This window comes from Silene latifolia, chromosome 8 (assembly GCF_048544455.1).
Source record: "Silene latifolia isolate original U9 population chromosome 8, ASM4854445v1, whole genome shotgun sequence".
In the NCBI taxonomy this organism is placed as follows: Eukaryota; Viridiplantae; Streptophyta; class Magnoliopsida; order Caryophyllales; family Caryophyllaceae; genus Silene; species Silene latifolia.
The window spans coordinates 67,742,436-67,814,524 of NC_133533.1; the positions used below are offsets into that span (position 1 = coordinate 67,742,436).

Here is a 72,089-nt window from a genome sequence, read left to right on the forward strand (position 1 = left end):
ATTCTTGAGTATGTGGTTGACCACCAAGTTGGAGTAGGGATTATAGTATAAGGGTGCCAACTCACTTTCTATAACGTTCACACTTTGGAAGCCCCCAAGTTCGTATATGGGATCCGCAAGGACTTGATTGTTTGATTGCTTCTCAATTATTGCCTTGATAGGTGACGAAGTGATCGTCACAACTTTGCCATTGAGTGGGATCTTGATCTTTTGGTGAAGGGTGGATGTTACCGCTTTGGAAGCGTGAATCCAAGGCCTTCCCAGAAGTATGTTGAATGAAGCTTCGATGTCCACTATTTGGAAGTTGACTTTTCGCTCGATTGGTCCTGTGGCTATGGTTAGGCTAGCAAGCCCAACCACTTTTCGTCGCGTACCGTCATATGCACGTACACCTTGATTGGTGGGAGTCCAATCCGACTCTTTCATGCCTAGTTTATATGCCGTTTTGAGGGGTATGACGTTGCGTGAGCCATCATCTACCAAAGTCATTGGCACATTCTTCTTTAGACAAATGACGGTGATGTATAGAGCAAGGTTGTGACTAGCGCCAAAAGGTGGCAAGTCTTCATCTGAGAAAGTAATAGGATTACTTAGCCTCGGTGACTCTTGGAAGACCAAGTTGACTACATCTTCGGGAGTAGAGTTATGCGCTACATTCAATTTGGACAAAGCTTGCAGTAAAGCTTGGCGATGCGGAAATGAGCTTGCCACTAGTTGCCAGACTGAAAGATCAGCCTTGGTTTTCTGTAATTGCTTGAGCAAATGATCAGTGGGGTCATCTTCGTTGTCATTTGGTGTGATGACATTGGTTGGACCGTTTTGACTAATGCTTTGATATGGGCGACCCGAACGAGTTAGGTGATCCACATCTTGGTCTTCACCATTTTGGACTATTTCCTTGACCAAGGATTTCTCAATGAGGTATTCGTCTTCATCGTCATCGGCCCACACCCCATTGATTGCAGCTAGTTCCTTCATTCTCATGATATCACTTTCTAGTTGTATGATTTGATCAACTAGTTTATCCACCACGGCGACTACCTCTTGCATAGTAGCATTTTGGGAGAAGATCAATGGTACACGTTCTTTAGGCGTTGCATTGGGATCGCGTAAGGTCGTTACCATGTTTTCTAGTCCCCACACTTGTCTATCTACACTCCTTGCCCATGCGATGACGTCGGAAATGGTAGGGGAGATGGTAGAGTAGAGTCTTTCTTTCTCAATTGCATGAATTTCATTTTCGGTGGGAGAAATAAGATGTGAGCAATCTAAGATAGATTCGTCACTTGTAATCACTAGAACTCCAAGAGGATTCTGAGTGTTGTTGGGCTTACCTCCTGGTGGAATTGGAAGTCGACCGTCTTCAATCATATCCTGAAGCACGTGTTTCAACTTGTAGCATTTTTCTGTGTCATGTCCTTTGCCCCTATGGTACTCACGGAGGAATTTTCATCCAGAATTTGGACTTCCTTTCAGGTTCGGGAGTAGGTCCAATGGGTTGGAGTTCACCTTGCTTCATTAGCCTTTTTAGAGCGTTGGAGTATGTGTCCCCAAGGTTTGTGAACTTCCTTGGTGGGCTAGTCTTCTTGGATGGCTCGAGAAGGTTAACTTCGTCGGTCTTGCTAGTAGAGCCGTATGAACGACTCGTGGACCCTTGATATCCTCGACCTACCGTTTTGGACAAGAGTCCTTTACGGATGTCGTCTTCAATTCGTGTCCCTAGTACAGTTAAGTCCTTGAAGGTCTTGATGTTTTGATATCTCAAATGGTTGGCATATATGGGCTTGAGATTGTCCACAAACTTTTCCACAAGAGTAGCCTCATCCGGGCGTTCAACTAGTTGGGTACTAGTCTTCCTCCACCTACTTAGAAAGTCGGTGAATCCTTCTTTGTCATTTTGGGTAAGAACCTCTAGAGTGCGCATGTTGACTTGGATCTCGGCATTATCTGCGTATTGTTTTGAGAACTCGATTGCGGCGTCCTCCCAAGTAGCAACCTTTTTGTGATCTAAAGTGTAGAACCATTGCTTTGGGATGGTGTCAAGAGATGAAGGAAAGATCCTTAAGAACATCTCAGGTTTGATGCCTTTGATAGACATGTAGTCCTTGAAGGCGCGGATGTGGTTCAAAGGGTTCTCATGTCCTTTAAACTTAGGGATATCCGTCATGCTAAAGTTAGTGGGCAATTTGGAATTGACGGCTTCATACTTGCGATTGTTCTCCCTGTAAATGTCATCCCCCTTAAGGTACATCAATTGCTCCTCCAGGTATTGGAGTCTTTTCTCAGCTGCAGTTGTTCCTAGGACAGGATTCTCATCTTTAGACTCGTCATCGGAAAACTGTAGCACTCCACCTTTAGGGGGAGGTAGCTTTCCCTCTACATCAAAGATACGGCCTTCGATAAGCTCAAGGCGGTCATAGGTTTGTTCTTGAGTGATTTGCATTTGGGTTATCGCGGCCAGGATTCGATCATTACTTTCTTGAATTTGCTGGAGGTTCGTTTCATCACTTGACCCAGGCATCTTGGAAACTGGATAAGAGATCGGCGACGAATCAAAACACGATCGACCATTCTATTACACTTGCTAAAAGAGGAAAAGTTTTGACTCGTGAAGTGGGTGTGTGCCACTTGTGTTGAGTGAGTTTTGAAGAAAGACAAGGTCTTTGAAAATGTGTGTCCTAGTCAACTGTAGTGTAGTTGTAGGAGTGGACTCGAAGTGAGGTTTTGAAATGGGCTTGTGGCCCGAATTTTGACTTTGACAAACGGACAGAGTTTTGACCGGATTTTGCGCTAATTAAAGGCCTATTTTTTTTTTTTTTTCGACATTTTGTTTGAAGATGAAGATTTTGAATTTTTGAAAATTTGTCATGGTTTTGTTTAGAAGTGGTGATCACGTAAGGTTTACACATTTATACAAGCATTATAACGGGATGCTGAGTGCATTTAAAAGGGTTTTGGTTTAAAGGGTGGGTTGCCATACCGAACCATCAAACCCGAAGTCTGTGGAGAGGCTCGTGCCAAACAAGAGTAAGGCCGATTCCTAGTCCATTTCCTCAAGTAGTGAAGGCCCTTGATACAAACAAGAGTAAGCATCATGGTATGGATGACGTCAATCGCTATCCATCCTTAGGCACAAATAAGAATTAGGACCGTTTAGACGGGACGATTGGTCGAATGGGTTGGGTTGGGCCTAGGAAGGCCGAATAAACGGTCTAGGAAGACCGAGTTATGAAAACCGACAATTGTCTTGTACAAACTTATTCCCTAACCTTGTTCAAGTTTCACCCTTGCTACACGTAAGTGTATTATCCCCAGCGGAGTCGCCAAACTGTGGACAGCGGGCCGCCCACGGGGGCGCTTGGTGAGAAACGAGGGACAAGCGTTTGCATTTTGTAAGGAGTCGCCACCAATTTTTATGGGAAATTGGAACCGTTCGAATACCTCGTGTCATGTCAAGACACAAAGTAGTGACATGAACACTAAGCAATCGTTACCCTTAGCATTCTATGTCTAGAATGACTCTCGTGGATGCCAATGAACACGGGTGCTCACGGAGATCTGGAGTAAGGGGTGAGGGTACGTATTAGGAAGCTCTTTTGATCGAACACCTAATCCCGCCCGCCTCGATAGCGGCCTCTACTAATGATTAGGGAAGTTATTCGTACTTGATATATCGTCGGCTATATGCATGCAATGCAACATCCATGGATTAATCCTAACATGTGAGAATTAGACTAAGTCGGTTGACACGTAATTTAGCATACAATTGGGTCGAAGTAGAATTTAATATTGATTTACATGTGAAAACAAACAAATGATAAAAGAAATACAATAATTATAAATTACAAAAAAGGAAATTACAATAATTACATCGGGAAAGGCGATTTATGTCGAAAATACCCTTAAAATGGATGATTTAACAAAAAGGAATAAAAGAATAAAATAAAGCAATTAACGAACAGGAATTAGCGATATTACGGATATTAGTCAAATAATTACGTAAACTAATTAAACTAAGTCGAAGCGTAAACGGAGTTCGGGGCGAGAACTCATCCGGAACAGCGCAAGAGAGCTCGCGCCCTCTCGGAAGAGCGCGCGATTCTTCGCGTATTCTGCTCCAAGGGTGAATTCTGGCTGTGAAGCCGGAACTGCAAACCGTTAATGTTAATTGTTAATTTTAGGGATTGATTAGATAATTGACTCGGATGAAAGTGATTTAATGTATTAATTACATGTGAATGATGGTCATAAAAACAGTAAAACATGGGTAAGACGGAATTAAACGGATTAATTATGTGAAGGGACGATGTTAATGAATGATTAATTAGTGACATCGGTGAATGGAACAAGCTAAACATGACGAATTAACAATGAATACGGATGCAAATATATCAATGACGAATCTCAGAAACCCAATATGGACAGATTGAATCTCTAAAACCCAGATTTGAATGTAACGACGAAAAACCCGTAAATATCGATTATTTAGGATCTAAGTCGGATTAACAATGAATAAAATATATTAATGACGATGATTAATTGTATACATGTGAATTGATATGTTATTATGACGAAAAATTAATGAACAAAAGGAAACAAATAAATCAAACAAACACGAATTACAGAGGACGGAGGAAGAAGAAAAGAAGCAGGAACTGCGGCAGCCTCACGAAGAGGCGCAGCAGGAACTGCGCTCCTTCGAAGAGGTGCGGCGATTCTTTTGCGTCCTTTCTCTTTCGTCTCTTCATCGGAAATCCGCAAAAACAGAGTTTTAAAGCACGGTTTTAGAAATTGGTTTTAAAGGTGTATTCGACATAAATCTTACAATGATGATACAATAAGATAAAATACAATAATAAAAGAGGATTATACACCCTCAGACTTACATGTTGACGGAACGAGATGAACTAAGAAAATCGACTAGTGAATGCTCGACGCGAATGCAAGGAAAGAGTGCCCTCGTAAGAGGAAAACGATTGATTGATTAAGTTGATTATTGGTGTAGTTGGTCGAATTGGTCGGTCATGCAACGGAGAGGCTGGTACCCGGAAGGATCCGAGCTTACGTGGTCGGAAGTCCAAGCACGTAGGCGCCAATTAGTAAGAACGAAGTCTAGAATGCAAAGGGAGAAGAGAAGGGCGGACACTCGCGTGAGAAATATGAGGAACGAAAGCTCCTATTTATACTAATCACGTGAAGGAATAGGGTTTCGGAGACTCTTTGGAAGTGAATCTCGGAAAGATATAAAAAAGATACGTAAATCATGCAAAGAAGGGCCTGGGAAGAGGCGCAGCAGACACTGCGTCCCTTGGAAGAGGCGCAGACTGGGCCGTTCTTGCGTCTGTTCCCAGGAGGTTTCCTCCTGCAGAAGAAAGATTTCCGCGTTTGAGTTATGGTAGGACGGAAATAATTCGATTATCTTTTGAATATTACGGGATATTATTTTACCAAAAGATAAAATTTGCGAAATATGGAATAGAAATATCTGGAACATTCCAGAACATTCTGACTCGGGATTTAACAGCTATCAGAAAATGGAGACGGTTTTTGACCCGGACTCCGAATATACTCTAATTACTGCCAAAACGACCGTATCAGGACGTAGATGACAACTAAGAGGTCGACATTAATATTTGAGCAAACACTTGACGATAATCTTACGAACTGTCACAAATCGTTCCGCGAATCAAACATGCGGCCCAATCATCACCGGGTGGTTTGCGAGAGGTGCAGAAACGAGGTGTCTACAACAAGTAATTATGAATTACCATGTTAATTTTTATAAGTGACATATTTTATTAATATGTTGATTTTTAATTGTTAAAAAATATATTTTATATATACGATTTCATGTAATGTGTCACATGTGACATATTGACAAAATCACAAATAAAATGGACTCATCCATTTTATGTGTGTGTACCGAAATGGAGGGAGTTTTAGGATAAAAATTGTGTTGATTATTTTTAAGTGGAAAACACAATAATTACCTATAGTCTTAGCCTTGCATGCCTATATTTTCTTGGGTAGAAAAACTAGCCCATGCAATGGACATCATACTCCCTCCAATCGGTTTTACCATGGGAATAAAGCGTGTTTCCTCTATAATTATTCATTCACTCTTATCATAAAATTTCTAGTGTAAGAAATCATCATACTCTCTACAATTTGTGAAAATTCTAGAGAAATAAACTCACATAATCACTTCCTCTTGAACCGATTTTTTAAGAGCAAAACTATAATTTTTGTGTCAATTTTATAGTAAGACTTATATTATTTCTAGTACAAAATAATATTAGTCATTAAGAGGTTTCCTTGGGTATATGCTTTTGGGAGAGATTCTAAACTTGAATCTTGTTCATCCATTGTTGGAAAGCTCAAGAACTAACAATAAGGAGATCTTGTTGGTGCCCATAAAACCGAAATCACATAGTAAGGAAAACGATTTTCTTATCTCTTCTTATTTTGTTTGCATGCATAAGATCTAAATTAATTTTATGACTAAATAAAATTGTAACATATAAGAATATGTTGTATAATGAGATATAGATTTCTAACAAGCGGTATCAAGAGCCTTAGGTTGTTTGCATGCAAATCGGTTATAGTTTTTCCGAGTTATACGATTAACAAATAAAACTTATAAATTTGTGTTTATTATGATATATCACGAAATTAATCATGCATGATAAATTTTCTGGTCCTAAAATGTATTTAGGATATTTTGGTTAATTTATGGATTTTTATTGTTCATTTTACATAATAATGGCATTAAAATGTGATTTTATGATAAAAAAAATGTCATTTTTGGACTAAAATTAGCTAAACTTCGTTTTTCCAGTGGTTTTTGGATATGTTTTCACATATATTACCTATAGATGACCTGTAAATTGTCATAATTTTATGAGTTATTTTGCTCGAAATATGGTTTTTTAAAGATAAAATCGAATTTAAATTGAAAATAGGTTAATATGAGTTATATTTCGAATCTGGTCATAAAAATTTATTATGTTGTCACATGACATTTTACAAAATGTGTGTAAAATAATTGGCTATAATGAAGTCTTTATGCATGATTTATGAATTTTTGATGAAAAATCACATAAATAGTGACTTTAATTAGTATAAATTGCTAAAACATACTTCATGACTAAGGAAAAACGTCAGATATTGCATTTTATCTCATTTTTCAGATCTAAAATTGAAAAGTTGATGAAAATAATTTTTCTCATATTTTTATGGTTTTAATTGATAAATCCGATAAACCGCAACATTGTTTTTCTCGATAAATTTCGAAATTTTTTTAACCTAAGTTTTTGAACATTATGAGTGTCATGGTATTTTTCCAGAATGTTCATGAGTTTAAAATTTTAAATTTTGAATTTATTTGAAATTTTTATGATTTATTTGAAGTTTATGGCATTATATTGAAATTTTAAGTCCTTTTATGAACAATATTAAGAAATATAAGTTAATTATTGTCAATAAGTTAGTGTAGACTAATTTTGAGTCCTAAGATGGTTAGGGTAATTAACTACTACATAAATATGATTTTATGTAATTATTGTGATTTTAAAATGTTGAATCACGCAAATCCGTAAAAACCGATTAATATACGATATTGGGTCTTTAAAGGCGATTTAGCATAAAATTGGGCATGTTCATACATATTATAATTCTGCAATTTATTTATGATTGTCATAATTTTATTTTATGTAATTTTTACTTAGTATGGCCTTAGTTTTTAATTGATATTACCCGAAATGTATGGAAATATCGATTCGGTTGTAATTTATTGTGATCTCGTATCACCGTTTTGTAATTTAATAAATTCTTTTTATTTTAATTACATTTTTATAATAGGAAATTATGTAATTTGTTATGTAATTTATTTATTCCGGAGATCCTTGAAGACGGTGCCACTCGAGAAGGAGATCCATTAAAGACGGTGTTACCTCGAGATGCGTGCCAAAACCGAAGTTCAAGGGACCAATGGAGTTGGTTTCCGAATTTATAATAGTTTATTAGATTTACTATTTTTAGGAAGGCCATACTAGAATTTTATTTATGCTTTGCATTTTATTTATATGTTGCATGCATCGCTAAATCGCCATAACTAAAACATGCATTATCATTTTAATCGAGTTTATCGACCGTGTCAATTACAATTATCGTAGTTCACCGCTTTAGTTCACTTAAAACGTGATAGATGATAAATTGACATGACCTCTCGCTAAAAATAAACAATTGAGACATAGCCTTACCAAAAAGTAGAAACCATGAAAACCTATTTCGCGAGGGAGTGCACTCGGCCACCCCGGGGTACAAACCTTGTTACGTAGGGGAAGTGGGTGATAAATGTCTATCCACCGAATTCATGTTGATGAGGGTTTCATCGGCTACCCCGTGCCCAAGTTAATGTGAATTTGGATCATGGACACATTTATTTGAAATTTGGATTGACCTCAACGGAAGTATTCGTGACCGTAGTCGCATGTGTTCCGGGCTATAGATAAATATTAGAGTAATTTTATCGACCGAGAGTTCTAAAAGTAGAATCGATTAAAGAGTTAATCCACCGAGTTATATTGATGAGGGATGAATCGGCTACCCCGTGCCCAAAATTAATATGAATTTGGATCTCGGAATCATTTATCATAGTTGGGTAGAGGTCACTATGTAAATGATTTACTTGTTATTTACAAGTATTAATAAAAGGATAAATGTTAAGTTTTCCACTATTCTGTTATCATATTGTTCTATTTCTTTACCACAATTCATATACGATATCATTTCGATTTTAGATTCAAATCTCCATTAAAACATCGTAACTAAAGACAAATTTGAATTTTCTTCTAAAAACCTCGTATTATCCATTGTAAGGATCTCTTGTGAAGAGTATAGATAAGAGTTATTCGTGATCAAAAGGGTTTTTGATTCTTAACTAACATATCTACTTACAATAAATTGTTTCTCATATGCTTAATTGAGTTAAGTACTTTGAAACATTAAATATTTTGGTAACTAGATTTGTTGGAAATCAAAATTAACCAAAATACCGCAACCACTTCAATGAAAGTTTTAAGACTAAACGAATGAATTGAAGAGTAGTCTTCATAAGATTCAACTTTGCTTCTCTAAGTAAAGATTCTTTGAAATGAGTGGGAGCATTCTCTTAAACCGTTAAGATAAGGACGAGGTTCAAGAAGTAAAGATTAGAATGGAATTGACAAGACAAAGGTAAAAGTAAAGACTAAACCTATCAATTCCAATCGATAAAGTTTCCTTTTGGAAGTGTTGGGCACTAGAAAGGAAACTACCCCAAATTATTGAAAAATCAACAAGTTAGTTGTGGGACATCTAATGGGACCTTCTTCTTTAAATGTTTATTTGATTAAACATATAAATTTTCTAGTACTACTTCGTCAATATTAGAAACCAGTGGAGGTTTTCATCATTGTATTCGATACATAAGATGATTAGAATATGACGACTAGCAACAATGATGTTGAGAGATAGAGTCATTGTGTACTCAATCTAGTTTTTGGTTTATATTTATACCTTAATTATGGCTATTAAGTGAATAAACTCTAGATAAGAATATAATTTTGTTAAGATACAAAAGAGGTTTCACTTTTGTGACCCTATACACCATGATTTGATGTATGGCTAGCCCATTATCAAGGTGATTATATTCTAAACCAAACTAGAATGATATATCATGTAGATGATGCAAGACTCAAATTGGTAACCCACGATTGAACCTTAGATTCTGGAATGATGAACGCAAAGAGTAATCGAGTACTCTTGAAATCATTAGATCTTATGGTATACGCGTATCTTGTATTCAAAGCAAGATGTCTCGTAACTTTTGGTTGAAAAGGAGATCGAGGTTGTAAATCATTGATCCAAAATAGGTTGATCATTTTCTTTTACCAACGATTTAAGTTGACGCTAATGTGTTCACTTAATAAGGTAAATAGAGAAATCTTTGAAGGAGTTCAAAGAGTTCCATGAATCACGATCAAGTCGTGATGGGATTATCAAAGTGAAGACTTTGATATAAGCCAAAGGAAATGTGATATAGTATCACAAATTAATCTCTCTTAGCACGTATTATGGAATAATGTGTGGTTGGATAAAGAAATCAAACGCTATTCGATATGGTTTGGACTTCAATCAAGTTACTTTGAGTTACTTGATCCTTTTGGGGATTTTATCATTTTGTCTAAATTGTTTCTCCACTAAATCTAAAACGAATCATATGAGATATGAAATGGTAGGGTACCATGCTTGTAAGTTTTCACAAGAAACAAATGCTCTTTTTTTTTTCCTTACAATAATCACGAGTACAACGTGTTTGTGGCTCGTGAAACCGTCTTACTAGAAAACAAGTTTATTTCTAGAAGACAGAGTGGGAGAAATTATTCAAGAGCCACAAAAATGTTATGTCACAAGAAACTGGTCTTTCTTGGCTACATGAGACGTTTTGTGTAAGATGTTGTTTCTTCAAAACCTAGGAGGTTAAAGTCATCACTTGTTGAAGATGATGAATTAGTGTTACTTTTAGAAAGTAAATAGTTTGTAACTTACAAAGAAATTGTTTGATTCAAGTTGATTACTTCTGGAAAGTAATGAATATATGACTTACATGAGAGTGTTTAAGTCACAACTCAATACAAGGCTTAGAGCCATGAAAATCCGAAATAAATTCCAAGTGAATTGTTAGATATCAAAGCTTGATTGGTTGCAAAGGGTTTTTGCACTAGTTGAAATGCTTAAGTCTATTTGGATCTTCTTAGGGATTGTGTTTCATTATGATGATATACATATAGCAAGTGAATCTAAAACCCACTTCTTCGATTAGAAGGAATGTATTCAATACATGTCTTGAGTTTTGTAGATTCTTGCAATCCTAAGATAATGTGAAACTTAAGAGAGAGTCTTAAGTAGGACATCAATGAGTTGGAATCAATGTTTTGATCATGTTGTAAAACTTTTCTCGATAAGTCGAGAACTTATGTTTATACATGAAGTTTAGTGGGAGTTACGGAAATTTTAGTAGTCTTATATGTGGATGACATATTGATCATTGCGAATGATTTTAGACTTGGAGTAATATAATACATCTTTAATATCCAGATTTATGTAGATAAATCTACATGATATTAGCGTCAAATAAGAAGTCTTATGTTGATAAGATTCATGATTAGTTCAAACAAGTTGAACATATTTGATTGATTCCATTTGCTTCCGCTGCTGGATCAATTAAATAGGAAATGATGTATAACACTTCATATACTTTGAGTATGATGAATTGTTTCAAATCGAATTTAAGTAATAGTTACCACGTAGCCATATAGATTATTCTTAAGTGCTTGCAGAAGCATTAAGGATGTAAAGCAAAGTGTTTTTGATGCAATCTTGTGTAAGAGTGTTACACAAATGACAATTGACAATTGAGATTGCGCATGGTTTCCGACAAAACCATAATCAAAACACATTAGGATGTTAAGATACCATTGTGGCTATGTTATTTAAGAAATAGATTTTTCTAGAATCGTTCTAGGCAATAAAGAACAATGAGAAATATTTACAACGGAAATTGAGTACACTTGCAATCATGGGATGTGCAAGAGGGATGAGTCCCGCACACTGTGAAAACAGTGGGAGCTATTCTAAGGCTAGAGAGCTTATGTCTAGATTAGATCTAGACACGTACTCAGAAAGTTTTGTAATGCAAATGTATACATTACAAAGGAAAACGAGTATGTAGTAAGGTTGAGTTAGGTACAAGAAGTTGATAAAACCTACTAACCAAAGCCTTCTCATAGGCTTAACATGATGAGTCATGTCATATGTCATTTCAATTGCATTGAGATGAACAACTACATATAAGATAAAAATGGATTATAAAATTATGAAGTAGTAATCAGGTATTGACTTTTTATATGTGATAATCACATTTGTCGTTCGAGTTTTTTAATCTGAAAACTCCTTTTATACTTTGTCACATCCAAACGGGTTGTAGAGACAATATTGAACCCCTTTAAAGTGAACTCGGATTAACATAGTATTTGCCCATAGTCACTTGTATGAGGTGACGTCTCGAAGTGACTTGAGTGTGATGCGATTGATGGCAAGTTCAATTGCCATAGAGTCATGTGAGATGACTAGTCGATCACATAGGCAGACTGTTAGGAACACTTTGTCGGGCCTTATGACCGCTTATAGAGTTCTGGCAAATTTATATAGCCTGGTCGTGGCGAGAGCTACTATAGTATTCTAATGAGTCGATTCTTTTGACTAAAGACTGTTCGCCTAAGGTGGCACAGTTTCAGATTAACTTTGATTTGTGTTACTACGACCTTCGTAAATGGGTCAAATGGGCATATTTTGGGTTATGATGGCTGTGGCTAGTCGAAGGGAATAAGTGCGATAGGAATTGTCCACCCCTTGTCAGGGTTCAAACAATATCTCAGGGCCACTCGAGGAGTAATGAACTGGAAATGCGTGGCCACGCTCGGAAGGTATCTATGGTAGATGATTCCGGTCAATCAGTTATTCTCCAGATCGAGGAAACCACTCTTGATATGATCACTTGCAAGTACGACCTGAAAGACACCTTGCATTGAGTGGGAGATAGTAATAGGACAAGAGAATTGGTGACGCACACTTGTCGAGGACAAGTGGGAGATTGTTGGAATAAGTGTCCTCCGACAATAATGCGATCACAACTGTTGATCATAAAGATCACATGTTTAAATCTCATTTTAAGAATACATGTGGGATGTAATATTTTACAGTCAACTGGTCCACACATATCGATAATGATTGGCTGACTAGAGTTTGACATTACTGTCGTGCGACGGTGGTGATCAGTTGATCCCCTTAGGTCATACCTATAGGGAAATACTCTTAATTGATTATTTAATTAATCGTATGCCGATACGAGTTAATTAAATTGCTTAAAATTGACGGATGATTTTGTGAGTAAAATTAACGTATCTTATTGTAATTTGATTAAATGAGACACAGTCTAAGTAATCGAATTGTTTTATTACTTAGATGAAATTATTGTTTACGGAAACAATTGAAACGGAATGAATAAATTATTATAAATACAGAATGTTGTAGTTTATAATTCGGAAACACTTTTGGTACAAGTAATTATGAATTACTATGTTAATTTTTATAAGTGACATATTTTATTAATATGTTGATTTTTAATTGTTAAAAAATACATTTTATATATAAGATGTCATGTAATGTGTCACATGTGACATATTGACAAAATCACAAATAAAATGGACTCATCCATTTTATGTGTGTGTACCGAAATGGAGGGAGTTTTAGGATAAAAATTGTGTTGATTATTTTTAAGTGGAAAACACAATAATTACCTATAGTCTTAGCCTTGCATGCCTATCTTTTCTTGGGTAGAAAAACTAGCCCATGCATTGGACATCATACTCCCTCCAACCGGTTTTACCATGGGAATAGAGAGTGTTTCCTCTACAATTATTCATTCACTCTTATCATAAAATTTCTAGTGTAAGAAATCATCATACTCTCTACAATTTGTGAAAATTCTAGAGAAATAAACTCACATAATCACTTCCTCTTGAACCGATTTTTTAAGAGCAAAACTATAATTTTTGTGTCAATTTTATAGTAAGACTTATATTATTTCTAGTACAAAATAATATTAGTCATTAAGAGGTTTCCTTGGGTATATGCTTTTGGGAGAGATTCTAAACTTGAATCTTGTTCATCCATTGTTGGAAAGCTCAAGAACTAACAAGAAGGAGATCTTGTTAGTGCCCATAAAACCGAAATCACATAGTAAGGAAAATGATTTTCTTATCTCTTCTTATTTTGTTTGCATGCATAAGATCTAAATTAATTTTATGCCTAAATTAAATTGTAACATATAAGAATATGTTGTATAATGAGATATAGATTTCTAGCATCAATATCTCTATTTATGTGTGAGTTGTGGAAAATAATGGAGAGATTAAGAGCATTTTGTTTCGGTCGAAGTTAAATTAAGAGGCCAAAAATGTTGAGATTTGAGAATTGAGAGATGATGATGATGGGAGTTATCTACGTAGGCAGTTGACAGGGCAGTCGTATACCTATCAAAAATAACCAACTAGCTCTAACTAATATAGCTAGGGAAGTCGGGTCGATCTCCACAGGGAGATGGGAAAATGTCGGCTTTAACTAAGTTCGTCACGGTAACCAATTTGGGGGGTTTTAATTTGGTTGTTCTAAATTAAAGAGGTTGAGAAAGAGAAAAAGGTAAAAGGATGAAGATTGAGCAAATAAGGGGAAAACAGCTAAGACAGTCGGTTCACCATGATTATTCAGTCAAGCAATCTAGGCCTCAGGTCAATACAAATATAGTCTATGGGGCAGTGAATATCTCCTTCCGGTCTCAATTCGCCCTAAAGCACAAATAGCTTAGCTTCCGCCCTCACTACAGTGCCCCAATGTTCGCTACGCGTCTCACCCTTTCCAACCTTTCGGTCCAGGTCAAGGTTTACCAAGAATAAATGCCTAATTGCGTCGACTCAATTAGATAGATATAATTAATTGTAGCGATTAACAACAAGGACTACACAAGCATAAAACCTAATACGGCGATTACTATTCCTTCATAATCATGGATTCCCTAGTTTTAGCAAGAGGGAATTAGCTACACATCATTATCGAATCAACAACAATAATATATAGATAATAGGAATTGAACATGATAATAATAAACAAGATGAATTCAAATAAGCAATCGCAGAGATAAGAGAAGAGAAAGAAGTATTAGCAATAAGATTAATTAAGAGTAAGAATTGAGAATTAAAAGGGAAAAATAGTACCGATTACAAGTTCCGAATTCGAGCAATAGAATAAAAAAGAGTAGTGGAAAGAGAAGCAGTGAGTAAGGATGAAGTGAGGAAGAGTTACGCAGTCTACTCCTTAAAGTAGCACACGAATTCTCCCCCTAAACCTAATCCAAAAGCCTAAATACAAAAGCCCATACGAAAATAGGCGGAAAAACATAATTACAGGGTAAAACCACTCGATCGAGTGGAATAAAACCGCTCGATCGAGTAACTAAGCAACAAACCCTTCGATCGAGTGGAAATAAACCACTCGATCGAGTAACGCCTTATAATGCCTTCTCGATCGAGTAATATTTATGCTCGATCGTGTGATCTTCATGATATAAAGCATTCGATCGACTAGAAAGATGGTCGATAAAGCATTCGATCGACTAGAAAGATGGTCGATCGAGCTATTTTGACACCTTCCGAAATCAGCTCACGCGTCTTCAAAGTGATAGATTCCAAGCTCCGATTCCTTGTTCTCCATAAATGTATGCAAATGGGACGAGTTTGGGCTCGATTTATCTTCGTTTCGGTTTGAACCTGCAATTTACACAAGATAAACCAAAGTAGACTATTCGGGGGTATTTGTAGCTAAATGCCACGTAAAATAGTACAGAAATGCGTGTAAAAATGAGGTAAAAACCTTATATATAACACACGCATCAAATCTCCCCAAACCCAACCTTTTCTTGTCCCCAAGCAAACTATGAATGCAACTAAGAAACAAACAGTGGAATGGGACCAACGCATTAGCTACAAATCGTCCGCCAAAACTAGTTTAATGCAACATCTAACAAGTGGCAAAAGATAAGTGCAAACGAGTTAAATCAATGTCTCAAACTTACTGAACCGTCGACCTTGCAAGACTCAAAGATATCGGACTCTCACGGGTCGCTCATCACTCAAATTTAGGCACAGGGTGTGTATATATGTGAAAGATAGAAAGAAGTAAAGACACTCACCTAACTCGACCTATAAGAACATGCATGCAGTTAACATGAATAAAGTCTCTACGACCGTACATATGCATTCCAACCAAACTAATGACCAAGACACATGCCGAGGACTTACATTTGGGTAAGTGAGGTAATGGGTAAGAAGGGGCTAAGATGAATTTGGAAATGTGGAGTTAATAGCCAAACTAGCAACACGGATCCAAATTATGAAACTGCATCCCAACTCGTACTCAATATAACAATACAGAACGGTGCAAATTCGATGCACTCAACTCACAAAACACCATAAACTTGTCAACTCCCCATAAAATATAAATAAGACATGGGAGTGAAAATCATCTATACAATTTTCATTTTTCGCAAATGATTTTTCTTTCTTACTTTTCATTTTTCTTTTCCAACTCTTTTTTTTTCATTTTCATTCATTTTTTCTTTTCCATAACATTTTCTTTCTTTTCATTCCCTTCGATTCTTCCACCAACTTCTGAAATCAGATATATAACCAAACTGTAGTAAAGCATTCCAAACAGCTACTCATCACTAGCTTGGCTAGGGTAGGCAAAATTATAGAATGTAGCTAATAGGACAAAAAGGCAATTTGGCTATGTGAGGCTCATGGGTAGAATGAAATAAAGGGAACTGCCTCTCCTAACATGTGTCACCATCCACAGACCGAATACATACAGGTATTAAGAAGACTAGACTCATGCTTATGCAAATTGATGTTACATGCCTTACAGAGAGTACTACTCACATCCTAAATGAAACCGGTCATGAATGTCACCAGTTTATAAAGCTCTAACCTCAAAATGCATAGTAGCTTGCCAATATATGAGTCAAGTCTATTCGTTCAGATAAGAGAGAAACAGAAACTCGTAGATTATGCACATTATCATGCCGACTAAATGTCAAGAGTATGCAAGGCAGAGGTAAAGATTCAATGTAGCGTCAAAGTTCGAACGTTCCGACTCAAATTAAACGTGAAATTTTTTGAATTTTATGTGATTTTTGAATTTAAAAACGACAATGCATGCAGAAATATAAACGTGCAAGCAGGAATGCAAGAAAACATGCAGACACAGATATGGATGCATACCTCCCCAAACCAAACCGTACAATGCCCTCATTGTACCAAAAATAGGGAAAGAAATGCAAACTAAGGAGAAAAGGATAACTGGAGTCGGAATACTTACAACACGTCATGAAGAGGGACCTCCCCAAACCGACCATGAACATGGGAGGTCATAGGTAGTCACACAGCAGCTCAACAGACGAAAACTTGCAGCTGGAAGACGGAATGGCTCGATCGAGTAAACTAGAACAACTCGATCGAGTGGTTTGGTGTCAAAAATGCTCGATCGAGTAAATATATCACTCGATCGAGTGATTGTGAATCTGCAGCTTGTCGATCGAGTATAATTGTTACTCGATCGAGTGATCATCAAAGCAAATGTACTCGATCGAGTGGAAAAACTACTCGATCGAGCTGGTGCACCTGCAAAACACGAGTAAGGAGCAAAGGAAATACAAAAGACGTATAGTTCAGCGTTTAAAGTTCAACAAAAAGTTAAAGGCAAAGAAATAGTTCAACAAAAATACAATAAAATAGTCCGGGTTGCCTCCCGGAAAGCGCAGGTTTATGAGGTCCCGCACGACCTTTCTGGCCTCAATTATCTGGCGCGTCAAGCTCGTCGAAGTACAAGACTTCAATACGATTGTCTGCTTCATTTGCTTCGTGATAATGCTTCACATATTGCCCGTTCACCTTGAACCGATTTCCTTCGAGACCTTCTAGCTCAACGGATCCAAATTTAGTAACAGCTGTCACTGTATAAGGATCACTCCACCTGGACTTAAGCTTGCCAGTAAATAATCGCAGTCGGGCATTAAACAACAACACCTTCTGCCCGACATGAAATTTCCGAGGTAGAATTCTTTTGTCATGCCATCTCTTCGTCTTTTCCTTGTAACTAAACTCTTCCAATTCATCTAGCTGCAAAAGACGATTCCGACCACACAACTTAGGATCAAAGTTAAGTTCACGAATTGTCCACCAAGCCTTACATTCCAATTCAACAGGTAAATGACATGATTTCCCATAAACTAACCAATAAGGTGATGCACCGATCGGTGTCTTAAAGGCAGTTCTGTAGGCCCATAATGTGTCTTCCAATTTAAGACTCCAATCTTTCCGTGATTTGGAAACTACCTTAGACAAGATCTCTTTAATCTCGCGATTAGAGACCTCAACCTGACCACTGGTTTGGGGATGATACCCCAAACCACGCCGGTGTTGAACACCAACTTTAGACAGAATGGAAGTTAGTTTCTTTTCTTTAAAGTGCATTCCCCCATCGCTAATGACGATCCTAGGGACACCAAATCGGGGAAATATGACCTTTTTGAACATCTTAATCACGGTCTTGGCATCACAATGGAGTGAGGCAATTGCCTCAACCCACTTCGCCACATAATCGACAGCTACTAAAATGTACCTGTTATTTTTACTAGACGGGAACGGTCCTTGGAAATCAATGTCCCAGACATCGAAAACCTCAACCTCTAAGATACCATTTTGTGGCATCTCATGTCTCTTTGAAATGTTCCCTGATCGTTGGCAGGCATCACAAGCTGAAACAAAAGCCTTAGCATCAGCAAACAAAGAAGGCCAGTAAAAACAGTGAAGTACCTTAGCCACGGTGCGCGATGGACCGTGGTGACCACCATAGGGAGAGGAGTGACAGCCTTCCAGGACTATTTGGTCTCCCACTGCGGAATACACCGTCTGTAGAGACCGTCTGCACATTCCTTAAACAAATAAGGATCATCCCAGAAATATTGCTTAGCGTTATACAGAAAACGCTTCCTCTGCTGATGAGAAAGGTCAGGCGGCAGCTTGCCACTGACAACGTAATTAGCTATATCTTCATACCAAGGTTCTTGGTTAACAATAGAAGACAATACGGCAAATAAAGAATCATCAGGAAAAGACTCATCAATAGGTAAAGAATCTTCCCCCTCTTGTCGCAACAGTCGCGACAGATGATCAGCTACAACATTCTCAACTCCTTTCTTATCTTTTATCTGCAAATCAAACTCCTGAAGAAGGAGTATCCATCTCAATAGCCGTGGTTTAGCCTCCTTCTTAGCAAGGAGGTGCCTCAGAGTTCCATGGTCAGTAAAAACAGTAACTTCTGACCCAATCAAATAAGAACGAAATTTCTCTAAGGCATAAACTACAGCTAGCAGCTCTTTTTCAGTGGTGGTGTGCTTCACTTGAGCCTCATCCAGAGTTCGGCTCGCATAGTAGATTGCATTTAAAACTTTGTCTTTCCTTTGGCCTAGCACCGCTCCTAATGCATAGTCACTGGCATCACACATTATCTCGAACGGCAAATCCCAGTCGGGAGGCTGTATGATCGGCGCAGATACCAAAGCCTGCTTTAACCTGTTAAAAGCAGAAAGACACTCGTTCAGTAAATACAAAAGGGGCATCCTTAAGTCGCAGTTGTGTAAGTGGTTTAGCAATTTTTGAGAAATCCTTGATAAACCGGCGATAAAAGCCGACGTGACCAAGGAAACTTCTCACTCCTTTAACATTAACAGGAGGAGGTAATTGCTGAATCAATTCCACTTTTGCTTTATCAACTTCTATTCCCCTATCAGAAACTAATTGCCCTAAGATAACTCCCTCGTTGACCATGAAATAGCACTTCTCCCAGTTAAGCACGAGATTAACCTCAATGCAGCGCTGCAACACTTTATCAATGTTAGACAGACAGTTAGAAAAATCACTTCCATAAACACTGAAGTCATCCATAAAAACTTCCATAATAGACTCAATATACTCTGAAAATATCCCCATCATGCACCTTTGGAAGGTGGCAGGGGCATTACATAAACCAAAAGGCATCCTGCGATAAGCAAACACGCCCTGAGGACAAGTAAAAGTAGTCTTAGCTTGATCATCTGGGTGAATAGAGATCTGAAAGAACCCTGAATACCCGTCTAAATAGCAGAAAAACTTATGAGAAGCTAACCTTTCTACCATCTGATCAATAAAGGGAAGGGGAAAGTGATCTTTATTGGTGGCGGCATTCAGCTGTCTGTAATCTATACACATCCGTCAACCAGTCACTACTCTAGTAGGTATTAACTCATTTTTGTCATTCCTGACCACGGTAGTCCCTCATTTCTTAGGGACCACCTGCACTGGACTCACCCACTTAGAATGGCCAACAGAATAGATAATACCTGCGTCGAGCAGCTTCATTACCTCAGCCATCACAACATCTTGTATCTTCGATTCAAATTGGCGGCCGACCACGTCTCGCAAGGTTTGTGATCTTCCTCCAGCTCTATCTTGTGCATACAAATATCGGGACTAATCCCCTTGATATCGTCCAATGAATAACCCAAAGCTTTCCTGTTTTTCTTAAGCACAGCTAACAAGGAAGTCAGCTGATCATTATCAAGCTTAGCACTAACAATGACTGGATATTGCTCAGTATCATCTAAGAAAACATATTTTAGATGAGGGGGAAGAGGCTTACGCTCAGGTACCTTTACCTCAATGGAGCAAAGGGTACTGATCATCTGTTCCACTTGCTTTCCCTCAGCGTCGGTGAGTTCACGCTCATCTAAATCATCTTTAAGCAAATCCAACACAGCGTCATCGTCATCTGGGTTATCTGCACACTCATCCAAAAGCATAAGAGCCTCTAGTGGGTCCTTTATAAAAAAACCCGACCAGAAGTCATAAATAGACTCGTCAATAATATCAACAGAATAACATGTGTCCTCTATCATTGGCCGAGCCAAAGTGCTAGGCAGACTGAAAGTGATCGTGTCATCCCCTACTGCAAGAGTCAAACGCCGTTGTTTGACATCAATAATGGCCCCATCTGTACAAAGGAACGGTCTTCCTAATATAATTGGGGTCTGGGTGTCTTCGGCTATGTCTAGAACAATAAAATCTACTGGTATAAAGAACTTGCCTATTTTCACAGGCACGTCCTCTATGACACCCAGGGGTCGCCTAACAGATCTATCAGCCATCTGTAGGGTAATGTTAGTTAATTTAAGGTGACCCATATTCAATTTCTTGCAGATAGATAGGGGCATGACACTGACACTGGCTCCTAAATCACAAAGAGCCTTATCAATTACCTCATTGCCTATAATACAGGTAATAGAGAAGCTACCCGAGTCCTTCATTTTAGGTGGAGCCTTATTTAAAAGTAAATTACTAGACTCTTCCAAAAATGAAACGGTCTCAAATTCACTTAGATCTCTCTTACGCGTCATAATATCTTTCATGAATTTAGCGTAAGTAGGTACCTGGGTAATAAATTCGGTAAAAGGGACAGTTACCTGGAGGTTCTTGACAATGTCCACAAACTTACCGTACTGTCGCTCAACCTTTGCGTCCTTCAGACGACCTGGAAAGGGTACTCTAGTAGCAATGAGTGGACCCACGATTTTCTCTTTACCTTTATCAGCACGTGACGTCTTCACAGCAGGGGAAGATGACACGGTAACGGAATTATATGTCAAAATAGGATCTCCCCTGGTTTTGGCACTCAACCGAGCGCTTTCCTCACTCGATCGAGTGAATTTATCTTGAGAACTACTCGGTCGAAGTGTTTGAGCCACTCGTTCGAGCTCTTGTATTTCAGGTTCACTCGATCGACCACAATTTTCACTCGATCGAGTGACTTCTTCTGCCAGATCACTCGATCGAGAGGAATATATACTCGATCGACCATCTTTCATTTGGGCACCTCTCGATCGAGTAAGATTTTTACTCGATCGATCTGTAACGACAAATTTTGTATTACGATAACTGAAATACAAAACAAGGAAACAAAATGAGTTTTTATTAATATCAGAAAAGTTCGTGTACAATCTCTAATAATCCTCTTATTCTAACTAAACAAACAGGGTACGCGTGCACGATCCACGAAGGGGGTGCGCATGTGTTTTGCTGAGGGGTGCGCGTGTAGAGGGTGTATACGCTCTACGCGCGACGTTGACTTGTATTCTTGAGAGGGTCGAACGACTTGAGTCTCTCTTGAATGTTTGAATGTTTGTGTTCCGGGTGTAATTCCAGAGCAAGTATCGTTACCACCCGTGGCTTGTAGAATAATGTCTTGGGTTGAACCCTTCCTGCTTCTATCGTCTCCCTCGGCCTCTCCTGTAACAATGAACGAACTGAGGGCTTGGCTTTGTGCCAAGCGTACCCACTCCGACGCCCAAGTCAGTGAACTCAGAGGTATAAGTTGTATACTAATTGGCTAGGAATATATTGTAGAGAGATAAGGGAGATATTACCAGATGAATAGTGTATTTAGGTTAGGTTGTGGGATCCTTTCCTCAAAGAAGGTTGAGGAGTATTTATAGGCTTTCACCTTTTGTCACGTAGTGGCCAAGTGGCCAAGTGGCTTATCAGGTGGAAAGACCGTTCTACCCTCGGCCGATGGACCTATGGCAGGCCGGCAGAGGGTCTTGGATGTGAGTACGCGGATATGTGTCCCGGCTGGCGAGTTGTCAGGCCGAGACCCAGCTAACAGCCGATGTCTTTGCATCGGCTAGGCGATCTAAGTCGTTGACTTCTTTGTGGATATCTTTGACCTTGCTCAGTGTGTTGACTTGGTCAGCGGTGCAGAATATGCCCCATCAATTTGCCCCCAGCGTAGTCTATGCCGTGGTATGGGCTCCGATGTATGCTGAGCATATATTCTGCACTAAGTAAATTTCGCGAATTTTTCTGTATCGGTGTCTTCTTGTGTATCGGCGTGGCTCTTGTTAGACCGTACCATATACCATATCCCCCCTCCACATGGATGCGTGAAGGGTATCCGATGTGGAAAAGAACAAGACGCTGGCCGAGACCAGGGCTGAGAGTGCCGGTTGAATTTGATTGCCCCCGGCCGGTGCTTCCTGGCTTGGTTGATCGGTAGCCGGCGGAGACTAGATACCTAGGAATTTGTTTGAGTGAGATGAACAGTCGAAGAGATGTGAATAGGCGTGTTGAAGACGCTTGGTCACTGTTGCATTGATTGACATTCAACTGTTGCAACGATTGACATCCCGCGGTTGCATGCTTGACACGTGTGTGCTCGCTGATTGGTCGACGCTTCATGGGCTGTGCTCTGATTGGTCCTTCTTCATGGGCTTTTCTCTATAAATAGGGCAGTTGTTCCGTGATTTTGGCCTCCATTTTATTTTCGAAAATTTTCCCCAAAATCTTCATCTCTCCAAACTTTCTAGGGTTGTCTTTGTCTTCTTAATCTTCGGAAAATTTGATCCGGCGAGTGTTTTTCTTTAAGGTAAACAAACAAACTTTTTATTTTCCTTGCTAATAATTTTGTGAATCATGTCTTCTGATGCCGGGATTGGTACTTCTGCGCCGGGGGGTTCCCCGTCGCGTCTTGATGAGGAGGAGGTACTGGAGGCCATCCCGCTAAGGTTTGGGGGCCCTAGGTCTCCTTCCCCGTGGGCCGATATGCCCCTCCTGGAGGAGTTGGAAGATGAGGATGATGATGAGGGGGCTCCCGGTGATGGTGGGAGGATTACTATTCCGGATCGTGGTGAGGGGGCTCCCGTTGGTGGTGGGAGGAGGGCTATTCCAGACCATGGTGAGGCCTGCACGACTGGCCTCGACCGTACCTGGACAAATAAATTCGCAAGCAGCTCCGGAGAAACTCTTTTCGGAGATCACTTCCTTCTTGGTGAGGGGGTATAAAATTGTTTTCCCTCGGGAGGGTCGGGCGGTCTCTTTGCCCTCCCCCGGGTCATATCGGCGTGTACATCAGGCATTTGGAGTACGGGCTCCGGTTTCCTTTGAACGAACACGTCGTGCCCATCATCAAAGCTATGAATCTTGCCGTGGCCCAGCTGCATCCGTTGGCCATGAGGACGATAATCGGCTTTGTGTGGCTCTGTCTCTTTAAAGGGGAGGTCCCTACGGTCGACTTATTCCGCCGACTTCATAGTCTTCGGCCGTCATTCGCCCGAAGGGTGGGGTGGTACAGCGTGCGGACGGAGCGGGATATGTCTCCGTAAACAAGCTTACTTCCCGCAAAGGCGGCAAGAGCGATGGGTGTACGTCCAAGTGCGGAGGACTACCGTTGCCTCGGTCTTTTCAGGGCCCCGTTCACCTACGGTGTGAGACCCGGGAAGAGTATGAGAAATACGTCTCCGGGGGGTAGCAAGGTTAAGATGGACGCTACTTTTGTCCCTCTTTCTGCGGATGAGAAGCGGGCAATGCGGCTATTTGATCTTTGAGGAGGGGTGGTCGCCCCGGCTCGGATTATTCTTCAGGACGAGATGCTATGCCGCGTCGGCCTCATACCGGCCCTCAGCTGGGGTGAGTGGGGTCGGTGTGAGGCCCACCTTTGCTCGTTATGTTTCTTTTTCTGAGCTTTTGTTTTTACTTCTTTTATGTAATTCTTGTTCGGTTTCTTGCAGATCGGTTTGGCCGGGATCTGTCTGAGAAGGACCTGAAGAGGCTGGGGCTTGATAAGGACGGGAAGGTTATTATCCGTCATCCTACGGCTGAAACGAAGGATCGCCGACTATCCCCTAACGAACTCATGGACAAACAGACGAGGGCGTTGGATCAGGAGACGGCTCAGGCACGGGTTCTTGGCGGCGTGCCGAAGAGATCAAAAAGGGCAGCGCCCAAGTCGGAGGCTGTATCAATGGCAACTCCCTCTTCGACCCCAGTGGCCGAAAAGGTTCATGTGGAGGTGATCAACATTTCTGAGGAGGAGGTGACTGTTGCTAAGGCCCCTTCTCCGAAGAAGAGGAAAGACCCACCGCCTGCTTCCACCGTTGCCGGGGAGGAGCCTGCTTCCACCAGCACTCCAACTAAGAGGGTTCGAACTGCACGGATTTAACTTGTGGTTCGGATTTAGCCGGCTCGTTGGGTATTCCTGACGACAGGCTTTCTGACGTGTCGACGCAAGGTGACATGGATGCTCTGTGTAAATTTTTTGTAGATCCATCGTCGGCAGCTGCCGTTCTCACTGAACGGCGAGTAGGGAAGCAGGCTGAGAAGGCGACTGAGAAGGCGACTGAGAAGGCGGCTGAGAAGGCTGGTGACCAAAACGTCGTCGTGGACTCCTCGCCCCAGAAGGTTACTCCCACCGAGCTCGTGGCGGAGGGCGAGAAAATATATAAGAGGCTGGGGAGATGGAGTCGTCTAGCTGCCTCCCTTATTATGGAGCAAGAAAAGGCCACGGCCCAATCTGGGCCGCGATTTGCAAGGCTCGGTGGATCTCTCCGCGCAAAGGGGAAGCGGGAAGGCTAAGCTGGATCTTCACGCTGCTGTGAGGCGTGCGGAGGAGGCTGAGAAGCTGCTGCGGGCCGAGAGGGCCAAAGTTGAGGATGCTGATGGCGCCACGGCCAAGATGATGGAGGAGCGGGATAGGTATAAAGGTGGCTACGACGCTGTGGTTGCCAAGAGGGACGAGTGGGAGGATCGGTTCCACAAGCAGGAGGAGGTGCTCAGTGATATGCAGGCTATCCTTGCTCAAAAAGAGAAGGATATTGAAATGCTCCAAGATGATCTCCTCCCTAAAATGTGCGTCCAGTTCCGGGACCGGGCCGAGGAGGCGGCCAGGGAGGCAATCAGAAGGTCTGTCCCCGACGGCTCCTTCCCGTGGGAAAAATATGACCAGTTCATGGATGAGATTGCTGAGGCTGCGGAGACGGCGGCTGCCGAGAAGGCGGAGGCAGCGAAGGCGGCTCAGACAGCTGAGGCCAAGGAGTTGCTTGGAGATGGTCAGCCTTCGTCAAAGCCGGCCACCGAAGAGGTTGTTGCTACTGATGGAGGGCAACGACAGGCATAGGGAGACGGGCGGTCGTCACCGGACTCACCCGGCGTCTCGGATAGCTTCAGCTGTTCGGGGGCCAATTATTGAGCCTGCTCTCCCTGCCATCCTTTTGGCGCTTCAAATTCCAAGTCTGTAATCTTTTGCTTTTTTGTTTTTCTGCTTTTTGTAGAGCTTTGGTAGGTAGAGTTCAGGCTACCCTTGTGGGGACGGCCGTCGTTTGTACTCTCCTTGCAATCACCTGTAATAAAGTTATCTTGCCGGCCTTTTGCTTGGCCGGGGCTTCGATCATAGTTCTTCGTTTGTCTTTTCACGTTACTGATTGAGTGCGTTCGTTTTTACACTCGGCATGACCGGGGTAGTTTGAATGCACGTCTCAACTGCGTTCAACTTCGATAGCGTTCGTAACTGTGTAGGCATATTGACCGCTCTCAATTGCGCTGAGTATACGTTTCTCTTTTAGCGTATCGGCCATCGTGTTCCCCGTCGCTCTCGGTTTTGACCGAGGTAATCGGGGTTGCGGCTTCGATAACGTTCGTAACTGTGTAGGCATATTGACCGCTAGATTGGCGTCTCAATTGCGCTGAGTATACGTTTCTCTTTTAGCGTATCGGCCGTCGTGTTCCCCGTCGCTCTCGGTTTTGACCGAGGTAATCGGGGTTGCGGCTTCGATAAGCGTTAAAGAATCGTGTAGGCATATTGACCGCTAGATTGGCGTCTCGGTGCGGCTGAGTATACGTTCTCTTTTAGCGTATCGGCCATCGTGTTCCCGTCGCTCTCGGTTTTGGCGAGGTAATCGGGGTTGCGGCTTCGATAGCGTTCAGAATCGTGTAGGCATATTGACCGCTAGATTGGCGTCTCGGTGCGGCTGAGTATACGTCTCTCTTTTAGCGTATCGGCCGTCGTGTTCCCAGTCGCTCTCGGTTTTGGCCGAGGTAATCGGGGTTGCGGCTTCGATAGCGTTCTTTCCTCGTCGGTGGCAAATTTCGGAGGGGAGACACTTTGGTGGAGAACCAGGCGTTTCATTCATATGTTATTTGTCTGTTGGGGTGTCCACAATGGGTTTGGATACCTCCGCCGCTATACAAAGTATTTTCTCAAGTTGTCGGTGTTCCAATGGCTCATCAAGGGCACACCTCCCATGTCTGTCAGCCGGTATGTACCCGGCCTCATCTCCTCAACCACTTTGTAGGGACCTTCGATTGGTTGGCGTCGAGTTTGCCATGAATATTTCCTTTGTTGGTGGCGGCCGACTTCCTTAGGACTAGGTCTCCTATTGTTAAGTCCCTTTTGTGGACTCTTCGGTTGTAGGCTCTCTTCATCCCGGTTCGATATACGGCCAAGTTCGGGCGTGCGTGTCTCGCTCTCTTCGACCAGGTCCGGGGAAGCCCTTAGGCCCTCCTCGTTTTCAAGCGGGTCAAAGGTGGTCGTTCTAAATGTCGGCACCGTCGCTTCGATCGCGGGATCGCCGGAGCCGTAGACTAGGTGGAAGGGGTGTATCCGTTGCTTCTTTCTCCGTGGTTCGAAGGGACCCACGGACGCCGGGTAGTTCATCGGCCCACCTTCCCTTAAGGTCTTCAATTGTCTTCTTCAAACCGTTGAGGATTGTTTTGTTGGCTGCCTCACTTTGCCGTTACTCTGCGGATGGCGAGACGGAGGAATACGCAAACTTGATGCCCAGCTCCTCTAACCAGTTCATTATTAGGTCGCTCCAAAATTCTCGACCGTGGTCAAATACCATAACTTGGGGCAATCCGAAGCGGGTTATAACGTTTTCCCAGATTACCTTTCTGACGGCTGCTGTGGTCTTCGCTGGTACTGCTACGGCCTCAACCCATTTGGTGAAGTAGTCAACGGCGACGATCAAGAATTTCCTTCCTCCCGGAGGGTCGGGAATGGCCCTAGCATGTCCATCCCCCATTGCGCGAAGGAAGGGGACTAAGCACCTACATTTGTAGGTCTCGGAGGGAGCGTGTATCACCGGGCGTGCATCGACGGTTCGTGCACTTCTTGGTCTTCGTTCGGAATCTTGAAGCATGGTGGGCCGAGAAGTAGCCAGCTCGGAGAGCTTTGTGGGCTAGTGTTCTTGCCCCCATGTGATGTCCACAGATGCCTTCGTGAATCTCTGTCGGTATCAGTTCTGCGTCGGCTGGACCGACACACTTCAAGAGTGGTCTTATTACGGATCTTCTGTACAGTTCCCCTTCGAATACCAGTGTACAGCGGCGATCCTTTTATTTTGGCCGAGGGATTGCGGCCCTCCGTGCAATTCACCCGTAAGCTTGTATCTCATTATCGGAGTCATCCACGTTGTCTCGGTCTCTATGTTACCCACCATGCCGTCGGTCTCAGTGATGCTTTTCGCATTCTCGATATCCACCAAAGCACGGTTGGTGACATTTTTGATGGTTGAGTGGCCAGCTTAGAGAGCGTCGGCTCGGTTGTTCTCGGACCGGGAACGCACTGGATTTGGAAGGATTTCAATTTTGCTACGTCGGCTTTTACCCTCTCCAGGTACCTTACCATTCCGTCGTCCCGAGCCTCATACTCCCCTCTGATTTGGTTGGTAACCAACAGCGAGTCAGTTTTCAACACAATGTGTTCTGCTCCGGCGGCCCTAGCTAGCTCGACTCCGGTTATCACCGCCTCGTATTCGGACTCATTGTTCGAGGCCGAGAAGGTGAATTTCAGGGCGTACTCAAACTCGTCCCCGTTTGGGCTGATGATAAGGATGCCGGCTCCTGAGCTATTCGTCGTGGAGGAGCCGTCGGTGTAGACCTCCCATATGCCGGGTTTGGCTCTTCCGATATGTGCATTCGGCCGGAAATCGCAAGCGCTTGCCCCTTTATCGAAGGTCTTGGTTTGTCTTGAATGCCGAAGCGGAGAGTTCCACCGCCCATTTGATGAGCTCCGATTTGCTCGAATTTTTCCAAAGCTTTCTCCAACGGCCGATCGGTTAGGACCGTCACGGGGTGTGCATCGAAGTAGGGTTTTAACTTCCTTGTGGCAATGACAACGGCGAAGGCTGCTTTTTCAATTAGTGGATAATTTCTCTCGGCGGGCAACAGTGTGTGGCTGACGAAGTAGATTGGGTGTTCTTGCTTGTCTTCTTCCCGATGATTACTGTTGCCGACCGTGGCCGAGGTAAGCTATGCTATGTATAGGTATAGCGTCTCCCCAGATCGGCTGGGACGAGTTGGGAGAGAGTCACGAAGGTGAGCTTTTAGTTGTTTGAAAGCCGTGCTCTGTTCCTCCCCCCCAGTGAAGTCTTTATTTCCTTTCAACACTTTGAAGAATGGGGTGCTTTTGTCGGCTGACCGAGAGATGAAACGAGCGAGAGCCGCCATTCTCCAGTCGACATCATAACCTCTTTCCGATTCCTTGGTTCCGGTAGGTCTAGGATTGCTCGGACCTTATGCGGATTGGCATCTATGCCCCTGGCACGACAATACGTTAGGAATTTACCTGCCCGGACACCGAAGTTGCATTTCATTGGGTTGAGCTTCATCTTGTATTTCCTTAGTGAACAAAATGTTTCGTGTAAATCGGCGGATGCTCGTTGTCGGATTTGCTTTTACAATAGCATCGTCGACGTAAGCCTCAATGTTTCGCCCTTTTTGGTTTTGGAACACTTTGTCCACTAGCCTTGTGTACGTTGCTCCGGCGTTCTTCAAACCAAACGGCATCATTTTGTACATGTATGTGCCGTTGGCGGTGATAAATGCGCATTTAGGCATGTCTTCTTCGGCCATGAACACTTGGTGATACCCCGAGAAGGCGTCCAGCAGGCTCAGCATGGTGTAGCCCGCCGTGGCGTCGATCAAACTATCTATTCGAGGCAAGGGATAGCAATCTTTGGGGCATGCTTTATTAAGGTTGGTAAAGTCTACGCACATTCTCCATGCCCCTGATGATTTCTTCACCATTACAACATTGGCTAACCATTCGGGATAAGTACAAGGCATGATAAAACCCGCCGCTAGTAATTTGTCTACTTCGGCTTTGATGGCCTCGTCCTTCTCGGCGGAGGAGTTCCTCATTCTACCTTGATCAGGCGGCGGTGGTGAGTACGTTCAGCTTGTGAACAATCACCTCCCGACTCACGCCTGGCATCTCGGCCGCTGAGTATGCGAAAACATCTTTATTCTTCCTCAGCAGATGCAGGAGGTCGGCTCTGAATTTTGGTTCTAGGTTGACACCGATGGTTACGGTGCGACCCGGGTCAATCTCTATCTCCTCGGTCTCTACTCCTTCGACCATGCCGATGGTCCGACCGTTTCCGGATACGGGGGTGTCTTTGTGATCAGGAAGGATTTTAGTCTTGACAGCAGCCCTCACCCTCACTAGATACCTTATCGTCCCGTAGTCCTGGGCTTCGCACTCCCCTTTGATCTGGTTGACCGCTAGGAGTGAGTCCGTCGTTACCATGATATGCTCTGCTCCGGCGGCTTTAGCTAGTTCAACTCCGGTTATTACCGCCTCGTATTTGGATTCACTGTTTGAGGCCAGTGAGGTAAGCTTTAAGGCGTGCTCAAACACGTCTCCGTTTGGGCTGATAATAACGATGTCGGCCTTCGAGCTATTCGTCGTGGAGGGGCCGTTAGCGTGAACTTCCCATAAATCGGGATCCTCCTCGTTCTTCGAGATGAGCTTTTGCGCCTCCCCCCGGTCCGAGACATATATCAGTGTCAGGGCCCTGATGGATACCAGAGCGTCGATCTCGCTCAAAGTGACCCGGCCTACGAGAACGTTGTGGGCGGACACGCCGTCGATGACTATGAATTCAGACATAACACTCTTGGCTGTATTCCCCTCGCCAAACTTTACCGGCAATCTAACCGACCCCAGGGGTAACAGGCCGTCCCCAGAAAAGCTGTACAATGGGTCGGTGCAGGGGTTCAGATCTTCGATCCTCAGTCCGAGGCCGAGAAAGCATTCTCTGTACATAACGTTTGTGTAGGCGCCTGTGTCAATCAGGCATCGCTTCACCAAGTGGTTGGCTATGTCCAGGTGGACTGTAAGTGGGTTGCTATGAAAAGCGACGACTCCATCGTAGTCCTCTTGTCCAATGGTCATGTCTGGGATGCTGGGAGCGGGGGTCGCTGTGTTGGGCACAAAGTTGATGGCCGGATGAGGCTCATCCTGGGGCCGTTTGTGCTCATGAGCGGACCCACTGCTCTCGTTGTCCCTGATGACGACATTGACTATTCCTAACCGCTCAGCGGTGGACTTGCTGTTCGATCCGCCGGCATCTGGTTTTTGTCCTTTGGCAACATATTTGCCGAGGCTCCCCTTTCGGATCAGTTCCTCAATGGCATCCTTCAAGTGTCGGCAATCGTTGGTCAGGTGTCCGGTGTGGCCGTGGTACTCGCAGTACTGGCTCGTGTCACCGTCACTTCTCGGCCTAGGGGGTCTTTCCCATTTCTGGCCCTCGTTCTTGCTTAAAGCGAAAACCTCGGCGGCCGATGCGACTAGGGGGGTGCGATCTTCGTACCGTTTTTTGTAGTACGTTCCCGAGCTCCCCCCGGTATCCGCCGGACTTTGCTTCCAGGCAGGCTTGTCTGACCGCGACCTATCATTCTTACGGCGTCTTTCGTCGGACCGTGACCTGTTGTTGCCACGGCGTCTTTCCCCCGGTACATTCTCCCGCGGCTCTTTTCTCGAGTGCTTGGCTTGTTGGGCCTACCCAGGCCTTGTGATAGTCTTCTACCTTGATGGCTTGGTCGGCCAACTTCCTGGCGGCGTCCATGCTCAGGCCTCCGCACTTGATGAGCTCATTTTTTAAATCTCCCTTTGGGAGGCCCTTCATCAGCGCGAAGGCCGCCAGCTCGGGATTAATTTCTCGAATCTGCTGGACCTTTTCATCAAACCTCTTTACGTAGCTCCGGAGAGACTCGCCCCCCTCCTGTCTGATAGTCAGGAGGTCAGATGTCTCCACGGCCCTTCTCTTGTTGCAGGAGTACTGGGCTAGGAAAGCGCCCTTCAGGTCGGCGTAGTAGTACACCGAGCCATCAGGAAGCCCTTTGTACCAGCTCTGAGCCATCCCATGCAAAGTTGTTGGGAAAATTCGGCACCAGACCTCATCGGGCTGCTCCCATACCGACATGTAAGACTCGAAGGCCTCAGCGTGGTCGACTGGATCACCATCTCCCTTGTATGACAGAGGTGGCAGCTTGAGCTTATTCGGCACCGGGACCTCTAGGACGTAGGCGTTGAGGGGCTGCCTAACCACGTGTCGAACGACACGCGGCGATCGACTCCTTGCCTCCCTAACCTGGCTCCTTCCCCCGTAGCGGGAGGGGCTCCTTCTTCGACTCGGACTTCTTCTCCAACTCTGCTGAGTCGGGCTCCTCTGGCTTCTTCGGGGTGAGCCTCGTTCGTGCGGCGGGGACGCTGTCCTCCCACGAGTGCGGGAAGGACTTAGGTCTACCGCGCCCACTTTGGGCTCCCCCGGCGACTTGGCTGGGTCAGCTTCTCCTAGCGCTCCGTTCAAATTTCTCGGAGTCGCATTTTGGGCCCTGGTCTCCCGGATAGTTTCCGCCGCTCTTGTCGGCGTGACAGTGTGAGCAGGCGTATTACTAATTAGGTCTAGGAGCATTTTCAGCTTTGCTACGTCAACCACATGTCCCATGATGGTGACCTGGTTGGCTGGCAGCGGCGTGTCGGGTATTGATGGCATCCCGAACTCCGGTTGGATTACACACCGTAGGTGGGGCTGTATGACTCGAGTTGTTGAAAGTATCATCTTGGTAAAATGCGGTTTCGTCGATTCTGTTGCATCTTGTTGTTTCGACATTTTCTTAGCTTTTTGGGTGGGTTTTTTGTTGGGTTTTTTTTTTTTGTTTGGGAATGAATGTGACTAGCTTCTAGTGTCATTTCCACGAGGCGCCAATTGTTCGGGTGTAATTCCGGAGCAAATATCGTTACCACCGTGGCTTGTAGAATAATGTCTTGGGTTGAACCCTTCCTGCTTCTATCGTCTCCCTCGGCCTCTCCTGCAACAATGAACGAACTGAGGGCTTGGCTTTGTGCCAAGCGTACCCACTCCGACGCCCAAGTCAGTGAACTCAGAGGTATAAGTTGTATACTAATTGGCTAGGAATATATTGTAGAGAGATAAGGAGATATTCTGCAGGATGAATAGTGTATTTAGGTTAGGTTGTGGGATCCTTTCCTCAAAGAAGGTTGAGGAGTATTTATAGGCTTTCACCTTTTGTCACGTAGTGGCCAAGTGGCCAAGTGGCTTATCGGTGGAAAGAGCAGATTTCTACCCTCGGCCGATGGACCTATGGCGGCCGTAGCAGAGGGTCTTGGATGTGAGTACGCGGATATGTGTCCTTTGGCGAGTTGTCGCCGAGAGACCTGGCTAACAGCCGATGGGTCGCATCGGCTAGGCAGTCTAAGTCGTTGACTTGCTGTGGATATCTTTGACCTTGCTCAGTGTGTTGACTTGGTCAGCGGTGCAGAATATGCCCCATCAGTTTGAATATTCGAATTTGAATGTTTGAGTTTTCTTGCGCAGGCGGCACGAATTTGTTGTGCTTCTTGACTGCTTATGATGAATTTCACGAGTTTTTTAGAGAGAATTCCATAGCTTTTCTTTTTTTCTTCTGGCTTCGAGTTTTTCTATCTCCTGAAACGAATGAACTTCGCTCTATTTATAGAAAAGGTTCGGGCTTTCTTGGGCTTAGGGTTGCGGGCCCATTTATTGGGCTTATTTGGGAAATTAGTCCAAATTGACTTATGTTTGGTCCGAATAACTCAAAATGATCCAAATTTGATTTTTTAAAGGGAAAAAAATAATTAATTGAGTAATTTATTTAATATTAACTCAAATTAATTAATTTCTGTATTTTTGACATTTAAATAAAATTTTAATGCCTACAAATTGCCCCTCGAGACTTTGTCATGCCCACTTTCGAAGTGTTTCAGCGTGGCGGGGTCTCGACACATTCTTTTGGTTTGACTTGGAAGTCGACGGCCATCCATCACGTTGCATCGATAGCATTTTTTTTGGCCATCCTGTCATTATCTGACTTGGCGGAGGTTATTTGAATTTTTTTCGTCACCTGGTCGTTTTTAGAATTTCAATTTAATCGACTTAAATTTATGTCACCCTGGTCATTTTGTAACCTTGACAGATGACATTTGAATTTTCCTCATCCTGATCATTTTGTAATCTTGACGGATGATACTTGATTTTCCGTCATCGAGTCATTTTGTAACCTTGACGGATGACACTTAAATTCAAAAATATCGCAATTTTTGCGGTTCTCATCTATCCATGTTTGTGAATAATTTCTCATGATTACGTAAGCCATGACTTCATTTCTAAGAATTTTACAACAGACAATAGTTTTAACCGACCCAGCCACTTCTTAAAGCTATGCTATTGGTCCTTTCCAAAGGTGGAACCGACATATATTTTCTTGCAGGGTAAGCCTTTTATTTTCTAATCATAAATTGTGTGTATATATACTTGACGAGCCATGCATCTTTACTTCCATTTTGCTCTTATTGCAACTGATCAAAAATAGCAGCAAGTGCTCTTCTTATTACACATAAATAACCATGCTTATTTACTTGTAATTATACATTTAAGATTATTTGGATCATTTTTTGTTTGTTTGATCTTTTCCATTGTTTTAATCTTCGTTGCCTCTTATTTACTTCCTTTCGAGCTCCTCGTAATAACTTTGTTATTTTGTAGTGTCAAATTTCATGATCTTTTCTTAGCTCACCTTCCTCTGCTTTATTTATTTTCTCAGTGCATTGAAGAAATAAGCTGAGATTCATGGTCGTTGATGATTGCTGATATGAATTCGAAGCGACGAATTCAAGTACCATTTTCGACTTTTTCAAAAACCTGTCAGTCAGTCACGGCTGCCAAGAACGCCACGCGGGTCCATTTATGTACCGCTTCGAAGTTGAGGATTATTTGCCACTGTTTTCATCCCGCTGGGCACAGGCCTGTTCACGGTGATGAGCTTGCTCATGATAGTCGTCGTAGCCTCATCTAGTACTTGGTCTAACAGTCTATCATCATGCGTGTAGTCTATCATTTTGCTTGACGTCGCCGTATTTGTTTGCGGCGGTGGTTGATCAATGTGACGGTGTTGCCAAATTTGATCATTTTTCTGGAAAATTTTGACTGTAGTGTCGCAAAATTTGGATGTGCTACTTCCTTGGCTTAGCCTTTGATTTCATTAGTTACTTTACTGATACATGCTTAGATGGTCTTGTATGCATAGCAAATTTTGACCTTTCTCTTTGTCTAGTTCAGGCCATCAGGTGTATTATGACCACTCCTTAAATTTACTCATTGCTTCAGCATTGGTACTCCTACGTGCATAGCAAACTTTGATTTTTTTGGTACACTTGATGAGGTGTGTAATTGACGACGTTATTGATATATCGAGTTATCTAGCCTTCGCAACAAAAACACACAGTTTTGCATTGCCTTGAGATTAATTCCCCCTTTTTTTTCGAGGGAAAGTTGTTTGAGGACCACAGTGAGATGTATGAAGATGTCCGCGATTAAGAGAGACGTTCGAGGCTTCACAAAGATCTATCATGTATACTTTTTGGCAACACTAGTAAACTTATTAAGCCTCTGGTGCACTACTTGAGTTGAGGTTTTGTTGGAAGATCTGAAGATCATCAAAGCATCTCGAACAATGTTGAAGGTTTTGAAGACTAATCAAGCTGCTTGTTGCTTCTGCATGTGACTCCCAAAGCTGTGTTGGACCTTTGACGATGAGGATTTGAAGACAATTAAAGCTTTTCGAAGATCGTGGAGGCTTTCAAAGACCGAAACCCCTTGAAGACTATGAAGACCGGAAGCCTTAAAGTATTTAGAGGAATCGAGCTTGTCAAAGATTTGAAGCCTGAAGATCCTCAAAAGTTATGAAGACTCGAAACTTGTCAACACCTTTGAAGAATAGTGTAGCTGCTTTTGAACACTCTGGAGCGACGTTTGAACCGAGTCGTCGAAGTTGGAGGCTTTATTATTCTAGCTAAGCCATAGCATTCAAAGTATATGTGTCCGCGTGTTGAACCTGACATTTCAATAGATGAAGATTTTTTCGGACGGGTCATTTCAATTCTTACATGAGCTACCATGCAATGAACCCACTGGGTCATTTTGGTTATCATATGAGCCCATGATGCTGAGCTGTCAAGCATTGAAGCATTGCAGATTTTTGTGGAGAGTCGATTTCGATTCTCACGTGAGCTACTATGCAATGAACCCGTTGGGTCATTTCGGTTAACATGTGAGCCCATGATGCAGTAAACCATCAACCGTTGGTGATGACTACAATGTTTGAAAATTTCAAATCTCATCTGAACTACCATGAAATGAATCCGCTGGGTCATTTCGGCTATCATATGAGCTATTATGGCTGCCGAGCTTTGGAGATTACTCAAATTTTTCAATGACGGTGAAGATTATGACAATGTGAAAACAATTTCGAAGATTTTTTGAAGTTTCTACATATTTGTTGGAAGATTCCTGTAGAGGATGAAAGTCTTGAAGACGATGGAAGTTTTGAAGAGACTATTTAAAGACTTAATCAAGCTGCCTCTTGCTTCTGAAAACCGTTTAGGCTATTTTGGAGCTCACACATGGATTTGAAGATAATTGATACATCTTGAAGTGTCTTTAAATATTTGAAGCCTGGAGATTTGAAGGTAATTTAAGCCTCTTGAAGAGAAATGCTTCACGAAGAGTATTAGAGTCTTTCAAAGACCATTGACGCTTTTGAAGACCGAATTATCTCATGGAGTTTCATGAAGACTTGTTGAACACTATTATCAAGGATTCACGGAAATTGTTGATTGATGATGGTCTTAGAAAATGGCTTCTTTAATTTTTTGCAAAAATGTTTGCTCGCAGAATGTCTTAGCTGCTATTAGTTTCAACAAGATGCTCATCCTTTTATGAAAACGCCAAGCAGCGTTGAGTTTTTTTTTATTAGGTGCGGTACGGGGTATTGACCTACTGTTTACCTAAGCCACCTACATACTTGGAAAGTAACAAATGGTATTTCACAAGATCAAAGCTTACATAGTGCAAAGGGAAATGGTGTTTGTTTGGAGGGGTAGCTGCACTTGAGCTACATGTTCACTGAAACTGTACGTACTTGCAAGGTGACAAGTATGACAACTCGCAAGATCAAGCCGACGTAGTTCAATTTTTTTTTTTTTTTTAAGGTTTGATACACAATTTTTTTGTGACTGCACTCAGGCTATATGTTCACCCAAGTTACCTACGTACTTGCAAAGTAGAAACAACACTTCACAAGATCAAGCCAACGTAGTTCATAAAGGTTTGCAGTTTACGCTCTTGCTTAGGAGCATGGCTTGCAGTTTACGCTCTTGCTTAGGAGCATGATGTTGTTTTAAGAGTAGTAACGTTTGAGAAATTTCCCATTTATTGGGCCTATGAGCACACCGTCTTCATCTGCAATCTTGTATGCGCCATTTGTGTAAACCTTCTGTACCATATATGGGCCATCCCACTTAGAGCTGAATTTACCAACCGGCTTGTGAGAGGTGATAATTGGTCTTCGTATTGCAAGGACTAGGTCTCCTACTTGAAAAGAACGAGGACGTACTTTTTTGTTGAATGCTCACGACAACCTTGCTTGATAACATTGGAGCTTCTGTTGGGCCTCTAGTCTTTTTTCACCGAGTGCCTCCAACTCTGCTAAACGTAACTTGTCATTTTCATCTTCTGTAAGTTCCTCTTGAATAGCAATGCGTAAGGATGAGATCTGCATTTCTAACGGCAACACAGCCTCTACTCCATACACTAACGCATATGGGGTTGCTTGAGTAGGAGTTTTGTATGTGGTACGATAGGCCCATAATGCCTCACCAATTCTTTCATGCCAATCTCGCTTTGATTTTGCTACTACTTTTCTCAACAAGTTGCAAAGGGTTTTATTGAAGCCTTCAACCAAACCATTTGCAGGAACGTTGTACATCGATGACTTATATTGTCTGAACTTGAACTTCTCTCCTAAACTTGTCATCAGATGGTTATCAAACTGTTTCCCATTATCAGTTATGATACGTTGTGATACACCATATCTGTATATTATTTGAGTTCAGATGAAATTCACAACATTTTCCTTCTTGACTTCCCGTAATGTGATGGCTTCTGCCCATTTTGAGAAATAGTCAGTACCAGTGAGAATATACTCGTGTTCATTTGAGGCTTTCGGAGTGAGAGGTCCCACAATGTCAAGTCCCCAAGCTTCAAAGGGCCATGAAGATACAGTCGGGTGTAATGGCTCCGGTGGCTGATGTATGAAGTTTGCGTAGAACTGACAGGGTTGACACTTTTTCGCAAAGTCCATGCAGTCTTGAACCATGGTTGGCCAGTAATACCCCATTCTCTTTACACGATCATAAAGTTTAGGTCCAGATTGGTGAGCGCCAGAAATGCCAGAGTGAGCTTCGTGCATTGCTTCAGTAGCTTCATCTTTATTTAGACACCTCAACCAGTGTCCTAAGAAGGAGCGTCTGTAGAGCGTCCCTTTGTAATGAAGAAATTTTGGAGCACGTCGACGTACCTCTACCTTGTGCATGGGATCATCAGGTAATTTTTGGTGGTCCAAGAAATCGATGATAGGTTGGCGCCAGCCATCCTCATCAGTCGTGTAGACGCAAATCATATATGTTGTATCTATATCTTCTATTGTTTCAAGCAAAGGTATTGCCCAGCGATTGCAGACTGGCACTTGCATAGATTCTTCTCGCTTTGAGTGCCAAAGTGATCGCAAGGTTAGCAAGCGCGTCACCAACTTATTGGCACTCCTCAAGACATGACCAATGTTGATGGAGTCAAGTTGATTAAGCGATTCGGCGCACTTTTATCGATGGTAGGGAATCAAGTCTTCCTTTCTTACCTCATACTCATCGAGGACTTAGCTGATCACCAATTGTGAGTCTCCGTAAATATCCATGTCCCTTACGCCTATTTCAATTGCCATTTGAAGACCTAATATCAAAGCTTTGTATTCTGCCACGTTATTTGAGCAAAATTGTGTGAGTGTAAATGAGTATGGCATTACATGGTTTTGAGGAGATATGAAAACAACTCCTGCTCCAGCTCCGTCTCGCCTTGCAGCACCGTCAAAGTACATTTGCCACGGAGGTAAAATGTCCACGTAAAATATTTCTTCTCCTGGTAGTTCATCTGAAATTTCTCACTCTGTCGGGACTGGATGATCAGCGAAGAAATCTGCAATAACCTGACCTTTTATGCTTTTTTAGACAAAAACACTAAGTCATCTTGTTTAAGTAAACTTTGCCCATTTCGCAAGTCTTCCAGATAAGACTGGTCTTGAGAGTATGTACTTCATTGGATCAGCTTTTGAGACCACGTGTATGGTATGCGCCTGCATGTAGTGCCTCAACTTCTGGATGGCGAACACCAAAGCAAGACATATCTTCTCTATGGGCGAGTAATTTAATTCAGCTCCAACCAAGGTACGACTCAAGTAGTAGAGTGCTTTCTCCTTGCGGTCTTCAATTTCTTGCGCACACATTGCCCTCAGCGATCGTTCTTGTCCGTGATGTATAGAATGAGCGGTTTTCTCGGAATCGGTGCCCCCAACACCGGTGCACTAGCCAGGTACTTTTTTATGCTATCAAAAGCATGTTTGCATTTTTCATCCCCTTTGAAATGGAGCATCCTTTTTCATGAGATGACTGAACGACTGACAACGTCCTGCTAGGTTAGAGATGAACCTTCGAATGTATGCCAAACGTCCCTGCAACCCGCGCAGCTCCTTCAACGTCTTTGGTTCTGGCATTTCGTTGATAGCTTTTAATTTTGTCTGGTCAATTTCAATGCCTCTATGCCTTACCACGAACCCCAAGAACTTCCCGGATGTGACGCCGAATGCACACTTGAGTGGGTTCATCTTGAGTTGACATTTTCTAAGTCTCTCAAAGACAGTCTGAAGGTCTTTAACATGGTCTTTTCTTTTCTTTGATTTGACAACCACGTCGTCGACATAACACTTTATCGTTTTATGCAACATGTCATCAAAGATCTTTTGCATTACTCGCTGATATGTGGCCCCGGCATTTTTGAGTCCAAACGGCATGACTGTGTAGCAAAATATCCCTTTTGGTGTGTGAAATGCCGTTGCTTCTTGATCTTCAGGTGCCATTTGTATTTGATTGTATCCAGCAGTGCAATCCATGAACGAGAGTGCTTCGTGGCCAGTAGTTGCATCAATCATCAACTCTGTAACTGGCAAAGGGAAGTCGTCCTTTGGACATGCATCATTAAGATCTCTGAAGTCAACGCATACACGTAGTTTCCCATTTTTCTTCCTGACTGGAACAATGTTGGCTATCCATGTAGGATATCTAACTTCACGGATAAATCCAGCCTCAATGAGTTTGTTAACCTCTCTTTCGATTTCAGTATAAGCTTCGTCCTAAAGCGACGTTGAGATTGCTTTTTAGGACTGATTCCTTTTCTGATTGCCAATTGATGAACTGCAATTTTTGGGCTTAGTCCAGGCATTTCCTTGTAGCTCCAAGCAAAGACGTCCTTGTACTTAACCAACAAGTTGTAGTATTCCTCTTCTTCCTCTTTAGTCAATAGAGCACTGACGTAGATTGGACAAGGATCTTCATCAGTTCCTAGGTTTAGTTCTTTTAAATCATCTACGGTTGATTGTACCTCATCTTCAAGTGTTTCAGGTGCCTTGTCAGCCTCTACCTCTTCGCTGTCATCAGGTATCTCTTCTGCAGTGATATGATAAGAAGTCACAATTTCCAAGTCTTTTGCATCACGGGAGTGTGAATATGGAGGTTTAGACTCTTCAACATTGTTTGAGGACAGACCAGTGAGAACTAATACTCGTCTTTGTGCTTTTAGTGGCTCATGCTGGATGATGTCCACCACTTGCAAACGCTTCATGCGAGAGGGTATTACGCTTCTCAAGTCATCAGTTATGTTTACTTCTTCGTCGTTTTCTTCCACGGAAGTTGAGCACAGAAGAGTTTTACCACTATCATTATTGGAGGCTCCTAAACGAGTGAAGACCGTGTTTGAACGAACACCTAAACGATCACTTAATGCACCTTTCTTTCTTGTATGTGGCGGAGGGGTTGACGACTTAACTTCATTTGTTCCTCGTTTATCCAGTCGAGTGAAGACAGAAGGACGATTTGTTGTAGAACTCGGTCTCCCCAGCCTATCAAATACAGAAGGACGGGCTCTCTGTACAGGTGGACCTATCATGTCGAAGACTGAAGATGTTGATAGTGTTTTAATGTCTTCTGCTTCATTCTCCTCGGCCTCTTCCACTGTGATATGTTGTGAAGATTTAGTAGTTTTGTTCCTACGAGCACTGATCTTCACGGGTGTGGGAGACTTATAACCAAGCCCCGCTTTAGTCTCTATAAAGCTTCCTTCTTGCTTGAACAACTCCTGTTGTGTTTTGTTAAGCCCATATGGTTCAACTTCTACAACTTTCCCAAGCGGAGTTGGTTTTGTAAAGTCGTAACCTGCCTTTGCCAGTGTTTGTATGCGTTGGAATCAAATATTCCCACATTTTGATCGCTTGATGATTGGTTTGATGAACAGACGAAACCGACTGGAGGAGGTCTCGTAAATTTTGTTTGGTTTGAAGGAAGAGGTGTGGTGACTTTCACCATCCAGTCTTGCTTGATCATTGGACTTGGTTTAATTTTGTCTTTAAGATATCTCTTTGTTAGACATTCTGCAAAAGGACTATCTCCTTCTTTGCGGCGAGACTTGGGAATATACCGCAATACTGGCGAGGTAGACTTCTGTGGCATTTTTTGCTTCTTGGGTGATGTAACTGGAGTAGATGCTTTGCTAGCGTTGTCTATATTGTGCTTATCATTTTCTTTAACATGACTCGTAACAACATCTTCTTTGGTATTCTCTTTTAGCTTACCTCCTCTTCCAGTTGAAGAAATGGTAGTTGGCATGAACTCACTAGAAGTACCATTTTCTTCAAAGAACTTTGCGTCAGCGAAGAAAGAGCCAGCCTTAGTGAAAGGCTTGGCGTCTCCATTTATCTTCCTTTCACCGCCGCGATAATACTTCAAGCATTGATGGAGGGTTGATACAACGACTCCATTTTCATGTTTCCATGGTTGACCTAATAATAACTTGAAGGATGTCTTGACCTCGATGACATGGAAGAGTGTTTCAGATGACAAGTCACCCATGCTAAGGCTTACACGAATCATGCCGATAGCCCGCTCTCCATTTAAGTTGAAACCGTGAATTACTGTTCGACTGCTAGAAAGTTCATCAACCGTGATGCCTAGCTCTTTCATGGTTGCTTTGGGCATGAGATTTACTCCTGAGCCTCCATCTATTGAGATTCTGTTGACTTTTTGTCCTCGAATGTAGCCTGACACATAAAGCGGCCTATTGTGAGGCTTGGAACCAAGAAGCAGATCTTCATATGAAAAGGTCAAGGCTGCATTGCAGGAGACACATTGTGTTGACTGCTCTGCAAGCTCTCCTACATCTTTCATCTTGCCAGCGTATAGTTCTGGTTTATCAAGTCCTTGGAGTATTATCTGACGCTTCTCTTTCGGTAGGTGGAAGATTTGTCTCCATCCCATATTCGAGGGAAGGGCATTGAGAGCCTTTACAACTTCGTTTTCCTTCTGAGGGTAAGATTGCAATTGTTGTGATGGTACCGCATCATCTTCTTCGTTTTCCTTTACTTTTTCTTTATCATCATGACCTACGGCAGAAATAGTACATACGGTAACATTGTTCAAGAAATCTCTTGGAAGGAATTCTTCTAGAACAATATGACTCAACGATTTTTGCTTAGGCATATTGATAGGCAAGACACGTGGTTTGACCACTGTTTCAGACTTCTTCTCCCTATCAGACATGCAGGACTTCATCTTCTTTGATTGCTTTCGTCGATGATGGACATGTTCGACTGCTTGACATACTTGTTTTTTCGTCTTCTTGCGTGTGACTAAGGTCCACCCTTCGCCATCATCATTAATATTCTTCTCATCTTGAGGACCTAATCCTGCTTTTGGGGATATCGATAAAGATGGCTTTTGAAACCATATAGCAACAGGTTCAAGGCTCCCAAATTGCAACATGCATACATCCCACCCACAATGCATCGTTGGCTCTTCGTGTTCCTCATGCTGCTCCAATACTGCAGTAGTTTGATTTGTAGCTACTGTTTCATCCAAGTCAAGGATAATTTTTTCGTCTCTGGAGAGCTGCATAATTTTCTCTTTCAGTGTTATACACTTTTCAAGGGGATGACTTACTAGTCTATGATAGCGACAATAGTTGGGATCACTTGTCTTGTTAGCCTGGTCAGGTCTCTTAGACTCTGGCAGTTGTATAACCTTTTTCTCTAGAAGGTTATCTAGCATTCCGGCTAAGTCAGAGTCTGGGAAAGGGTACTTCTTAGCTTGTAACTCTTTTAATGTGGGTTTGTCCCGCTGATAATTGTAAGCATATGAGTCCTTCTTCTTTTCATACTTAGGCTTTGATGTGATTTTAACGGGCAAGCCACTGGTTTCGACGACCATTGTCTCCTGTCCTATCGACTTGAAGCCTTAATCTCTCTTTCTGAATTCCTTCTTTTCACTTGGCACCTTAGAAGAGGTTGATCGAGCTATGCCACGCCCTTTGATTGTAATTTCCATGTCGTGAGCAAGGGTTGCCAATTCCGGAAAGCTTTTCTGCTTGATTCCTTTCATTATATATAGTATATCCCAGATCATCCCGTTAATGCACATTTCCACTGCTGAGGATTCACTTAAGCGATCTTTGCATTGCAGACTCAATGCACGCCATCGATCGATGTAGTTTGTGAGTTCATCCTCCCCTTTGTCTTTGTGTTTGTTAGTTCACTCACGCGACAATACGCCTAGTCTTTGTAGAAACTGTTAAGAAATTCGTCTTCCATGCGACCCCAACTGTCAATTGACTCAGAGTCCAAGTCTGTGTACCAATCAAAAGCAATTCCTTTAAGAGAACGTACGAACTGCTTGACTAGATGATCACCATTAGTTTCAGCATTGTTGCATGTCTCGATGAAGTGGGCGATGTGTTGTTTTGGATTTCCCTTCCCGTCAAACTGTTGAAACTTTGGAGGCTGATAACCAAGAGGCATGCGCAGACTGTCAATCCTCTTAGTGTAAGGCTTGATGTAGCGTCCACTGCTTGTCGAACTTTCACCTATCTGACTTTTAATTGTCTTAGCTATCAACTCCTGGAGCTTCTCTTCAGTGAAAGCGCCAATTTCATTGCCAGAAGTCTTTCCAGTATCATCTTTGTCATCGTCCTTATCAGTATCATCGTCCTTATCAGTATCATCATCCTTGTCAGAGTCAGTGTGCTCACTTGAGATCTTTTTCTCGCGAAGCTCCACCACCTCCTTTTGAAGTTCATCAATCTTCTTGTTCTTTTCTTCATTCTCTTTCATCATATTTTCAAGGAGCTTGTTCATGCTATGGACTTGTTCTTCAAGTGTAGAACCAACAATCACTATGACTGAAGCGCTGATAGGAGTTGAGGCATCCTTCTTTTTTGGTGACGCCCTAGGTTTGCAAGGGGAAGCGTTTTTGTCGACCTTAGAAGTTCGAGTCTCTTCACGCGAAGGAGTAGAGGCAACAAGGATAGTTGTAGCAGCAGCAGCTATGGAGGCAACAGAGATCTTGCGTGGCCTGGTAGGGACATGTGCTGAGCGTAGGCTAGTAGCAGTAGCGTTGATAGCAGCTTTCTTCGCCATTCCTCTAGTGCAGATGCCAACTGATTGCACAGCTGGGGACGTAGCAGCAGTGGGAGTGCCTTGCAGGATAGCTGCGTAGGTCTTCTTGGAAGCGTCAGGTGACGTGTCCTGCTTAGTAGACATCCTGTTTTAGTAGATTTGGCTTGTAAAGTGGTAGAGATGAGAGGTAGAGAGTTTCACGTCGGGTTCACCAAATTTGTAACGACAAATTTTGTATTGCGATAACTGAAATACAAAAAAAGGAAACAAAATGAGTTTTTATTAATATCAGAAAAGTTCGTGTACAATCTCTAATAATCCTCTGATTCTAACTAAACAAACAGGGTACGCGTGCACGATCCACGAAGGGGGTGCGCATGCGTTTTGCTGAGGGGTGCGCGTGTAGAGGGTGTATACACTCTACGCGCGACGTTGACTTGTATTCTTGAGAGGGTCGAACGACTTGAGTTTCTCTTGAATGTTTGAATGTTTGAATATTCGAGTTTGAATGTTTGAGTTTTCTTGCGCAGGCGGCACGAATTTGTTGTGCTTGTTGACTGCTTATGATGAATTTCACGAGTTTTTTAGAGAGAATTCCAGAGCTTTTCTTTTCTTCTTCTGGCTTCGAGTTTTTCTATCTCCTGAAACGAATGAACTTCGCTCTATTTGTAGAAAAAGTTCGGGCTTTCTTGGGCTTAGGGTTACGGGCCCATTTATTGGGCTTATTTGGGAAATTAGCCCAAATTGACTTCTGTTTGATCCGAATAACTCAAAATGATCCAAATTTGATTTTTTAAAGGGACAAAAATAATTAATTGAGTAATTTATTTAATATTAACTCAAATTAATTAATTTCTGTATTTTCGACATTTAAATAAAATTTTAATGCCTACACGATCATCTGGATTGGATATTTCACTCGATCGAGTAGTATTTTCACTCGATCGAGTGTCTGGACAATATACAGCAGGGATATCGTCCGTAAACTCGTCCAACTCTTCTTCCGGGGCATTATCAGCTGTCACAACCCCGTCTTTTGGCATTTTTACGCCCTCATAAGCACGGCCATTTCGGAGATTGATGGCGTTGACTGGGTCGCACATCGGTGGAGGGTTAGCTTGGTCTTTCGCGAGTGTTAACTGCGCGACTTGTTCTCTTAACTCCACGATAACGGTATCATCCTTGTTGCATTTCTCCCCAAAATGTTGTGTTAAGTTCAAAACCAAGGATTTCAGTTCGGCAATCTCCCCATTTGTAGAAGGGGGGTCTGGCTGCGGCACTGGCGTAGAAGGAGTAGAAACATTTGTCATTTCTTCATATAATTGAGAAAAAAGGAACTCCTTGCTTGTATTTCTGATAAGCAAGGACGCGCTCTATTCTCGCCATACAACCAATGGGGTCATGCCCATCCATGCCGCATCTATCGCATATCTCCACATGCTCAGTAATTGCACAAACTTGTGCATGCTCACCCATAGCCTCCGTAATCTCCACATTACCTAGACTTTTGCTAGGACTCTCCACTTCAGCTGCTACCAACTCGTTAACTTGCCCACTTCCTCGGGGATTTCCATATTCGGCAACATGGATGGCCATCTCCTCAATAAGACGCCACCCTTGATCATCCTCCACGTTTTTCGTGAATCTCCCCTTAGCTACACTATCAAGGATAGCTCTCTGGTTTCGATATAACCCGTTGTAGAATTGGGTACATAGGAACCAGCGCTTGAAACCGTGATGAGGCACAGAACGGACGAGCTTCTTGAACCTAGTCCAAGCCCCATTCAAGTCTTCGGTGGGAAATTGCTCAAATGAAGTGATCTGAGCTCTCAACGCATTAGTGCGCTGTGGCGGAAAATATCGCCTGTAAAAGGCCAAGGCAAGAGAATTCCAGTCTGTTACACCGGCTGCTTCCCTGTCTAAATCCCTCAACAATACCCGGGCATCATCAGCTAAAGAGAAGGGAAAGAGAACTCCCTTCACTCTATCTTGTGTCACCCCAGTAGCAAGAGGAATGGTAGAGCAATACTCTATAAATAACACTATGTGGCTGCACGGATCTTCTTCAGGTACCCCCCTGAAGAGATTTCTCTCGACCAGCTGTATGTAGGATGGGTGAATTCCGAAAGTTCCCGATTTAGTAGTGGGTAGTAGGAAACCTTTTGGAAGGGAATCCACGTTAGGCCCTGAATGGCTGGCTATATTCGGCATCCAGGCAGATAGAATTTACAGGCTGGAGCAGGTATGACGATGTTCTCTTTCTAGAACAGATATCCTGCAAACTAATAAAAAACTTTGCAAGAAATGAGATCAGTCTCAAGGAATAAGTTCCTTGAGACGAAAGACAAACTTAAATAAAGCAAGAAAATTACGCCACCTCCCCGGCAACGGCGCCAAAATTTGACAGGGCAGTCGTATACCTATCAAAAATAACCAAATGGCTCTAACTAATATAGCTAGGGAAGTCGGGTCGATCTCCACAGGGAGATGGGAAAATGTCGGCATTAACTAAGTTCGTGACGGTAACCAATTTGGGGGTTTTAATTTGGTTGTTCTAAACTAAAGAGGTTGAGAAAGAGAAAAAGGTAAAAGGATGAAGATTGAGCAAAACAGCTAAGACAGTCGGTTCACCATGATTATTCAGTCAAGCAATCTAGGCCTCAGGTCAATGCAAATATAGTCTATGGGGCAGTGAATATCTCCTTCCGGTCTCAATTCGCCCTAAAGCACAAATAGCTTAGCTTCCGCCCTCACTACATTGCCCTAATGTTTGCTACGAGTCTCACCCTTTCCAACCTTTCGGTCCAGGTCAAGGTTTACCAAGATTAAATGCCTAATTGCATCGACTCAATTAGATAGATATAATTAATTGTAGCGATTAACAACAAGGACTACACAAGTGTAGATACCCGTATCCGTCGATATTGGAATTTATAGAGAACCCGAGAAACACCCGATGATGATAGGACGACATGTATTTGCTAGTTGGCATTGTCATTATTTGGAGCTCGTTTTACGGCGTAGAATGGGCGTAGTCGATGAAGTATTTTATTAATTTAAATGATATTTAAATTAATGTTTTACTAAAGTGAATTCATTTTATTGTTTTAATTTGAATTTATTTTATTACGTTTATTTTATTGAAAATAAAATAGATATTTGATTTGAAAAATCATTCTTAAGTGAATTGATTTGAAAAATCAATTTATATCGTTTATAAACCGTATTTGAAGAACTCGATTTTTTACGACGGTTTTATACGCGATTTGTGAGCTTGTTTTATGCTTGAATTGGGCTCGATTTTTGACGCACTTTTGGCCCAACTTCATCTCCTCCAACCCATGTTCAAATTCCGGCCAAATCCCACCACAAAACCCTGACTTAGCCCTCCCAAATCACGTCCCAAACAGCCCAACACCACCTTCGCTGCTCTGTTTTGCAGCCCCAAACCCGACACCAAAACAGCCCCGTATTCGACTCCAATGCGACCCATATCTCACCTCACACCTAGCCCACATATCAAGCTATAATTCCAAATCCTTTCCCATGCAACCCACGTCCAAACTCCTTCACAAACCTCACCCAATAAGCAGCCCCCCTGTTTTCGTTCTCCAAACCTGAGCCCAATCAAACACTTCCAAACCCGCTCCAAACGGCTACCAAACCCGTGCCTATGACCACCCATCCACACCTGACTATCCTAACCATATTACCATGCCTTGCCCACCAAGAAAACACACCCTAAACCCTCGAAATAGCTGCTGGACAGCAGCTATGCGAAACATACCCAAGTTGTTGTTCACCCTTCGAAACCCTACTATCACTCCCTATAAATACCTCCCCTCTGCCATACATTCAATCCTATAAGTTCTCCACACATCATACTGCAAATAACAACCATCAATCGTCCAAAAAACCCTAAACTAAAGCCGTGACAGCCGCTTGAAAACAGGGACACAAATCTTGTTTTCGAGTTTCTGTCGTGGTCTTTGGCCTTGATTCTCGTGCTTAAATCCTATTAAAACTTCTATTTTCTTTCCATATTCACAAAATTCAGTCTTTCTAGTTTCCAAAACATCTTTCAGATTGAAAAATCGTTGAGAAACGAAGTCGTGGTGAGTGATTGAAAATCGCTGCTCAAGTCTGCCTTTTGAACGTGTTATTTCGTGATTTCAAAATTCAATTTCAATTGTCTTCGTCGACGACGGCCCCTCGAGATAAAATCTACGATCGATTACGACCCAAGACGGTGTCAACGCTACATGTAGGTTGAGGGTGCATCAAATCCTCCTTCTTTCCTTTTTATTTCGTTTTTTTATTTGTTTTTCTATCGCTTATTTTATATATTATACATCATCTAACATCGTTAACTATGAAACATTAGTATAGTATGAGTATGAGTTAAAGTACCATTCCGAATACCCGCGTTGACTTGAGTTGGGAAAGAAATCCGCCAGATTGGTCGGTCTTATCCCCTTCTCATTTACATATCCTCGTATTTGGAATCGGACAGAATTAAATCGATCTAATTGACGTAGTATGAAATTCTGGGGTAATTGTTTGCCTAGAATTGCTAATCTTGTTGGTCACTATGTTCACATGGATGGAGCAACTGCTGATAAGATTAGATTGAGTTATGCTAGGGTTTTAGTTGAACTTCATATGGACCAGAAATTGCCCGACAAAGTGATGTTCCTGGATGAGAAAGGCATGAAAGTTATTGTTACTGTGGAGTATGAATGGAAGCCTATATCATGCACTAGTTGTAATGGTATAGGACATGATACCTCTCAGTGCAGGAAGTCACAGAAGAAAGATAATCAGGGGGGTAGGAAGAACAAAGTATCTAAAACTATAAACCCTCCCCAGAAAGTTTGGAAACCTGTCCAGAAACCTAAACCTTCTGCTGATTTGTCTCCACCTATCTTTACCCATGACCTTTTCCCCCCTCTTGAGCAGGTTAGAGCTACTCCTGTGGTCAAATCTACTCCTGCTAAGCAGATTATAAGGATGAATAGGCAAGGTGGTATGGTTGGTATAAGGTCGTCTGGCAAGTTTAGTCAATATACTTTTGTTGATGCATTAAAAAGTACTACTACTCCTGGAGGAGGGGTAGTGGAGAGTGGGAAGGATCCTCCTGATCCGAGTACCAATGCATAGCATTGGTTTCTGGAATGTTAGGGGTCTTAATGACCTGAATAAGCAGAAAGTAGTCAAATGGTTTATGCACAATCAGCAAGTTGGTCTCTTTGGTCTGTTAGAAACTAAGCTTAAATCTAATACTTTACTCAAGAGGGATACTTCTATTTATGATGGTTGGAGTGTGACTACTAACTGCAGTTGGCATAAAGGAGGAAGAATATGGATTTTCTGGAAACCTCAATGTTTTGATATTCAATTTCTAGCATATGATGCTCAATTTATTCATATGATGGTGCATTCTAAGTCTGATGGGAAGAAATTTTTGCTCACTATGATTTATGCCTTTAATGGTTTATATGAAAGAATTTCATTATGGAATTTCCTGAAGGGAGTGGCTACTCATTGTAATGTACCCTGGCTGTGGTTGGGTGACTTCAATACTGTACTGTCCCCTATTGAAAGGCTTGGAGGGAATACAACTGATGCTGAAATGGAACACTTCCAGGAGTGTGTTTCCTTATGTTGTATGGAAGATCTCATAGCTACAGGTGCACTTTTTACCTGGACTAACAAGCAGGAAACTACTGATAGAGTCTATTGTAGACTGGATAGAGCTATGGGGAATTTGGAATGGATGGGTTTATTTGGGGATTACATTGCTCATTTTCACCCTGAAGGTTTATTTGATCACTGTCCCTGCACTTTGGTGGACAAACGTTTTGATATAGGTGGTAGGAAAAGCTTTAAATATTTTAACATGTGGGGATCTGCTGACTGCTTCAAGGACAGTGTTAAGGGTATTTGGGAGCATGTTTATCATGGCACTAAAATGTTTTGTGTGGTTAAGAAGTTAAAAGCCCTTAAACCTGTACTAAAAGACATCAACAAACACTGCTTCTCTGACATTGAAAACAATACTAATATAGCCAGTCTTGCTCTGGAACAGATTCAAAAGGATCTTGTGAGTAATCCTGGTAATTGTGAACTAATACAGAAGGAAATGGACTTGGCCTGCAATCTTAGGGAGCTTCTTACTGCAAGAAATAGCTTCTTATCTCAGAAGGCTAAGATTCAATGGTCTCTTGAGGGGGATTTAAACACCTCTTTCTTTCATCATACAATTAAGAAGAGACTAATGCTCAACAAAGTGTTTCAGATTGAGGACCAGGATGGCATCTTATGTACTGAGGGTGATGCTATACAGCAAGCTTTCCTTGGGTATTATCAGGAGCTCTTGGGGACTCAAATGGAGGTAACTGATGTCCATGCCCATGTTGTTGGTAGGGGTCCTTGTCATTGCATCTTGAAGCTCATTGGGCAATCTTATCCACGCACCATTCACTGCAGCTGAGATTAAACATAGCATTTTTAGTATTCCTAATGGAAAGTCACCTGGGCCAGATGGATTTACTAGCCAGTTCTATAAGGATGCTTGGGATATTGTTGGGGATGAGATCTGTGGAGCTATTACTAACTTCTTTGATACTGGTAAACTGCTAACTCAAATCAATGCTACCAATATTACTCTAATTCCTAAGATAGATAGGCTAACTAGTGTTAAACACTTTAGACCTATTTCCTGTTGCAATGTGCTCTATAAAGCCATATCTAAGCTCATGTGCACTAGACTGGCTGCTATTTTGCCTGATATTGTGAGTAGGAACCAGGGAGCTTTTGTAAAAGGGAGATCTATCCTTGAGAACATTTTAATCTGTCAAGATCTTATTAGACTTTATAATAGGGGGATGGCCTCCCCTAGATGTATGTTCAAATTGGATCTGCAAAAAGCTTATGATTCTATTGAATGGTCTTTTGTGGATCAGATGCTACAAGCTTTAAATTTTCCTGACAAGTTTAGGCAATTGCTTATGGTTTGCATTACCTCTCCTACCTATACCCTTAGTTTGAATGGGGCTCAATTTGGTTTCTTCAAGGGGAAGAGGGGATTGAGACAAGGGGATCCTATTTCTCCTCTCATTTTTTGCATCTGTATGGAATACCTAACAAGGATTATGGCCTATGCTACTGATAAGTGGTACTTCAGATATCACCCCTTATGTAAAAGCTTGAAGTTGACACATCTTTTGTTTGCTGATGATCTCCTCATGTTCTGTAAGGGTGATTCTAGATCTATTATTTTAGTGCTTAGGGTCCTGTCAACATTCTCTGCTGCCTCTGGTTTAAAGGTGAATGCAGCTAAATCTGAGGTTGTGTTCAATGGAGTTTCTCAGGATTTAAAGCAGGACATTACTTCTATTTCTGGCTTTCAGGAAGGTACCCTACCTTTCAAATACTTGGGGATCCCTATCCAACCAGGGAGATTGACAAGGCATGACTGCAACATCCTTATTGAAAAGATTACTACAAGGGTCAGAAGTATGGGAGTTAGGAAACTTAGCTATGCTGGCAGGCTGGTATTCATCAATTCTATTCTTAATACCCTCCATAACTACAGGTCTTCCATCTTTTTAATTCCTAAATGTGTTATCAAAAGAATAGAGGTTATCTGCAGGAATTTTATGTGGAGTGGTGATAATGAGTATCACAGGTGTCCTTTAGTAGCCTGGGACAAGGTCTGCTGTAGTAAGAAAGAAGGAGGCTTAAATATCAAAGAAGCTGGGGTGTGGAACATTGCAACTGTTGGAAAATTGTTTAATTGGATTTACACCAAGGCTGACAGGCTTTGGGTGCTCTGGATTGACCATGTTTATATGAAAGGGGCTGATTGGCATTCTTATTCTCCTCCTCCTGATTCTAATTGGAATTGGAGAAATATTTGTAGAGTTAAAGATACTTTAAAAGCTGGTTTTGTGAATGGTCATTGGGTACCTATCCCTAAGGGGTACTCTGTTGGGTCTGGATATCACTGGTTACAGGGACCACACCCCCCTGTCCAGTGGTATAAAACTGTTTGGGATAACTGGAGCTTGCCTAAGCACTCATTCAATGGTTGGTTAATTATGCAGAGGGGGTTGCAGACCAGGGAGAACCTGAAGCATCTGGGGATTTGTACTAGTGACAGTTGTGTCTTATGTGACTAAGCTGTTGAGACTCATACCCATTTGTTTAGGTCTTGTAGTTATAGCTCTCAAATTATTACTGGAATTGAGCAGTGGCTGCACTTGCATTTTCAACACCAGAATGGCTACTCTAAATTGCAGAAAGCTGTGTGCAGGATGGCTTGTTTGGCCTGCTGGTACTACATTTGGCAGGAAAGGAACACTTGCAGATTGAACCTTGCTCTTACTCTACCTGCTAAGAAGATTACTGAACTGAAGCATTGCATTAGGGCTCGTCTGTTACATAAGATTAGTCCTATAATGCCTAATAGGGATAGAGATTGGCTGCACCATTTAGATTTTCATCTGTAATTCTCTTAGATTGTTGCAGTTTGTAATAGCACAAAAGAACTGTACTCCATGTCCTATTTTATTGTGTTTTAATAAAAGCTTACATTATACCAAAAAAAAAAACTGACGTAGTATGTTATTTGTACCTTTGTTTTAATTTGATCTTTTCATTCATCGTAATAGTAGGCCACGCTTTACATAATTCCTTAGACTAAATTAACGCCTCAAATTAATTCGTTAGTTCATTAGGAATCGTAGGATTAAAATAACATTATTGTAAATGAAATTTGCAATCTTCTAATTTTTAATTGAATTCATCTTTCCTTTCACTAATTTTCTCGCTAGCATGGAAGTGCGTGCTTAACACCTTTCCATTTGCACTCGTTGACAATTTAGATTTGTTTTTAACCTAGTTCGTAATTATTTAATTCAATTTGTAATTAATTAACCTTTAATTTGTTTTATTTGTTTCTAATATTGTAAAAATTGTTCTTATTATTTTTTATGGTTCAAAAATCTGTAAATTTAATTTAATGAATTTTTTCGTAGTTTATTTTACTGATTTCGAAATTAAAAAGTAATTAACTTTGTTTTTCTTCAAAAACCGTGCACTGCACGGGTCTGTCTTAATCTGATCCGTGCACTGCACGGGTCTGCCAGTTTTGATTTCTTTTCTTCTTTTGTTTCTTTAATTGTTTACTAATCCTATTTTAATAAATATGGATTGGTGAATAATTTTAATGAGATGGGCTCAATTTAATAAATAAGTTGTACCTAATTTATTTCAAGCCTTTGTATTTATTTAATTTAATTTAATTAGTTTAATTCTAATCTAATTTGTTTATTAACTAATAATTCGGTTAACATCATTAATTAATCTAACTTAGTTTTAGCCTTTTTGTTTACATTTGTTTTATTTGTTAAGTCATAATAGTTTAAGTTGTCTTTTGTTAGTTTGTATTGTAATTTTGTATCATGTATATAGGTTTTATTTTAATTGAGTCAAAATAATTTCGATAGTTGTTGTAATTAGATCGAGTTGTAATTTATTTCTCGTTGCGTCGGCATGAAATGCCTGGGTTGTAATAGTATAGATCCCAATGGCTCCCCCATTCCTCCTAAGCCGTGTTTGCGCATCTTTTATTTCAAATCAACCAACATGCTAAAACAATTTTGACAAAGTTAGTATTCATGCATTAAACGACATAGAAATTGTTGTCACATGTTAGGGTTTTAAAACGATGTTTGCATATCATATATCGTAGTAGCTACGACCTTGTTTGAAATCCGATACTTGACTTAGTAGAGGCCGTTATTGACGGGCGGGGTTAGGTGTCCTTATGGGCTTCCTAACACTTACCCTCACCTCTTACTCAAAACCTATGGTTTGTGGATCCGTCTAAATACCATTGGATTACAAGAGTCATTCAAATCGAGTGATATAGGGTACAAGTCTTTATCTTTAATCACTCGTAGTCGATTGGCTTTATGCTTTTCGATGAAAGGTGTAAAGTTGACTTGAACGGTTCCAAGTTCCCATAAAACTTGGTGGCGACTCTAGTTTGTCTTAATTCGATTCGAAGGAACCTCGAGTCGATAATGCCCCTGTGGATCCCGCGGACGCAGTTCCCGCGGGCGTTGTCCACAGTTTGGCGACTCTGCTGGGGAAAAGAGGACTAGTTACACTTTGTTTCTAGGGTCTTTCCTCCGAGGTGAAACTTGAAAAGAAAGTATTGGAAAGTAAAACATTACTCGTAGTGCTACGATTCATGCATAAACCCTTAAGGACTTTTCCCGGGCCGTCCCAGCGCTTCTTTGTGACGCGTGGGGGGCGATGTCCCATTATGCCAGATGCTTGCACATTGCTTGCTTCCACTCCGCCTCTTCGTGGTTCTTGGGGGAGAGTGTGCTCTTCTAGGTACCCTACCTAAAGGCCCTTGCCCTACTAGACCTGAAAGGATGGAGGGTATAGACCTTCTTATAGAAGACTTGCCGAGACTTAGAAATGTCTAGGAGCATACATCCTTATAACATGAGAATGACAATGTGCAATGTGAATTTCCCGAGTCTTTTTCAATTTTTTCCATGTCAATTTTAAAGCCGAACTTTTGAACAACTCACTTTCAAAATAGCATGGTTTTAAAAACCCGGAATGCTGCCCAAATAGAATTAGATTTTTTCGGCCCAAAATGAGCTTTTATAGCCGGCATGCTGCCCATTTAAAATCTCATTTTCAAATCAATCCTTCGTTTTTCAAAATCAATCCAAAATGTTTCTCGAGCCTTAACCAAGCATGAAATACGTCGAGTCGTGTCCAAGTCCTTGCCGTATTGGTTAGGCGTGTTTTGTCCCAAGTGTCTAGAACACGACCTTGTTGGGTCACCCAATCTCACCTCTTGGGATTCGAGTCATGTTGGTCGACCAATTGGTCCAAGATAGTCCACAGAAACGTCCAAGCTAGGCCATTTTGGACGTTTCACTTGAACCTAAGGGATCATGTTTGTCCATTCACGGGTTCATGCTAAGTCTAAGTCAAAACCGAGTCCAGTTTAGAATCGAACTATGATGGCTTGAGTCATGTCGTTTTGTCGAGTCTAAAATGAATCGATCTCTAAATCCGACCGCGAGTTGAACCATTTGGTTAGCTCAGTGTTAAGTCGAATCTTGGTTTGAGTCAAGTGGGTGTCGTGTCCTTAAGTGTGCAGGGGCTCTTACATTTGAATATTGACTCAGTTCGGGGTTTTCTTGTAGAAAGGCCGCCAAAAACCCGACTTCAAGCAATGGAAGATGCTGTTAACAAACTCACTGAGGTTGTAAACCTCATGAGAGCCAGAATGGATGCGATCGAATCAAAGCTTGGTGAAGATTCCTTTTTATCCACCCCACCCCTGACTGATCTGGAGAAACGGTTCAAGTTCATTGAGGACCGTCTGAAACTCTCCCAGGGGAAGAACATCCACTATGAAAATGCTAGGGCCTATGCCCCAGTTCAGGATAAGTTGCCCACAAACATGGTATCGGATCGATATCCCAAAGTTTAAGGGCACAGAAGATCCAGTCCACCATGTCAAGGCCTATAAGGGGTACTTGGCACTGAAGGGAGTACCTGCTGACATGCTCTCTGAAATTTTCGCCCAATCTCTGGATGAACACCCGAATGCGTGGTTCTATAATCTGGACCTCAAGAACTTCCCCACTTTCGAAGATATCACGGTGGAGTTTTGTAAGCACTATGCTGATAATGTCGAGATTCAGACCAATATAAGACCACTAGAGGTTATGACACAGAAAGAAAAAGAAGGCTTTACTGAATTCCTTGCAAGATGGCGCGCTGAAAGCGTGAAATTAGCCAAGAAGCCTGATGAAGTTGAAATGGTAGATAAGTTCGTAAAGAATCTACGACCTGTTTACCGCAATGCTCTGAAATATCAGAATTTTAGCTCTTTCAAAGAATTGATAAGAATCGGGATAAAGGTAGAAGATGACGTCAGAATGGCAGAAGCTGAAAAGCCAAAAGGATACCAAGGGGCCTCGTCATCTAAGACAAAAGCACCAGCAACGTCCCACTTTGTTGAAACTGTCAATCTCTTAGAAGGGCAGTCAAAAAGGCCTCTGCGCCAAGCTCCGAGGGCATTCACCGATATCGGATGCACTTATACATACGCTCTCCAAAGGCTCATAGCCCAAGGAAAGCTGAAGCCTATTGGTCCAACTCCGGACCCACCCGCTGAGCAACAAGGTAAATGGTATAAACCAAATGCCTATTGTGCCTTTCATCAAGGGAAAGGCTATGATACTGAAAGGTGTTATCGACTGAAGCACAAAATTCAAGACATAATTGAGAGTGGAACACTCCCGATCCCAACTGTTAAACCCAATAACATCACCAATCCATTTGGCGATCACGCTAACTTTGTTTCTGTTGAAGACAATGTCGATTACTCCCATCTTATCCGCCCATGTCACTTGAAAGGGGTGTTTATCGGGAAAATATTTTTGGATTGCTCTGAATTCTTGCCAAACCCGAAGAATGAAATTCAAGTCGGGAGTCTTGCTCTAGAATGTACTCCTCTTATTAATGAAGTTAATAAAAGACAATTCGATTCACCAACCTTCATCACTGGCGTAGATCCTCAGAGGACTACCTTGGAATGGAGGCAGACCATCATAGGGATCAAGGACCAGAGCCGAGCATCTAAGCTGACAGCTGAACAAGAGAAAGCTCAAGACCAGATTTGAAAATTATGAGTCGGGATCTGTTTTCTTATCTTAGTTGAGTCGAGTCTAGGACTTTCTTTTCTTGAAGTTGAGTCGTTTGTTCCGCGATGACCTAGGGTGTGTCCTAGGAATCGTTCCTTCGAGTCTGTTAAGCATTTGTCATTCCAATAAAAGTTGCAGTTTCATTTTCAAATATGTCTTGTTTTCAATCCTCACTCATTCCGAAAGCATGATAAAATGCACAACACACTCAAAGGCATCCCTGGGTAGAAATATGCCCTGTTTCCAAATGTAAGGTACACTAGGATCCCGTGTTTGATTCTTTTACCTATTCTATGTCTGGCGGTAGAAAACCTCCATCAGAACCAATGCTTATGACAAGCTCTTAGATGATTCTATGACAAACCCGGACTAGTTACTTGTTTCCATATTATCGATGATAGAAGGCAAGCCTATTCCCTATGAAATCACCTCATCTCGAAGAGAGAAGAGACCAACCCGTTGTAACGAGGAATTGTTAGTTCTGACCCAAATTAGTTGGCGAAGCCAAGTTTTCAAGGTGTATCCATTTGTGACTAGGAGAATGAGTAGAAGATCATTTTTCAAACAGAATGAAAAAATGAGAAAAAGGGAAAAATGAAAAAAAATGAAAAAAGAAAAAAAGAAAAAAAGAAAAAAAGAAAATAAAAAAAGAAAAAATAAGAAAAAATAAGAAGAAGAAGAAGAAAAGAAAAAGAAATGCCAAAATATTGATCAAAGTTTAAAGGCGAAGCCAAAATGGTCAGGTAGTACCATCATCAGTTATTCATACCCCTAAGTTCGTCCCGAGGCATTTACGAGGGAATAGTTAGGGATTCTGAGAATCAATCAGCTTGTGTTAGTACACCCAAGCCTTTAGGATCCAGACATGGAAATTTGAACCCACATCGATTCCCATCCCATTTGTACTCGGGTTTCGTAAAACCCGAGACACCTTTTCCAACCACAATGTAAGCCATAACCCCTTGGCCTTAGCATCACAAAACGAACCTTCAGAATGATCGTTTACCTTTCGAACCTGTTTTTACCAAGCTCCATATCCCAAAGGATCCCAGCCTTTTACACCTAACCCCAGACACGGGATTTAATGGTACCTTACAGGCTAGAATGGGATGCGACATGATACCTTAGGTGAAACCTTCGAGTGTGTACACACAATCAATATGCCAGGTTTATGCACCTTGATCGAACTACGCCATATTTGATTTCGCTCCACGCGAATACATAGGCAGTCCTTCATAATAAGGGATTCAATCCACTCATCAACCAATTCAGGTTTTCATCTTGTAGGTTTCTTACGGATCTTAACCAAGTCCAAATGAAGCCACCTTTGTTTGAGTCGGTCTTAGCACTCGATGTAGGCAAGGATAAGGATATAGGTTCGGATGAATAATATCAAGTCTTAGAATGAGCTTTATCTAACGGTTTAGGCAAAGATGCTGAATCATATAGATGAAGGTTTCTATCGGGAACATAAAATATGAAAAACCCGCTGAAAATAAAGAAGGCGTGGAAAAAAAATAGTAAAAGCCCGCTGAAAAGAAACAAGGCGGTGGCAAGAAATGATGAAAACTCGCTGAAAAGAAAGCAGGCGAGGAGAAGAGTGACATAATGTTCCCAACATGAGTGAAGTGTGATGTCTAAGTGCTCTCATAAAATCAGTCAGTGTTTAGTGTCTAGGCGAAGCCAACGTTGTTGTTCCGTGAGTTTAATCCACCTTGTCAATGCTAAGTTATCTTGATTCCCATGTGCCCTCGGGAGCACGCCCATGCCATACGATGTCTCTGTCCCAAGTACGACGACCTTGTGTTTCCCATTTGCCATTTTTTGGCGCCAGAGTGTCCAATTTACATTTCTACCTCCAACAAGTCAATAATTGAATTAAAACCCGTGCACACTTACAGTTTTATTTTCCTTTTTTGTTTTACGGCAGCGGGCTACGCCCACTTTGTTTACGGGTCATACAGAGCATCTGAGTCATATTTCCTGCTCACCTATCAAGGTTCGATTTCAAAATGCCAAATATTTCATAATTCCGAAATTTCAAAAACGTTTTGCGAATTATGGTACATTTCAAGTCAAGGATCAAACCTCATAGTTCAAAATCAAATTTTGGGTCGACGACCCAACATCCAAGTGATTCATTTCAAATTCAAAATTTGGGTCGATGGCCCAATTATTCAAAATTTTCAACATGTTCAAATTTCGGGTCGATGACCCAGTCATTCAAATTTAATTTTAGGTCGACGACCCAGCATTCGCCGAACTTCAAACCTCGGGTCGATGGCCCAACATGCTAAGTGATGTCAAAATTCAAAATTCGGGTCGATGGCCCAAGTATTCAAGACTTTCAACGTGTTCAATTTTCGGGTCGATGACCCAATCTTTCAAATGATCCAATTTTAAGATCGATGATCCAAATGTGCTTATGTGATGATTATTGCTAGTACGTTTTTGCGTTTCAAATATAGCAGGATATGCTTCAACTGGGGGCTCTAAAGTCTTCGACTTTAGAGCCATCAAATCGGGGCTCGGCGTTGGCTTCAGAGACCATTATCAAGATGAAATGGATGACATCCACTCAGAATTCAATTCAATACAAGAGTATGAAATGGAAGAATTCCGTGGCTGAAAGCAAATGATGAAAGCGGCGGAAACCTCCTTGGAAAGTCCCGTCCCATTTGGGCACCTGCTAGCAGATGATAAGCTTTGGGCAAGAGTCAACAGATGATGAATTTCGGACAAGTGCCAGCAGATGATAAATTTTGGGCAAATGTCAGCAGATGATGAATTTTGGACAAATGCCAGCAGATGATAAACTTTGGGCATGTGTCAGCAGTGGCCGAACTACGACGCGGGTTTGATTCCATCAGAAACGGATACATAGGCGCCTGAGGATAAGGCTCAACCCATCATAAATGCAAGTTTATGGGTCGACGACCAACGATGATAATTTGATGCAACAAAATCAAGAGTCAATCCCCAATGAAGTTTCAGGTATGATCTCTTCTTATGGTTGGCGAGCTTATATACGCAAGTCCAATGGACTATAAACAACCCGCGGACTCCTCAGGTCGAGAGGGACTTGGGGTATATTTTGACTTTCGCCTTGTCCAAGCCTGAGTCAAAGTGGGGGCTCTGTAGATACCCGAATCCGTCGATATTGGAATTTATAGAGAACCCGAGAAACACCCGATGATGATAGGACGACATGTATTTGCTAGTTGGCATTGTCATTATTTGGAGCTCGTTTTACGGCGTAGAATGGGCGTAGTCGATGAAGTATTTTATTAATTTAAATGATATTTAAATTAATGTTTTACTAAAGTGAATTCATTTTATTGTTTTAATTTGAATTTATTTTATTACGTTTATTTTATTGAAAATAAAATAGATATTTGATTTGAAAAATCATTCTTAAGTGAATTGATTTGAAAAATCAATTTATATCGTTTATAAACCGTATTTGAAGAACTCGATTTTTTACGACGGTTTTATACGCGATTTGTGAGCTTGTTTTATGCTTGAATTGGGCTCGATTTTTGACGCACTTTTGGCCCAACTTCGTCTCCTGCAACCCGTGTTCAAATTCTGGCCAAATCCCACCACAAAACCCTGACTTAGCCCTCCTAAATCACGTCCCAAACAGCCCAACACCACCTTCGCTGCTCTGTTTTGCAGCCCCAAACCCGACACCAAAACAGCCCCGTATTCGACTCCAATGTGACCCATATCTCACCTCACACCTAGCCCACATATCAAGCTATAATTCCAAGCCCTTTCCCATGCAACCCACGTCCAAACTCCTTCACAAACCTCACGCAACAAGCAGCCCCCCTGTTTTCGTTCTCCAAACCCGAGCCCAATCAAACACTTCCAAACCCGCACCAAACGGCTACCAAACCCGTGCCTATGACCACCCATCCACACCTGACTATCATAACCATATTACCATGCCTTGCCCACCAAGAAAACACACCCTAAACCCTCGAAATAGCTGCTGGACAGCAGCTATGCGAAACATACCCAAGCTGTTGTTCACCCTTCGAAACCCTACTATCACTCCCTATAAATACCTCCCCTCTGCCATACATTCAATCCTATAAGTTCTCCACACATCATACTACAAATAACAACCATCAATCGTCCAAAAAACCCTAAACTAAAGCCGTGACAGTCGCTTGAAAACAGGGACACAAATCTTGTTTTCGAGTTTCTGTCGTGGTCTTTGGCCTTGATTCTCGTGCTTAAATCCTATTAAAACTTCTATTTTCTTTCCATATTCACAAAATTCAGTCTTTCTAGTTTCCAAAACATCTTTCAGATTGAAAAATCATTGAGAAACGAAGTCGTGGTGAGTGATTGAAAATCGCTGCTCAAGTCTGCCTTTTGAACGTGTTATTTCGTGATTTCAAAATTCAATTTCAATTGTCTTCGTCGACGACGGCCCCTCGAGATAAAATCTACGATCGATTACGACCCAAAACGGTGTCAACGATACATGTAGGTTGAGGGTGCATCAAATCCTCCTTCTTTCCTTTTTATTTCGTTTTTTTATTTGTTTTTCTATCGCTTATTTTTATATATTATACATCATCTAACATCGTTAACTATGAAACATGTTAGGGTGCAAACCTTTGTCCCACATCGGTAGAATAAAGATGGAAGATCATCTTTATAAGTGTCCAGAAAATATAATAGTACGATGCCTTTTGGGAAGGAGCCCAAGAGTAAATCCGTGAGGGCTTGGCCCAAAGCGTACAATATCGAACTATTATGGTCAGTGGACACAGATGCAGCAGAGGCCCAACACAAGGTATTCACGCTTCCGTACAACAAGTGGTATCAGAGCCCAAGGTTCGGCTTGGATTAGACACGAGGATGCATCAGCAGGCCCAAGACTTGAAGTTGTACACGGTAAGGCATGGAACTTAGCTCGGGATGTGTCCTTGAGCAAGCCCGGTCCAGGGCTAAATGGATGAAAGGCGTCATAGGTCTTGTGGGACAGAGACCATTTGTGTACTAGAACTGTTGATCAGGTGGACCCTTATCAGATTGGGTGCCACAGGTCTGGTGGGTCCTTTCCAGGTTGGATGCCAGAGACTGTTTGTGTTCTAGGACTTCTGAAGTGACGGACCCGGTCCATGGTATATTGGATGCAGAGGATGTTCGATATGCATGTGTAGCAAATCCCCAAGAAGGGCACATGGAGGGCTCGTGGTAGCATGGTGTGTTGGCTAAGGGGAGGTTATCGGGTGTCTAGAAGTTGGGGCTGTAGAGTGGGAGAGTCCTCCATTTCGGTCAAGGTCCGAGTCAAGATGATGGTCCTTGGTTTGAGGGGAGGATTGTTAGGGTGCAAACCCTTGTCCCACATCGGTAGAATAAAGATGGAAGATCATCTTTATAAGTGTCCAGAAAATATAATAGTACGAGGCCTTTTGGGAAGGAGCCCAAGAGTAAATCCGTGAGGGCTTGGCCCAAAGCGGACAATATCGTACTATTATGGTCAGTGGACACAGATGCAGCAGAGGCCCAACACAAGGTATTCACGCTTCCGCACAACAAAACATTAGTATAGTATGAGTATGAGTTAAAGCACCATTCCGAATACCCGCGTTGACTTGAGTTGGGAAAGAAATCCGTCAGATTGGTCGGTCGTATCCCCTTCTCATTTACATATCCTCGTATTTGGAATCGGACAGAATTAAATCGATCTAATTGACGTAGTATGTTATTTGTACCTTTGTTTTAACTTTGATCTTTTCATTCATCGTAATAGTAGGCCACGCTTTACATAATTCCTTAGACTAAATTAACGCCTCAAATTAATTCGTTAGTTCATTAGGAATCGTAGGATTAAAATAACATTATTGTAAATGAAATTTGCAATCTTCTAATTTTTAATTGAATTCATCTTCCCTTTCACTAATTTTCTCGCTAGCATGGAAGTGCGTGCTTAACACCTTTCCATTTGCACTCGTTGACAATTTAGATTTGTTTTTAACCTAGTTCGTAATTATTTAATTCAATTTGTAATTAATTAACCTTTAATTTGTTTTATTTGTTTCTAATATTGTAAAAATTGTTCTTATTATTTTTTATGGTTCAAAATCTGTAAATTTAATTTAATGAATTTTTCCGTTGTTTATTTTACTGATTTCGAAATTAAAAAGTAATTAACTTTGATTTTCTTCAAAAACCGTGCACTGCACGGGTCTGTGTTAATCTGATCAGTGCACTGCACGGGTGTGCCAATTTTGATTTCTTTTCTTATTTTGTTTCTTTAATTGTTTACCAATCCTATTTTAATAAATATGGATTGGTGAATAATTTTAATGAGTTGGGTTCAATTTAATAAATAAGTTGTACCTAATTTATTTCAAGCCTTTGTATTTATTTAATTTAATTTAATTAGTTTAATTCTAATCTAATTTGTTTATTAACTAATAATTCGGTTAACATCATTAATTAATCTAACTTAGTTTTAGCCTTTTTGTTTACATTTGTTTTATTTGTTAAGTCATAATAGTTTAAGTTGTATTTTGTTAGTTTGTATTGTAATTTTGTATCATGTATATAGGTTTTATTTTAATTGAGTCAAAATAATTTCGATAGTTGTTGTAATTAGATCGAGTTGTAATTTATTTCTCGTTGTGTCGGCATGAAATGCATGGGTTGTAATAGGATAGATCCCAATGGCTCCCCCGTTCCTCCTAAGCCGTGTTTGCGCATCTTTTATTTCAAATCAACCAACATGCTAAAACAACTTTGACAAAGTTAGTATTCATGCATTAAACGACATAGAAATTGTTGTCACATGTTAGGGTTTTAAAACGATGTTTGCATATCATATATCGTAGTAGCTACGACCTTGTTTGAAATCCGATACTTGACTTAGTAGAGGCCGTTATTGACGGGCGGGGTTAGGTGTCCTTATGGGCTTCCTAACACGTACCCTCACCCCTTACTCAAAACCTATGGTTTGTGGATCCGTCTAAATACCATTGGATTACGAGAGTCATTCAAATCGAGTGATATAGGGTACAAGTCTTTATCTTTAATCACTCGTAGTCGATTGGCTTTATGCTTTTCAATGAAAGGTGTTAAGTTGACTTGAACGGTTCCAAGTTCCCATAAAACTTGGTGGCGACTCTAGTTTGTCTTAATTCGATTCGAAGGAACCTCGAGTCGATAATGCCCCTGTGGATCCCGCGGACGCAGTTCCCGCGGGCGTTGTTCACAACAAGCATAAAACCTAATACGGCGATTACTATTCACTACAAGAAAACAGGACTCGGGCGACTATTTTAGGCGACTGAAAACAATCGCTAAAACCAAATTGGCGACTGAAAGTAGTCGCCCGAGACCAGTCGCAAGTGCTAGTCGCCTATTTCGATTCAGGCGACTGAATTCGGTCGCCAAATTTGGCGACTGCTTTATTATTCGCCAACTAGACAATATGGCGACTGAAAATAGTCGCTAAATTGGCGACTGAAAACAGTCTCTAAAACCCATTTTTCAGTCGCCAATTTTGGCAAAAAAAAAAAAAAAAAAAAAAAAAATCCACCAATATGAAATAATCAGGCTCGAAAACAAAAAAAATGGCATCAATAAATTTACATTTACTGAAATAAGTCTCATATCTAATCAACACCATTGACATTAACAACAACATTTAATATGATTACAATTTGTGCATCATTGATATATACTCCCAACATTTACATGAACTGAATTTGGGCATCATTTACAAAAAAAAGAGCCACATTTCTATACTAGATTTGCATTATATTAAATTTACATCACATTACAATCAAATTTAATATAAAACTACCAATTCAAGACCATCAATATTAACAACAACTTTGAATAATACGGAAAAACCAGATTTTCTCCATAGACCGCAAGCTATCACCGTCGAATACCGCGCTTCCATTTCCCCTATTTTCTCCTTTGTGTCTCTGTTGGTCGTGCTCTTTTGCACTTACTACAACAATAATTTTTGAAGTAATATCATTTTCAACTCAAAAACTTAAACGAGATTAGATAAAAGAAGAACAATTAAACGAGATGAAGTTGAGATTTTTTTTGTGGATTAGAAGGTAAACAAAGCTTTGAAGGACTTATATTTTTGTGGGTTAGTAGGTATAGAGAAAACCAGATAAGAAAAAAAAAGAGATAAAGTATGTAGGTGATAAATGAGGGAGGCGTGACTTATTGGTTGTGTAAAGTAGGCAGGTGATACATGAGGGAGGTGGGATCTATTTGGGTTTTGTACGACTTTTTCACTCGGGCGACTGAAATGTCGACGGATTTCAATCGGTCGCCAATTTGGCGACTATTTTCAGTCGCTAAATCTGAAAAATAGTCGCCCGTTTAAGGTAATGTATGGAATTAAATAGTCGCCAATTTGGCGACTATTTTCAGTCTCCCGAATTGATATTCAGTCGCCAATTTGGCGACTGTTCCAAACAGTCGACTTTGATAGTCGCCAGAAACTAGAATTCTTGTAGTGATTCCTTCATAATCATGGATTCCCTAGTCTTAGCAAGAGGGAATTAGCTACACATCATTATCGAATCAACAACAATAATATATAGATAATAGGAATTGAACATGATAATAATAAACAACATGAATTCAAATAAGCAATCGCAGAGATAAGAGAAGAGAAAGAAGTATTAGCAATAAGATCAATTAAGAGTAAGAATTGAGAATTAAAAGGGAAAAATAGTACCGATTACAAGTTCCGAATTCGATCAATAGAATAAAAAAGAGTAGTGGAAAGAGAAGCAGTGAGTAAGGATGAAGTGAGGAAGAGTTACGCAGTCTACTCCTTAAAGTAGCACACGAATTCTCCCCTAAACCTAATCCAAAAGCCTAAATACAAAAGCCCATACGAAAATAGGCGGAAAAACATAATTACAGGGTAAAACCACTCGATCGAGTGGAATAAAACCACTCGATCGAGTAACTAAGCAACAAACCCTTCGATCGAGTGGAAATAAACCACTCGATCGAGTAACGCCTTATAATGCCTTCTCGATCGAGTAATATTTATGCTCGATCGTGTGATCTTCATGATATAAAGCATTCGATCGACTAGAAAGATGGTCGATCGAGCTATTTTGGCACGTTAGGCACTATGACACCTTCCGAAATCAGCTCACGCGTCTTCAAAGTGATAGATTCCAAGCTCCAATTTCTCGTTCTCCATAAATATATATATGCAAATGGGACGAGTTTGGGCTCGATTTATCTTCTTTTTGGTTTGAACCTGCAATTTACACAAGACAAACCAAAGTAGACTATTCGTGGGTATTTGTAGCTAAATGCCACGTAAAATAGTACAGAAATGCGTGTAAAAATGAGGTAAAAACCTTATATAAAACACACTCATCAGCAGTTATACTTAGGCAGTTATGCTTAGCAATGGAGATGAAATTTGAAGGAATAATAGGAGGAAATAATGGTGTGATAGACTGATGAATATAGGGAAAAGTAAAATGAAGAAATATAAAATAAATTATTTTGACCCTTGCTTTATTGTCCTGCCACGTGTTACCAGATTAGGTGGGTACTGGACCTCAAGTTCCTGGAGAGGAGCTGCACTCCTTGGTTTGATATTTTGTTGAGCAAAGTTGTGTCATTAATATTTGTTTTGTCATTTTACGATTTTGTGGCTATAAAATGAGCAAAGTTGAGATGTTCGTTATAATATTCTTTAAATTCTCATTATTTCAATATGTATATTGATATTTTTTTTTTGCCGTGTCCATGTCCTAAAATTTTTGGAATGTCGTGTCCCGTGTCCGTGTCGTGTCCGTGTCCGTTTTCGTGCAACCTAGCACCAAGGTGCCTTACCAAGACCACCTAATGCATGGAAGTGCTACCATCTCGGTTACCCGAGGTAATGTATATCAAATTGACCATAAAGAAACATACTTTAGATAATAAGTTTAACTGATTACATATCCAAAAACCCAAACTGTATAATGAAATACATCTGTTCTAAACTATCAAACCAACTGAAAGAAATATAAGTTCAAGACACAGCGGAAGATTCTAGTGACACGTGGTGACTCCATCCCAGCTATCCCTCGTGCAATCCACCTTAGACCTGCTCAATAATTGCTCACCATCCCCGAATGGATCACCACAGTTTTTAAAATAATTACCGGGGTCAGTTACTCATTACACCAAATAAGATAAGCAAGATAACAATACACAGATCACCCAACTTCGTCACATCTCCACACACCTGACTACACACTAAAGTGTGTAGTCCTGCCAGAATACCCATTGCAAACAATATTCCACGTGGCCTGAGGAAAGGATCTACAGTAGATTGGATAGGTTTTTGATTAACAAGGAGTGGAGTGATCATTATCCTGAATTATATGCTCACTTCTTGCCTGAAGGGCTATTTGATCATTCTCCTTGCCTGATTGGGAGCACTCAGAGAGTTCAAAGAAAGAGCACCTTTAAATACTTTAATATGTGGGGTGGTTCCAAGGACTTCAAAGAGATTGTGAGGCAAGTATGGCATCAGCAGATAAGGGGTACTCCTATGTACAGCTTGGTTAACAAGCTTAAAGGCTTAAAACCAAAACTGATCCAGTTGAACAGAGATGGCTTCAGTGATATTGAGCAAGCTACTGGTATCTGTCAGAAGAAGGTGGAGCTATTACAGAGTCAGCTGGGGCAAGATCCAACAGATAATGCTATGTTGCAGCAGGAATATGAGGCAGTTCAGGAGCTCAAACACCTTACCATGGCCAGAGATAGCTTTTTACTCCAGAAAGCTAAATGCTCATGGACTAAGGAGGGGGATGCAAATAGTGCTCTCTTCCATAACTCTATCAGGAAGAGGAGAAGCACAAATAAGGTGATATTGATTGAAGACATGAATGGGATGCTTTGTGACACCCCTGACCAGGTAAAGGCAGCATTTCTTGAATACTATGAATACCTGTTGGGATCTAGCCAAAAGACAAACAAGATTCATAAGAAGATTCTTGATCAAGGCCCTAAATGCAATGATGATCAGGCTACTGTGCTTTTAAGGCCAGTCACTGGGGAAGAGGTGAAGGAGGCATTATTTGGCATTCCAGATATTAAATCCCCAGGGCCTGATGAGTATACCAGTAAGTTTTTTAAAGATGCTTGGGAGGAAGTGGGAAAGGAGGTAATTCAAGCTGTTCAGGATTTTTTCACCCATGGAAAGCTTTTAAAACAGTTGAATGCTACCAGTCTTACTTTGATTCCTAAGTGTGATAGACCTCAGACAGTGTTGCAATTTTGCCCCATAGCATGTTGCAATGTTATCTACAAGGTTATATCCAAATTGTTATGTTCCAGACTGGCAGAGGTTCTACCCCAGCTTGTTGATCAAAACCAGGGAGCTTTCATACAACATAGGAGTATTCAGGAAAATATTTTGATCTGTCAGGACCTCATCAGGCTCTATGAAAGACCATCTCCTTCTCCAAGATGTATGTTTAAAATATACTTACAAAAAGCTTATGACACAGTGGAATGGGAGTTTGTGGATAACCTTATGAAGATGTTGAAATTTCCTGAGGGCTTCAGAAGCAAAATTATGCAATGTATAACTACTGCTTCTTTCTCCTTATCCCTGAATGGTGAGATGTTTGGATTTTTCCAGGGGAAGAGGGGATTGAGGCATGGGGATCCCCTTTCACCATTGATTTTTACCCTGTGTATGGATTACTTGACAAGGACCCTCAAATATGCTTCTAGTATCTATGATTTTGGTTTCCACCCTTTGTGCAAACAAATGAGACTAACTAATCTGATGTTTGCTGATGATGTTCTGCTGTTCAGTAAGGGAGATGCAAATTCTATGATGCTAATTTTGAGATCATTCTCCACCTTCTCTAAGACCACTGGACTTAGGGTAAGCCCTGCCAAGTCTAGTGCTTATTTTGGTGGAGTTCAGGACCAGCTGAAGCAAGAAATCTTACAGGTGTCTGGTTTTAAAGAAGGTAGTCTGCCTTTCAGATATTTGGGAATGCCCATTCAAACTACCAGACTGTAGAAGAAGGACTGTGACTGCTTGGTAGAAAAGATATGTGCCAGGATTCATGAATATGGTGCTCGTAAATTCTCTTATGCAAGTAGACTGGTGATTGTTCAGTCAGTTCTGAAAACCCTGTGTGGGTATTGGGCTTCACTGTTTGTGATACCAAAAGGAGTTATCCACAAAACTGAGGCTTTATGTAGGAACTTTCTTTGGGAAGGAGGAACTGAGTATAAAAGAGCTCCTTTAGTATCATGGGATAAGATATGCAGGCCAAAAATAGAAGGTGGCTTGGGCCTAAGGGACTTGGAAACTTGGAACAAGGCACTAGTTGCTAAACTTGTTAACTGGGTGATGGAGAAAAAGGACACAATTTGGGTGAAATGGGTGGAATGCAATTACCTTAAGGGGCAGCAATGGGTGGACTATTCTCCTAGTCCTAACTCTAGCTGGGTGTGGAGGAGAATTTGCGGGGTTAAAAATGAGATAGTCCATGGATATACTGATGGTATCTGGCATCAGCAGGAGGGATTTTCTTCTGCCAGATGTTATGATTGGATGAGGGGGCAAGCTCCAAAAGTGCTGTGGGAGAAGATAGTCTAGACGGGGTGGAGTATTCCCAAACACAACTTCCTGGGGTGGTTGTGGGCACATGGGGCATTGCAGACAAAGTGCAAATTACTGAACTATGGGGTTCTGGATGAAGATACTTGTCTGCTTTGTGGAATGGGAAGTGAAAGTCAGGAGCATGTCTTTTTTGACTGTCCTTACAGCAGTCGAGTAATGCATCAGGTAAAGCAGGCCAGTGGGGTAGACATTCCTGCAACAAATGCTCTAGAATGGTGTATGAACAGGCATGGTTCGACAGTGCAGAAGGGGGTACAGAATGCTATGGTGATCAGTGCAGTGTATGGAATTTGGCAGCAGCGCAATAATTGCAGGCACGATTTGGTTTTAGCTCGTCCTGAATGGCTAGCAAAAAGAATTCTAAATGATATGAAAGCTAGGATAAGGGAGAGAGATAAGAGTCATTTAAGCATATTTGATGTTGAATGGTTAGAGAGCAAAAATCTTATGTAATGTGATCATATGAGCATTGTACATTGATACCTCTTTTATAATATACTTACCTTTTACCAAAAAAAAAAAAAAACAAAAAAAAAACAATATTCCACGGTGCCAGTGGGGGACCGCAGCCGTACCCACCAAATCCCCGCTCATCAATTCCGAGCGAAAACCCAAGTTCCTTAATGTACACATCCCCTCCTGTGGCGGGTTCCACAGAGGGCGAATCAAGGGCGTGAAGCTGTTGTCTTTTATTTATAACCCCGCAAGTGTACGGTTGCCCGTTGTAGTATTGCGAGGGTCGAACCCAAGAGACGGTGATTATGGTTCTTAAATCATTTGTCTATTTCTAGTTTAGTTCAATCCAAGCAATTGGACGGTGGTTAACTATAACCTATAACTAAAACAAGGAAAGTAGCTAACAAACAAGCAAATAAGATAATTAACGGGACTAGGATATCGGGTTCACTCATGTAGGCAAAGACCGAAACAAGTATAGATTGACAAAATCAAGAATAAATAAAAGTAAAGTCCTAATCTCTCGACATAATACTAACCCTAGGATGGAACCGATAAAGTCCTCACTTAATCAATCCCGTCTTTCAATTTATCATGCAATTCTAGGATAACTAATCGAGTTCTCACTCAACAAATAGAAAAGATAAGGAAATTACTCAAACCCTCATTCAAGCATTTTCACAAACATCACATGTGCATGACAAACCAATAAACAAATACTCAAGATTATAGTCTCCCTTTATCAAATTCCCATCCTATAGCCTATCTAAGATCTCCTTCTATCCTAGTAAAAGGACTACTCACATATAGAATTCATAACCTCAAACAAAGATGCAAACTTTCCCATAAGATAAACACAAGAAAACATGTTGGAGATTATACTAATCAAACTTTGAGGAAATGTAAACAAATGAAGAAAGCAATGAAATTAGGAAGAGAATTATACCAATAATGAATAGAGGAAACTTGGTTGAAAATAATGAGGAAATCTCTTCTCCCTTCAAATTACAACCCACTAATCTAAATGTAAACTATTGAGAATTATAGAACTTGAATAAACTAAAGAGTAATTATATTAATGATGAAGAAAGATAAAGACTTTTATTAATCAAATTGAAAGGAGAAATATTCTAGGGTTCTTATTACAATAATGGAGAGACTAATTTTGTAATCTAATTGGGTGGAATAAAACTAAAAACTAAGGTAGACTAATTCTAAGGTAAGGTATTTTCTAATATAAGGTATATGTCTAATGGTAAGGTAAAGTAGACTAATGAGAGGTGTCTTTTATACTAGTGGTCTAATAATAATGTACTACTACTAATAATACTAATAATATTAATAATAATTATAATAATAATTATAATAATAATACTAATAATAATAATAATAATCCTAATTCTAATTACAAAACACACGACTCATTTGTCCAAAAGCATAAACAAAAGGAAAAGGGGGAGTTATAACGTAAAAAAGGGGACAAAGGGCAATCAGGTGTGCTGAACCGGCCCACCGGCGGCCGGTGATGGCACCGGCTGGGAACTTCCTGGAACGCGTTGTTTATTTGATGGTTCTCCCAGCCGGTGGGGAGTGTCGACGGTCGGTGACCCGGCTGGGGATGCAATTTGCTTGCGGATTTGAGAAGGAGAGATGTGGGAGCCGGGTAGACGGCAGTCGGTCCTATGGCCGGCTGGGAATGCATTGTTGCCAATCAACTTGGTTTCGATTGGGCATGCACTGGTTGTTGTCAATGGAGCAGGCTTC

At 41.5% G+C, this 72,089-nt stretch overlaps 2 protein-coding genes across 2 annotated transcripts; both read right to left on the reverse strand.

Moving 5' to 3' along the window:
- Nucleotides 1-37,082: 37,082 nt before the first annotated feature.
- Nucleotides 37,083-37,670, reverse strand: LOC141595307 (uncharacterized). Its single transcript, XM_074415273.1, has 2 exons — nt 37,324-37,670; nt 37,083-37,209 (listed from the first exon to the last, which is right to left on the reverse strand). The coding sequence occupies exons 1-2, from the start codon at nt 37,668-37,670 to the stop codon at nt 37,083-37,085; spliced, it is 474 nt and encodes a 157-aa protein (XP_074271374.1).
- Nucleotides 37,671-37,793: 123 nt separating this feature from the next.
- On the reverse strand, nt 37,794-38,435 carry LOC141595308 (uncharacterized). The gene has a single exon (XM_074415275.1). It carries the CDS (start codon nt 38,433-38,435, stop codon nt 37,794-37,796), a length of 642 nt encoding a protein of 213 aa, XP_074271376.1.
- Between the last annotated feature and the right edge of the window lie 33,654 nt (nt 38,436-72,089).

Bases quoted from the DNA above. Each gene is read 5' to 3' on its own strand.
- LOC141595307 (XM_074415273.1), bottom strand. From the start codon at position 37,670: ATGTACAACGTTCCTGCAAATGGTTTGGTTGAAGGCTTCAATAAAACC. The intron at 37,210-37,323 runs GTTGTCGTGAGC...TGGTAAATTCAG, and splicing joins CTCCAATGTTATCAAGCAAG to CTCTAAGTGGGATGGCCCAT.
- LOC141595308 (XM_074415275.1), bottom strand. From the start codon at position 38,435: ATGCAAGTGCCAGTCTGCAATCGCTGGGCAATACCTTTGCTTGAAACA.